General features: G+C 40.3%; 1 long non-coding RNA gene across 1 annotated transcript; it reads right to left on the bottom strand.

Annotated features, from left to right (window-relative positions):
• Positions 1-10,001: 10,001 nt before the first annotated feature.
• On the bottom strand, positions 10,002-38,624 carry LOC140475942 (uncharacterized). The gene is made up of 3 exons (XR_011960370.1): positions 38,566-38,624; positions 37,975-38,079; positions 10,002-10,418 (listed from the first exon to the last, which is right to left on the bottom strand). It is a non-coding gene; the product is annotated as an uncharacterized lncRNA (long non-coding RNA).
• Positions 38,625-63,005: the final 24,381 nt, after the last annotated feature.

Genomic DNA, 63,005 nt, shown 5'->3' on the forward strand with positions numbered 1-63,005 from the left:
ATGACTGCAGATGCTGAAAACCAAATACTGGATTAGTGGTGCTGGAAGAGCACAGCAGTTCAGGCAGCATCCAACGAGCAGCAAAATCAACGTTTTGGGCAAAAGCCCTTCATCAGGAATAACATGACAATGTCCAGCTTTGCTTCAGTGTCATTCGCAGGCTCCATTTGAGATATAATAAATCCATCCACTAGCACCACTGCTATTCTTCATATTCCCTATTGAGTTGCTATCCCTATGATCTTTCAGTTAGCTCATGATGATTAGATTCCCTACAGTGTGGAAACAGGCCCTTCAGCCCAACAAGTCCACACTGACCCTCCGAAGAGCAACCCACCCAGACCCAACTCCCTCTGATGCACCTAACACTATGGAAAATTTAGTATGGCCAATCCACCTGACCTGCACATCTTTGGATTGTGGGAAGAAACTGGAGCACCTGGATGAAACCCACGCAGACAGAGGGAGAATGAGCAAACTCCACACAGACGGTCGCCCGAGATGGAAATCAAACCCAGTACCCTGGTGCTGTGAGGCTGCACTGCTAACCACTAAGCCACCATGCCATGCTATGTCAGTTGGCTAGATAGCTGGCTTTCAATGCAGTATGACCCAATAGTGGGTTCATTTCCTGTACCAGCTGAGGTCACCATGAAGGTCCAGTCCTGTCAAACGTGATATTTTCAGTGCATCTTGTAGTTGGCACACTACTGCTATTGAGTATCAATACTGGAAGGAGTGAAAATGTACAAATGTGATGCCAATGAAATGGGTTGCTTGTTTCAGATGACATCAAGCTTCTTATGTGTTGTTGGAGCTGCAGGTGAGAAGTATTCAGGCAGGTGGGAAGTATTCCATCACATATTTGACTTGTGCATTGAGCATGGTGGACAGGCTTTGAGGTGTTAGGAGCTGAGTTGCTCTCTGCAGGATTCCTAGCCTCTGATCAGCTGTTTAGATTAGATTAGATTCCCTACAGTGTGGAAACAGGCCCTTCGGCCCAAACAGTCCACGCCGACCCTCCGAAGAGTAACCCACCCAGACCCATTTCCCTCTGACTAATGCACCTAACACTATGGGCAATTTACCATGGCCAATTCACCTGACCCGCACATCTGTGCGCTGTGGGAGGAAACGGGAGCACTCGGAGGAAACCCATGCAGACACTGGGAGAATGTGCAAACTCCACACAAACAGTCCCCTGAAGCTGGAATCAAACCTGGGACCCTGATGCTGTGAGGCAGTAGTGCTAACCACTGAGCCACCGTGCCACCCACAGGATTTATATATGACTTGTTTGGTTCAGTTTCTGATCAATGGTAAGCTCCACGATGTTGATAGTGGGAAATTCAGTGATGTTAAGGCCTTGATCATAAAAAATGTTGGATTCTTCCCCAGTTGGAGATGGTCATTGCTTGGCACTTATGTGGTATGAATATTACTTGTCACTTATATGCCCAAGCCGGGAAATTATCCAGGTCTTGCTACATTTGGACATGCACTGCTTCAATATCAGAGGCATAATGAATTATGATGAACAATGTGCAACCAGTTGCAGAAATCCTCAGCACTGACTTTCTGATGGAAGGATGGTCATTCATGAAGCAGTTGATGATGGTTACACCTAGGACACTACCCTGAGGAACTCCTGTTGAAATGTTCTGGAGCTGAGATGACTGACCTCCAACATAGGCAAAATCTTCCTATGTGCCTGATATGACTCCAACCCTGCAGAGAGTTTTCCCTCTGATTCCCATCGATTTTTGTCTTGCAAGGGATCCTTGATGCCAAACTTGGTTAAATGTTAAGCTCTGTCAAGCTCACTTCCTCTCTGGAATTCCACGCTTGGATCAAGGCTGCAATGATGTCAGGAGCTGATCGTCCCTGGCAGAACTCAACTGATCATCACTAAACAGGTCATAGCTATGCTTAGTGCTGTTTGGTAGAACTGAAGATGACCCCTTCCCTCACTTTATGATGAAGAGGAGAGTTTGTTTTTATATACATATATTTTCAAATCAACATGTCCAAAGATGTTATGGCACACCTCTGGAGCAAGTGAGACTTGACCCAGGCCTTCTGACTCAGAGATAGAGATATTACCGCTGCAACATAGACTGACGGTAATTGGCTGAGTTGGATTTACCCTGCTTTTTGTGCACAGGGCATACCTGGTCAATTGTCCACATTGTCCGGTAGGTACCAATGTTGCAATTGCCATATTTCAAATAAACATAAACTAAGTGAGGCATCAGGCAAGCAACTTACGAGTCATAACTTGCATCCTATCTGATGTAATGCATGTGTGTCCCCACATGCAAAGAGATCTGGCAGATGCACACAAGCTATAGGTGTACCTGAGTTCTGAAGTAGAGTCTTAAAGAGCTGAGGTGGTGTGTAGGTTGGTCACAGAGCTGGTATGATCGTGTGGTGAGGCTGGTGGTTTGCCAATTCTGACTTGTGTGGACACATGGCTTGAGGGTGATAGCGTCCATGGAGCATCATAGTGTCATTGTTGTGAAGAAGCATTGTTGGCCTAGACAAGCATATAGTAAGCTGCAGCTGCCAGGTATCTGACCTGACTTCCATGTTAAGAGTTTGTGTCATCAAGGTCCTTGGGAATGGAATGGAAAATTGGAAGTAGCATATAAATGAGGTATTAATATAATGCAAATGAATGAAAATAAGGTATTCAATAAGCATTGGCAAAATTCTGAGGGGGAAATATCATAAAACATTTTCTGGGTGTGGAGATTCTGATGTTTTTCATTCCATCTGTTTTTTCCAGCTTTCTTGCTGTTGCACATAAGGAAGAGAAAATTCCCACTCCTTGTTTGAATCCACCTAATCAGGTTTCAGTCCTTGCTACAGTGTGGGAACAGCTCTTATCACACACCAAATGCCATTCTATATAGTCAAGGTAAACTATACCTTTTCATTCTGCTTGACCTGAATGCAGTCCTTTCAAGTGATTGACAGTATCTTGCTCTTGATACTTCTTCATCATCCATCTCAGTCAGACTGCACTCACCTTTATCTACCCCTAGTTGAGAGCGTGTGATGCTGGAAAAGCACAGCAGGTCATGCAGCATTCGAGGAGCAAGAGAATCGACATTTCAGGCAGGAGCCTTTCAATCATTTCTGATGAAGGGCTCCTGCCTGAAATGTCGATTCTCCAGCTCCTCGGATGATGTATAATCTGCTGTGCTTTTCCAGCAGCACACACTCTCGACTCTGGTCTCCAGCATCTGCAGTCCTCACTTTCTCTCCCTTTATCTACCCCTAGTTATACAGTCATAGCTAAAGAATAATCTGCAATGGACTCTTTTCCCGTGGCCTCCCCTATTTCTGATCTAAGTGCTGCCCCTTAGCAACATGATAAAAAATGCATCAGTGCCCACATGTCCACTGATGACACCCAAATCTAACTTACCACTACATCTCTCAATGCCTCCACCATCTCTATACTTTCAGAGTGCCTTTTAGATGTCTGATACTGGTATCAGCAGTATTTTCTTCCAATTAAATACTGGGAAAATGCAAACCATTGTCTTTAGTCCCCATCCATATCTACATCTAACCACCAACTCCATCCCCCTCTCTGGTAACAGTGTGGAGACAAACCCAACCGTACCCAACATTCATTTCACTGTTGACTAAAAAATTGGTTTTCAATCACATGTCTGCACTGTCAATGATAACACTGCCTCCATCTTTGTACCATCACCTAACTCTGTCCTTATCTCAGCTCATCTCTGGTCGAAACCCTCATGCACATTTGATGTTACGTCTGGATTTGATTAATCCATTGTTCTAATGGTAGACCTCTCACTTCCCAACCTCCGTAAAATTGATGTCATCCAAAGCTCCATCTGTGTTAACTCGCACCAAGCCCTGCTCACCTATGTCCTTCTGCTGGCTGATCTACATTACCATAGAGTCGTACAGCACAGAAACAGACTCTTCAGTCCAACTAATCCATGCCAAACATAATCCCAAACTAAACTAGTCCTACCTGCCAGCTCATGGCCCATATCCTCCAAATCTTTTGTATTCATGTATTTATCTAAGTCTCTTTTAAACGTTGTCTCCAATGGTTAATCAGCATGTCCAGATTCTGGGTAAAAGGGATGGTGCGTGGCGGGAAGATACCTGCACAACAATTAACTTTCCAGCCTGGGGGAAATTACATGATTTCCTGAGTCTGTATCCTCTCATAGTATGAGGTACAGTATGTTAGTTTCTAAGTGTAATTGCCAGAATCACAGCCCATACATTTTAAATACCATTCTTATTTCATTTCTTTCAACAGAATAAGATTTTAGAGGACAATTTCCTATGTTTAAACCCTCAAAGTGATAATGCAAAATTAAAATTGTGACTTGTTTTTTGCAGAGTGATATAGAATAATACTGTGATCTTTAAATCTGACCCAGAAAACAGCACAAATGTGGTGTATAACTCAAATTCCCCCTAATTGGTTACCTTTTGTATTTATAAGTTTCTCATTCAATTTTCAGTACCAGTCAAATAAAATTGAATTCTTAATGAAGTAAACGTGTTAAAGTACTTCATATTTTCCCATTTCCTTATTCCTTAGTGAAGGGAGATGATCTAGATCATAAATGTCTGTTAAGATCCCATAAGAGCTAAACCTTCATCACCTTCCAAATCGACATTTCAGTGCTTTGTAAGGAGATTTATCCTGCTTTTTAAATTTCTTCCTGGAAGCAGGGTAAGTAGTTGCCTTCCATTCGTAATACAAGTTCATGTTTCAGCCTTTGGGTCTTTTTTAGATTTGCAGTTACAAAGCTGCACTTCATGATACAATTTTTTTTAGGTATGTTGAAGTGGCGAAGTAGAGAATCTCAGAATACAAATGTTGTAATTCACTTCTTCAAAGGCTGGCAGCAGAAAGTGTGATTGAATCACAAGTGACACATCTGTTGTGCAGAGCAGTGTTACTGTGCAATTGTAGGAAGTACTCTAATGGAAAATCAGTAAACTACAATCATCCTGAGGGGAGGTTGAGCTGTGTTTAACAGGCTAATCTGACTTTCCAGTCCTTACAAGCTATGCATGCTTGGATGAATCTTTTGTGTCATTTCAGATGAAATGACATGCCTGCATTAAACTGATTGACAATATGCAGACTGGTGTAAATGGTACCGTTTTGCTAGCTTTCAGACTAGGTCAATGACCCTCTTCCATGGTACATGGTTAAAGGAGTTGGGTTTATTCAGTACAATGAGAGAAACATGAAGATAAATGTTTAAAATCCAGTGAGGGTAGATAAATCCATAAAAAAGTGCCAGTCGAGTGTTGGTATTCTAAAAGTGGACGAGAATAAAAATGTAATAATGAATTTATGCCAAACATTGGTTATCCCACAGTCAGTTTGTGGTTTTGGGTGTTCCACTATAGATAGGATTTTAAAGGGATCACTTGGGTGATGTCAGAATTAGGAATTACAGCAAAGAGGACAGTTATATTGCAATATTGAGACTCAATATTTCCACAATGAAGGCTGAAAGGAATTTTAATTTATTTGTTTAAAATTACTATAGTAAATAGAAAAAGATTACTTCCACTGCTTCAAGAATCAATGACAAAGTGGAGGTGAGGCAATGGTATGGGGACACTCATTTTCTATTTTACTGGGGGATTCATGGGATAGAGACTATGTTACTTGGAAACAAAACAAAGGTGGATGGGACGGTCAACTGTGAGAAGGATGCAGAGATACTTCAGTGTGATTTGGACAATTTGAGTAAGTTGGAAAATGCATTACCGATGAAGTACAATGTGGATAAATGTCTGTTTATATACTTTGATAGCAAGAAAGTGATTATTACCTCAATGTCAACAGATTGGGAAAGGGGCAGTTGCAACAAGGCTTGGGTGTTCTGATACACTAGTCACTGAAAATAAGTATGTAGGTGCCGCGAGCCGTGGACAAGGCAAATGGTATATTGACCTTCCTAGCATGAAGATTCAAGTCCAGAAGCAGAGATGTCTTGCTGCAAATGTACAGCTCCCTCGTGTACTGTGTGCAGTTTTGGTCTCCTTACCTGAGGAAGGATGTTCTGGCTATGAAAGGAATGCATCATAGGTTTACCAGGTTGATCCCTGGGATTATAAACCAATGTTTGGCACAACTAACATGTTAAGGGATGCTGGATCAGTTAGGACTACATACACTATATAAAATTCTAGTTGGACTAGACAGCGTAAAGTCAGAAAGAGTGTTCTTGTTGAACAAAGAGTCTAGAATCATGGATCTTATTTTAAGATTATAAGGATAGGCAATTTAGGATTGAGATGAAGATAAATTTCTTCACCCAGATAGTAGTGAGTCTGTGGAATTCCCTGTCACAGAAAGCAACTGGGGCCAAAGCATTGAATGTTTTTAAGAAGGGGTTAGTCCTTAGGCCTAAAGGGATCAAAGGGTATAGGGATAAAGTTGGTGCAGGGTACTGAGTTGGATGACCAGCTTTGATGCATTGCATGGCCTCAAAAGACTGAAAGGCTTACTCCTGTTCCTATTTTATATGCATCTACGGTTGCTTTGGGGTTTAGAGCTAATCTCAATAAACTCAATGGCCATTAAACGCTTATCAATTACTGTAACAATGCATCTGGTTCACTAATATCCTTTAGGGAAGAAATCTGTTATCCTTACCTGATCTGACTTACATGTGATTCCACATTCAATAAATGGCAGGACACCAGGAAGCTCAGAACAGAGAGATCTTATGGTGTCGGTGCACAGATCTCTGAAGATGGCAGATAGGTTAATAGGGTAGTTAAGAAGGTATACAGGATGCTTGCTTTTCTCAGCTGAGGCATAGATTATAAGAGCAGGGTGGTTACGTCGGAGTAGAGTAAAACTTTGGTTAGATCAGAGTTGGAGTACTGTATACAGTTCTGGTCACCACACTATAGGAAGGATGTGATTGCACTGGAGAGGGTGCAGAGAGATTCACCTGGATATTGCCTGAGATTTCAACATTTCAGCTATGAAAAGATGCTGGATCAGCCTGGGTTCCTTTCTTTAAACCAAAGAAGGACCAAAGGAGAACCTGATAGAAGTGCAGAGATTGTAAGGGGCACAGATTGAGTAGATAGAAAGCAGCTGTTCCCCTTAGTCAAAGAAAGAAAACTAGGGATACACTTTCAAAGTGAAAGAGAGGAAGTATAGAGGGCATTTGAGGACTCATATTTTCACCCAGATGGTAATAGGCGTCTGGAATGCACTGCTTGGGAGATTAATCGAGGTGGGTAACTTCGCAACTTTCGAAAACTATTTTGGATGAACACTCAGGTTGTCATAACAGTCAAAGCTATTGGCCTAGTCCAGGAAAATGGTAGAGTGGATAGTAGCATTTTTGTGGCAGCACAGAGTCGATGGGCCAAACAGCCTCTTCTCTACTGTATGATCCTATGATTCTGTCCTGTAATTCAATGATTCATAATGAGATTGACTCTGAACTGCTCTCTGAATTGCCATAGCAAGCTGTTCACTCCAAGGGCAAATTAGGGAAGGGCAACAAATTCTGACCCTGCCAGTGATACCTACATTCCAAGAAAGAACCACTTTTTAAAAACATATCACTAAGAGATCAGGGAGATCCATTGGAAGACAACGCATTGGAGCTTTGGAAAATATGGATAGTTGTGCAAAGCAAAAAAAGATTAATTTAAAAGGGATAGCAGAGTAGAATTCATTTTGATTTGATATGATGAAATTAATAGCTTCCTTCTATTTTACAAGCATCTTTGATTGTAACTGGGACAGGTTAGATTCCATTATACATTACCTGTATGTCATCAGTTCATTTTAAGTACTAACTATAAGAAATAATTCAAGAACTGGAACAATTTCTTACAGCACTCTCATGGTGAAGTATTTTTTAACATGCTTGTTGTGAATGAAATGTTCTTCTTTACTCTTCTGTAATGTAGCAGAAATGTGTTTTTTCATATTCTTTGTGTCTCATCTTAGGTTTGTGATGAACCCATTAAGGGAGCTATTCTTTCAAGATTGGAGACTTGATGCAAATTTTGAATATAAAAACAAGCTTTGAAATTTGAATACAGGCAAGGTTTTCTTTTGTTTATAATTTCAAACCAGGTAACAATGAAAACTAAAACAAATGGGAATTTACAATTTTTATTTATAGAGAAAAAAGAATCAATGAATGGAGAAAATTAACAATGTAGGTGTTTGAACAAGTTGAGGTGATATTTAACCCCAAAGAACAGGTTTGTTGCAATGAAGTTTTTATGGAGCTGAATTTGGTTACATACAAGTAATGTACTTATGAGAGTGTGTTAATTATTAGGATGGGCATTAGCTAATAAGATGGTGAGGCAAGTGTATCTTTAATATACTCAAAGCTTTCCTGATCTGGTCAGATCTTTTAACCTCTTCCTGCACTTTATCTAAGAACGTGGACCATGTTCCTTCTGCTCATATCCTCAGCCCTTTTAGTGACAATTTCAGGTTTCCAATTCCCATTGATTGGAATCATCTAGATCTCCTGATATGCCCAGCCATAATTCCAGCAATATATCATTAAACCTGAGATCCACAGTGAGTTGGTAAGTTGGATATAAAATTGGCTTGGTCATAGTAGATGAAGGGTAGATGTGGAAGGGTGTTTTTTCAGATAGGAAGGCAGTGACCAGTGGTGTTCCACAAGGATCAGTGCTGGGATCTCTGTTGTTTATAACATGTTTAAATGATTTGGATGAAAATGTAGGTAGTCCAATTAGTAAGTTTGCAGATGACATGAAAATTGGTGGAGTTGTAGCTAGTGAGGAAGTTTGTCAAAGGATGTAGTAGGATATAGGAAGGTTGTGTAGAGAAATGACAGATGGAGTCTAATCTGGATAAGTGTGAGATGATGCATTTTGGGAGGTTAAATGCAAGAGAAAAGTATATTGTAATTGCTATGACCCTTAGGTGCATTGTTAAACAGAGGAATCATGGGGTCCAAGTCTATAGCTCCCTGGAAATGGCAATAAAAGTGGGTAAGGTAATAAAGAAGGCATATGGCATGCTTGCCTCCATTGATTAAGGCATTGAGTATAAAAGTTGGCAAGTTATGTTGCAATTGTATAAGACTTTTGTTCAGCCATATTTGGAGTTTTATGTGCTGTTCTGGTCTTCACACTGTAGGAAGGATGTGGAGGCCTTGGGGATGGTGCAAAAAGTGTTTACCAGGATTTTGCCTGGATTAGAATATATTAGGTATAAGGAGAGGTTTGACAAACTTGGATTGTTTTCACTAGAGGTTTGGAGGTTGAGAAGCAACCTGATTGTAGCATTTTAAATAATGAGAAGCATGGATACGGTGGATAGTCAGAGTCTTTTTCCAAGGTTGGAAATATCAATACCAGGGGGTGTAGATTTAAGGTGAGGGTGGCAAGTTTAAAGGAGATGTCAAATAAAAGTTTTTTTACACAGAAGGTGGTAGATAACACTGCCTGGGGAGATGGTAGAAGCAGATATAATAGCATTGTTTATGAGGAATTTAGTCAGGCACATGAACAGGCAGGGATACAGATCATGCGCAGGCAGATGAGATTTGTTTAGAATAACAGCATGGTCAGCACAGACATGGTTGACCAAAGGTCCTGTTTCATGTGCTGTACTATTCTATGTTTTATGTTCCATTTGGTCAATATGCATCACTGCTAAGTACATACTGGCTCCTCGAAATTCCATTTCTGCATTAACCCTTTCGGTAATAAGCTTCCAATGACACCCTGCAGGATTGCATGTGTCTGCTGCAGAACTTGGAGTTGCAAAACTTGTGAGACATATTTAATAGCTCAATCAAATCAAAATCAGAGCATCTGATCCATTAATTCCCTCCCTCAGCTCCTTCCCTTCAACTTTTCATTAATGTTGTGCCCTTTAAATGATTTCAAAAAGAGCATAGACAAGTTTCTGAAAGCACTTGGTATTTTAATTGTCATAAATTGTGCACAGACCTTACAAGAAAAGAATTGGATCACTACATTATGTCAGCCAGTGATGTCCTTCTGCCTGACATAGCACTGCCTGATGTGAATGCATTTATTAACTAAAATGTGTATTACTTCCATTTTACAAGAGATTCACCAGGCAAGAAGCCCTTGGGATGATAACACAGTACCAGTTCACAGAGATCAGAATTGCTGCCCATTAGATGCTGCCTCTCTGCCAGATGAACTGACCTCACACTATGTAAATAATTTTTGCGTGCTCTCAACGCATAGGATACGGTTCGCTGGATAGGCCTCAAGGATCACGAAGTAGAACGTTAAGCATGCAGCAGCAATGGTTGCCTGGTATTTCCACCATTTGGTTTCCTGCCTGCATCCAATGTGAACTTGAGTCCCTTTGAAGGATTCTTTCCAGTGAATGGCTTAAAAAACAAATATAGGGCATTAAACAAAGTTAATCCTGTATCTCCAAGTAGTTCATCCTGAATCAAATCTTTTCATCTGTTCCATTGCATCAGTACCCTTCTGCAATTAGCAACCTGAGTTTTATTCTACTGTAGGCTATCCACCACCGATTTAAATTCTTGTGGTATAGTTCTGTATTAATTCTATCAATCCTTCTTTGGAACCAAGCAAAATTTCAAAACCTATAACTATCCCTTGCTTAATAGTTCATTATCTTAATATTACTTTTTCCAATTGTCTATTTTACATCAGGTAGGTGTCATTATTAAAATACAAGTATGTGCAATGCAGTGTTAATTTTAAAACACTCTATTTGAATTAAAAATATACATTGAATAATATCAAATTTTGGAGTTCACTGCAGTAAGTCAGCTAGTGATTGATTACAATATTCAGTGGTTTTTAAATATTACACCCAGTTCATTACAAAGGTATCTTTTGGTAGTTATATATTTTAATAAAAGGTTTCAAAAATGTGTTTGTTTAAAAAAAAACCTTATCATCATTTATTAAATTTGTGAAAGCAATCTTGTTTTAAGAGCTTCTGCTTCTACTCTGGTATACAGTGCAAGAGTTGTTTAAATAATGGTGAACTTCCAAATTTGGCCACATATTGGAGCTAGAGATTCACTTCAGAAAAGGTTCCTTTCCTGCACACTTTCCTTGGAATGTGGCTGTAAAGTGGCTGGAAGGTTGTAATGTAAAGAGCCAGCTATTAATAGCTCTACATTAGGTACATTAGGCCATTAATACACTATCACATTCGTTCCCAGCGCGAACCCCCACCTAAACTCCTCAGCCAGAATGTTACTGGCCTTTCCAAGAGTTATAGATTAATCTGCTGGACACTATTACAAGGAGAAATCATAGAAGCATTACAAAACAGTCCTTTCATGTTCTTTGAGCACTTTCATTTATTAGTTATGAAAATATTGCTGATGGCAGAAGAACTAATTTGATTGATAGTCAAGAATCATGCATTCTGGGAAAAAGTCTGTCCAACTGGCAAGGGAAAGTGATGATGAACCCTCTGTCCAATCAGAGATGCTAATCCAGTTTTTGCACTGTATATGCCAGCAATCCATAAAGTATCCAAAACCAAAACTTGAAATCATTTCTATTGCTTACTTCCACACTTCTTAGGATTTACACTTAATGTAGAATAATTTCAAGAGTTCTGAAATACCCATATTGGACTCAAAACATTAATTCTGTTTCTCTCTCCAGAGATGTTGCCAAAACTGCTGAGTTTGATTAGATTAGATTTGATTCCTTACAGTGTGGAAACAGACCCTTTGGCCCAACAAGTCCACACCGACCCTCCAAAGAGCAACCCACCCACACCCCCACATTTACCCCCTGACTAATGCACCTAACACTACAGGCAATTTAGCATGGCCAATTCACCTAAACTGCACATCGTTGGACTGTGGGAGGAAACCGGAGCACCTGGAGGAAACCTACGTAGACATGGGAGAATGTGCAAACTCCACACAGCCAGTTGCCCGAGAGGGGAATTGAACCCGGGTCCCTGGCGCTGTGAGGCTAACAACTGAGACACCGCGCCACCCTGTTTCTCCATTACTTTTTGCTTATATATTTTTCCAGCCATATTAATAAATTATTAATGGTCTGCTGAACCTCCTGGGAATTTTCCAAACTTGATTTTTTACATGTTTAATGTTCTGAGCAAGGCAATGCTCCCACCCACACTTTGTTTAACCATTAAAAATGACCTACCCAGGGAACAGAACTCTGAATATGTTTATGCATGTGTGCACAGGGCTCCTTTTGTTCTTGCCTGAACTCCTCTGATTGGTCATTGTCATACATAGAAATACTAGCAGAGAGCAGGATTGCACAAAATTACATACAATTACAAAGAATTTATAGTGCAGAACAGGTCCTGTGGATCAATAGGCCCGTGTCTGTGTTTGTGATCAACAGAGACATCCTCCTATTTTACTTTATTGAACCATATCGTTATTTCCTTCTATTCCTTTCTCTTCCATATGTTTATCTAGTTTCCTCTGAATTGCATCAATGGAATTCATCTGAATCATTCCATGTGGTGACAAGTTCCACATACTCACCACACTCTCAGTAAAGCTCTGTCATACAGCAGTGGTTCTTGTCTGAATGCAGCAATTATTTACCGCATGAGTTCGGTCAGCTGCAATTTTTTGGGTACTTTAATTTTATAGAAGTTATCTTTGTACTGCTGCTTTTTAATCTGCCAGATGTATTCTTATTCTGGCATTTCAATTTGCTGGAAGATGGGATCATTCAAATAAGTACAATTATTTTTGCTATACTACTCAGGATTGAAGGGTTGTCTTATGGGCAAAGGTTGAGCAAGTTGTGCATTCACTGATTGGTGTTTAGGTGAATGAGAGGTGACTGTATTGATGTGACTTATTCTGAGGGAGGCTTGATGGAGTGGATACTTTTGGATGTTTCTGCTCATGGATTATCAAATGGTTTATAAAGAGTGATAAAATATGTCTATCTAGTAGGTGCCTGTACATCTGAAATGGCAAACAAATATGATATAGAGTACATAATTGAAACATAAAACATCTAGAACTAGGAGGCACCATTTTAAATGCCTCCCATATGTAAGATGGAAACAAGGAAGAACATAGAGTCATAGAGGTGTACAGCACGGAAACAGACCCTTCAGTCCAACTCATCCATGCCAACCAGATATCCCAACCCAATCTAGTCCCACCTGCCAGCACATGGCCCATATCCCTCCAAACCTTTTCTATTGATATACACATCCAGATACCTTTTAAATGTTGCAATTGTACTAGCCTCCACCAGTTCCCCAGGCAGCTTATTCCATACATGTACCACCCTCTGCGTGAAAAGGTTACCCCTTAGGTCTCTTTTATATCTTTCCCCTCTCACCCTAAATCTATACCCTCTAGTACTGCACTCCTCCACCCCAGGGAAGAGATTTTGTCTATTTATCCGATCAATACCCCTCATGATTTTATAAATCTCTATGAGGTTACCCCTCAGCCTCTGACACTCCTGGGATCTTCTCTCTTAGTTATTAATCTTTGGAATTTTCTACCTTGGAAAGCGGTTGAGGTTGGGTCATGAAATATTTTCACAGCAGAGTTAGGCACACTTTTAATTTACATGTGAGTTATGGGTTATGATGGACAGACAGGAAAGTAGAGTTAAGCTCAGAATCAGATCAGCTAAAATCTTACTGAGGAAAAGAAGCCCAACTTCCACAATGTATCCACATAACTATAGTCCTTCATATCTGGAACCATTCTAGTAAGTCTCTTCAGTACCCACTCTGAAGTATTTACTCTTCCTAAACTGCGATGTGGTGAATTGGACAATACTCCCATTGGAGAAGCAAGGAAATGGCTTGGCCCTGCTCCTACTTCTTATATTCTTATGCTACTCATTATTTTAGAGTAAAGGGTTAATACTTGAATGTGTAAATAAGCTCTGTTAGGAAGGATGTGAGATATCTTTTAATGGAGAGACTCAAAAGGAAAAAAATGTTCCTACTAAATCTAAGAATGTAAATAGTTCATACAATGTTGAATAAACAGTGATATTAAAACGATGGTCAGACTTCAAAAGCCCCTTTTAGGTAATGAAGAGCAGCCCAACTCTTCCAGAATTTCCAACACAATAACAGGACTAAGTTTCTTATAAATTGTTGTAACAGTTGAATATCAAATATCTGAATATCATCTCCCCTCGTGGTGCAGCACATCTGTCAATCTGCTCTGAGCCAAATATTAAGTGGTACCTGATATATAAAACTGCACATGGAATCAACTCCCTTTTAATGCCGTTTTTCCTCATTTCCCTCTCATTACTAAACAAAGGTCCATTGCTTATGGCTATCAAAAAATGACTGACTGCTGACATTGAAAAATAGTTGGCACAGGGGACTGAACCAACCTTTTCCAGTGTTGTATTGAAGTGTTTTATGGCTCATTTATGTACTGTGTATAAGTTTTGTTTGCCTGTTCAACTACACATATAGCTATTAGATTGATGTATTTTGTGATTCTTTGTAACTTATTTTAATAATTCAGTTACAGACTTTCAGAATAGGATAGCCAGCTGAACAAATGCTGTCAATGATTTTACCTTAATCATACTTCCTAAGGAATGGCTATGCTGTGTTTAAGTAAAAATGGTCTTGGGATAAGTTTGATAAATGTCTGTGCTTAGATAATCTCAACTACAACTGGATCCTTCTCTGTTCACCTAACCATTAGTGCAAAGAAGAGGGAAAATGTTATCATGTGGGGAAATCATTTTAAGCAAGGGACCTGGGAGGCCAAGTTTGAAGATTGTATCTTTCAAGTTGATTTCCTTATTATGACTTGGGCTCCCTTCAACATTTACCTCCTTTCATAAAGCAGCGGAAATCCTCAGTAACACATTGGTGTAGAAACTAGCGTGAGCCATGCAGCTATGGGAACCATCCCTGCACCAGAATGGATCTGCCCACAGTTGGCCTTGGTCTTCATTGATAGTATGACCACCAGGGCTACAGACACTTGATAGACATTCCCAGGCAGCGACTCTCACCAACTTCTATAGATGCACCATAGAAAGCATTCTATCTGGATGCATCACAGCTTGGTATGACAACTGGTCCATCCAATACCGTAAGAACCCACACAGAGTTGTGAACACAGCCCAGTCAATCATGTAACCATCCATCCACTGATGTCGTCTATACTTTTTGTTTCCTCAGAAAGGCAGCTAACATCATCAAAGACCTTTCCCACCCCGGTTATAAACTCTTCCAACTTCTTCCATCAGACAGAACATACAAAAGCTTAAAACACACGTACCAACAGGTTCAAGAACAGCTTCTTCCCCACTGTTATTAGACTTCTGAATGGATCGCTCAAATTTCAAATCTAACATTGATCTTGCATCTTCTTTGCAGCCATAACTTTGTATTCCTCGCTCTGTTCTATCACCCTATAATCTTTGTATGGTATGTTCTGCCTGTACTGCATGCAAGACAAAACTTTTCATTGTATTTAGGTACACATGACAATAATAAATCAAATCAGATCAAATCAACTCAACTGGAATGATGCCAGCAAATCCTTGGAGCAAAGACGTGGAATGATCATGAGGAAAAGAGGCAACCTGAGAGGGGTAGCAACTACAATAGAGGAATTTGGCAGTGTGGAGACAAAGCCAAGCAAAGGCATGGAATGATTTCCTGTGCTGTCGCAAAGCAAGGGAGGAGGACTCTTGCAGTTCCCAACTCTATATTCATGTCAGTAAATTTTTTTAAGGACTGATGGTTAGGCAGCCTGTACAGCTGAAATTTTGAACAATTTATTTTGTCTACCGGAGACTACTCAACCAAGCCAATGAGTTTGCATTGACTTGTGGTTAAGCATGGATGTATGGTAAGTATTTAAAGACTCAAAGGGCTCCATTACAATTTACTCTTCAGACTTGTGAATTAAAGTGTCTGTCAAGTCAACATTAACTAGACGCAGTTTTAATATATTGTACACCGTCCACTCCCAATGTCTGTCATGTAATGTGTATCATTAAGTAACTTTTTTTGGGGTGAGCTAAATTCACTTTTCTCGGTTTGCTGCCGTGTTTATGTTATATCATTTGGCAACCATGTACTAGATCTTCATCAGAATATGCATGTTGATTTTAAACTCTGTTAGAAAACAAATACTGTATGTGCAGTGCATGCATGATGATGGAGAGAAAGTAAGGTTAAGAGCAAACAAGCTGGCATTACATGAAGCACAATCAATGTTTCTCGGCCAGACACTAATGCACATTTCTATTTATTATCTCCTCTTAACTACTATACATGGAAAGTAAATAATTTGTGCAAACAGTTCGATAGTGATGATCTTCCTTGCACGGTGTCAGTGAGCTTCAATTGCTATTGCCACTGCACATTGTTTTCAGAGCGTGTTTGCTCATTTCTTTCATGGAGGCCAGCAGCATTGTTAATGGAAATGGAAATGTCATCCTGGTACTCCAGCAGGTGTTATGCTGAAGTAGTAAAGAAGATACATTGTAAAGGCAGCAGCATAGAGAGTTCAAAAAAAAGGGAGATAGATGAAGGCTATTGTGCCATGCTGTGATTAATACTGACAGTCTTTTTAAAAAATGTCAAGTGGAAGGATTTCATGAATGATGATATAGCAAAAGAGTTTAAGAAAGAAAGTCTTGCATTTATATAATACCTTTATAAGATGTCAGAACTTCCCAAAGGCTATACTACAATTATGCATGTAATGTAACATGCATGCAAAACAGGTCTCACAAAGAACAACAATGACCAAAAATAATCTGTTTTTATTTTAAGAGTTTTAAAATTGGAAAATGTGCCATCAAAGATATTTCACACAAATCATACTAAATCTAGGAAAGCATAAATGTTTTGGCCCTCCAGCTTTGATAGCCTACCCACTGGCCTTACTTGGATAGTCAGCTTGCCCTGTGGAGACAAATTGAGGGAAAGTCACTCCCGTGTGATTGTTCCCTACTGAGTGCAGCATCAAGACTCCCATTTGTCCCTGACTTCAGGCTTCCACTTCCTACCACAGTAAATGTGCCACTTGCATGCAAGGTGAAAGGGAGCAAAGAATGTGTATGGCAACATCATTGCAACACAACTCCAAACAATTCCATTTTACAATAATTGCTTAAACGTTAACCCCAGGACCCTTTAAACAGAGGATGTGTGCTCAAAGCCACAGTTTCCTCTCCCTGGAACGTTCACACAGAACCTAGCCCTCACACATAATAAGCTTTGGAGGAACAAGGCTCTGAAAAATGCATGACATAATGTCTCTTTAACTTGTAAGAACTACAGATATGAGTCAGGAATCACTTTAAATATAAAAGAGGAAGCTTTGCTTTCTTTTGGAGGTTTAGACAAATAGGCAGAAAGCAATGTTAACAAATCGCTGTGATCCCTGGCCCAACTTTTTCAGACAGACATATAAATTCTGTTTCATCACTGATAATGCTGGGCTTCTTTAGGGATTAATTTACAAACAAAACTAACCAGCTTGCAAGTTTCACCCAGTTCAGTTCCATTTATGTTCCAATAAAAAAAACATGTACAATAAAGAAAATCTTCATCACCATGACAACAAGAACCAATGGGTGATTTTATCCCTACCTGCCTGATAGAATCCAGACAGATAGGCAGTTAAAATTCACCAAGTAACTTACTTACTGAAAACTTGCACTAATCCTGCCATCTTAGATATCTTCTAAGCAACTGGCTAAGACACTGATCTGGGGCAGGCTAGAGTGGGTCGTTCATTAAGCTGATTCAAAGTTATAGACAGGCCTGACTAACAAAGAGAAAGAACAGTACAGCACAGGAACAGGCCCTTCAGCCCATCAAGACGGCACCGACTCATGATGCCTTTTTAAAACTGAAAACCTTTTGCCTCTGTGCGGTCTGTATCCCTCTATTCCCTGTCTATTCATATATCTGTCAAGATGCCTCTTAAATGTTGCCATTGTATCTGCCTCCACCACCTCCTCTGACTGCACATTGTAGGCCTCTGTGTAAAAGTCTCACCTTTCACATCTCCTTTAAACTTAAACTTTATTAGCTCAAACCTATGTGCCCAAGTATTTGATATTTCTGCCTTAGGAAAAGGATTCCAACTATCCATTCTATCCATCCCTCTCATAATTTCATAAACTCTTTCAAGTCACCGCTTAACCTTCGATATTCAAGTAAAAACAAACCAACTTTGATTAATCTCTCCTCACAGTTAATACCTTCCAAATCAGACAATATCCTGATAAAACCTTTCTAGACCCTCCCCAAAGCATCCGCATTCTTCCTGCAGTGTGGCAACCAGAACTGTATGAATTAAAAATCACACAACACCAGGTTATAGTCCAACAGGTTTAATTGGAAGCACACTAGCTTTCGGAGCACCGCTCCTTCATCAATATTCCAACTGTGGTCTAACTAAAGTTCTATGCAGCTGCCACATGACTTGCTAACATTTATACTCTCTGCCCTGAATGATGAATGCTAGCATGCTAAATGCCTTCTTGACCACTTTATCCACTTGAATTGCCACTTTCATGGAATTGTGGACCTGTCCACCTAGATCCCTATGTACGTTGATGTTACTCAGGGTTCTGCCATTTATTGTATAGTTCCCTCTTCCATTAGATCTTCCAAAATGCATCACCTTGCATTTGCCTGGATTAACTCCATCTTCACCCAAGTCTCTAGCCTATCAATCTCCTGACTTATCCTCTAGGAGCTATTCATAGCTCCTCTACAAACTTACTAATCAGGCCTACACTACATTCTCCCCCAAGTTATTCCTGAGCCTTACGCACGCCCCCTTTTCCTTTTTGAATAATTGTGACCGTGACCTGAATGAAGAAGTGATCTCAGCTTTCCTATTAGTTAGAAAATGCGGAAAGAGGATCTTAGGGCAGAAGTGACCTAAACAAGTTTTGTTTTTAATTTTAAAAACGGCTTCTACATAAGGTCCAGAGTCCTGAGCATTCCTCTTCTTTTCTGAAAGCAAGACCTTACAATAACATTGCTTCTGAACGTACCCAGGGACCAGATTCTTTGGTTCCAGCCTATTACCTGACAATCTGCCTGTCATTTTTAAGGCAGGCATGTACAGATAGTCTGTGACAGAATTGACTCAGATCTAAATCTCTGCGTTTTGACCTACGACTCACTGCATCCCCGCCCAATTCCTGTCTTGTTAATAGTATGGTTTAAGTTTAACTATTTCTACTTTTTCCACACTGCAGTCCTGCCGCATCCAGTCATAAATGGTGGTGGGCACTTAAACAACTCACTGGAGCAAGGGTCTCCATAAATATCCCATTCTCAGTAAAGGGGCAAGACCAGCACATCAGCTCAAAAGATAAGGCTGAAGCAGAAGTGCCAAGTGGATGATCCATCTCGGCCTCCTCCAGTGGTTGTCAGCATCACAGATACCACCCTTTAGCCAATTCAATTCACTCCATGTGATATCAAGAAATGGTTAGAGGCACTGAATATCGTGGGCCTTGTCAATATCATGGCAATAATACAGAAGCCTTGTGCTGCATGATTTGCTGCTCCTCTAGAGAAGCTCTTCTAGTACATTACAAGACAACCATTTACCCAACAATGTGGAAAATGTGTATATCCTGTACACCAAAAGCAGGACAAATCTAACCTAGCCCAATTACCGTCCCATCAGTCTAATCTTGATCATCAGTAAAGTGATGGACAGTGTCACCCACAGTGCTATCAAGCAGCCCCTGCTCAGCAATAACCTGCTCAGTGTCACCCTGTTTGGGTTCTGCCAGGGTTACAGCTACTGACCTTATTACAGCCTTGGTTCTAACATTGATAAAGGAGCTGAGTGCCAAAGGTGAGGTGAGAGTGGCCTTTGACATCAAGGCCAAATCCGACCACGTGTGACATCCATGAGCCCGAGCAAAACTGCAACCCCACCGCCCTGTGGCCCAACATTTCAATTCCCCCTCCCACTCTGCTGAGAACATGCAGGTCCTGGGCTTCCTCCACCACCGCTCCATCACCACCCAACACCTGGAGGAAGAACGCCTCATCTTCCGCCTCAGAACATTTCAAACCCAGGGCATCAATGTGGATTTCACCAGTTTCCTCATTTCCCCTCCCCCCACCTTACTCCAGTTCCAAGCTTCCAGCTCAGCACTGTCCTCATGACCTATCCTACCTGCCAATCTCCCTTCCCACCTATTCGCTTCACCCTCCCCTTTGACCTATCACCTCCATCCCCACCCCCATTCACCTATTGTACTCTTTGCTACCTTCTCCTCAGCCCCAACCCCCCCTCCTCCCCCCCACTCCCATTTTATCTCTCCACGCTGGAGGCTCTCTGCCTCTATTCCTGATGAAGAGCTTTTGCCCAAAAGTCGATTTTCCTGCTCCTTGGATGCTGCCTGACCTGCTGTGCTTTTCCAGCACCACTCTGATCTAAACTCTGGTTTCCAACATCTGCAGTCCTCACTTTTGCCTGGAAACAATGGGTATCAGGGGCAAATTCTCCACTGGTTGGAGTCATACCTGGCACATAGGAAGATAGGTGTGGTTGTTGAAGGTGAGTCATTTCAGATCCAGGATATCTCTGCAGGCGTTCTTCAGGATACTGTTTGAAGGTTGGAATGTTTGAAACCCTACAGTGTGGAAAGAGGCCATTCGGCCCATCTGCACCAACCTCCAAAATGCATCCCATCCAGATGCAGTGTCCTGTGCCTAACTACCTTCAGCTGCTTCATAAATGAGCTTCCCTCCATCATGAAGTCAGACATGGGGACGTTCACTGATGATTACACAATGTTCAACACCATTCACGACTCCTCAGATGCTGAAACAGTCCATATTCAAATGCAGTAAGATCTGGACAATATCCAGACCTGGGCTGACAAGTGTTAAGTAAGATTCATGCCACATAAATGTCAGGAAATGAACATCTCCAATAAAAGACAATCTAACTGCCACTGCTTGATGTTCAGTGGCGTTGCCATCACTGAATGCTCCACTATCAACATCCTGGGAGTTACCAATGGCCAGAAACTAAGCTGGACTTGCCACATAAACTCAGTGGCTACAATAGCAGGTCAGAGGCTAGGAATACTGCAGTGAGTAACTCACCTTCTGACTACCCAACACCTGTCCACCATCTATAAGGCACAAGTCAGGAGTGTGATGGAATACTCCCTACTTGCCTGGATGGGTGCAGCTCCAACAGCACTCAAGAAAATTTACACCATCTACTTGACTGGCACCACATCCACAAACATCCATCCCACCATTACTAATGCTCAGTAGCAGCAGTGTGTATGGTCTAATAGATACATTACAGAAATTCACCAAAGATCGTTAGTCAGCACATTCTAAACCAATTACTACTTTTATCTGGAAGGACAAGGGCAGCAGATACATGGTTGTAATGAGGTCAGCTCGGTGGATGTCATAGAATACGAATTCCTGATTAGACCTGTTGCCCTGGTTCAATCAGGGAAACCTGGCTGACAAATATAAACAGGAGTGTCAGAGGTTCTGTTCACTCAGGAGCCAGAGCAGGTGTCAAGTGCTATGCATGTGTGAATAAAGGGTGACTTGGTGATTGGATACTGGCCTCTGTGGAGTTATTACAACCATCACTTGCAAGTTCCCCTCCAAGCCACTCCCCATCCTGACTTAGAAATATATCACCATTCCTTCACTGTTGCTGGATCAAAGTCCTGGAAAAGTCCTCCTGAAGGGTATTGTGAGTCAACCTACAGCACGTGGACTGCAGGGGTTCAGGAAGGCAGCTAACTGGCACCCTGTCATAGGGCAACTAAGAACGGGCAATAAATGCTGGCCCTGCCATGCGATGTTCACGTGCAATGAGTGAATAAAACAAAATTGGTTTTGTCTTAATAGAAATAGCTAATAATTTTCTCAGTTTTCACTCATAACACCAAAAGTAACCTTCACAATATTACAAACTTAGTTACTTTTTTTTCAATATGTAAAAGATCTTGGACATCACTTCTGTCTTTATATACCGACCAGGAAATATATGTATATATCCTGTGCAATCTGAATAGTAATTTCTTTATTTGATTGCTGGTAACTGGATTGCCATATCATTGATTTGAATAATCAACATCTGTAAGATATTTGTCTTAATTCATTCTCTTTGCTGAATGACCTGGTGTAACTACATTGCACCATAACTCCAGCAACTTTTTACATAGTGACTTTAGGTAATGAAAAGTTCCAAAGCATGTCACAGGAACATTAAAACAGGGAAAGACAGAATGGTTACAGAACAGGCAATGGCTGTTCAACCTATCATTTCTGTGCTGACCCTCTAAAGGAGCAAGTTACCTAGTGCCACTCCCTGTAGCCCTGCACTTTGTTCTTTTTGTCCAATTTCCAAATGCCTCAGTTGAATTTACCTCCAACACCCTCAAAGAAAAGTAAAGGTAGTTACAGACACAAGGAGCAATTCAAATTCAAAAAAAAGGAGATTTCAGAGGAAGTCTTAAAGCTTCAGCACCAAGGAATCAGGGAGTCAGATGGAACTCAGACCTAGGCTGATGAACAAGATAGACTTAGTAGCAAAGCATGTATATAGCCATGTTTTGGACAATTTTTAGTTGAAATGCAAAAAGGCTGTGCAAGCAAAATAGAGCTCCATCTAGAGAAATGTCTATGATTAATGGCAACTTCGGTAAAAATGTTCCCCTCTGAAACTGAAGCATTTTCCAGACAATTACTGGTTACCATTTTTCAAAAACTTTTAAATACAGAAAGGGAAAGAAAGACTTGTATTTCTATAGTGATTTTCACAACCACCTCAAAGTACTTTATGGCAAATGAAGTACCTTTGAAATGTCGTCATTGTTGTGAAGAAGGAAATGCAGCAGCCAAGTTACACACACAGCAAACTTCCAGATAAACAGGATGCGAGGACAAAATACCAGGAATGGCTTCCTGCTCTTTTTTGAAATAGCGTCATGGGATCTTTTTACATCCACCTGGATCTTCAGTTTAGTGTCTCATCTTAAAGTCAGCTCCTTCACAGTGTAGCACTCCGTCAGCAGTCTGCTGGTTATTTTTGTTCCCAAGCTCTGGAGTGAGACTCCAGAATCCAGAACCTTGTGACTCACAGATGAGAGTGCTGAACCATGGCTGACTCACGAAGCCAGCAAAGCAATCCAAATCAACACCCTTTATATAAAGGAAGAGGCAATAGGATGTTTAAAAATGTCAAAGCCCCTTGGTTGAAAAGTATTGACACTGAAATTCCTTTGTGTTGAAAGGTGTTAAACCAGGATTTGTAACTTTGCAAGACATGCAATATCTCATGTGACTGACTCACTCAAAGACTCTGCTACAGCCAGGTTCTGAAATAAATTCTGTTGATCATCAAAGTTTACTGGAGAAGTGCTGTGGTCGCAGTGGTAGATATACGTGGATGGTAGAGTTGGAATGAGATGTGATATCATCTGTCCTAGAGCCTGGGACTATTGCTATCCAGCTGTACTTGGGAATGTGAACCATTATTTAAATGGCATAGTTTGTGGAAATCCATTTATCAAGCCAGAAGTTGAAGGCAAATTGATCACTTATGGATACCGTTGGCAGTCTTGGGACTCCCTGCAGGTTTGACAAAAATCAATGAAGTTCTTCTTATGATGAGAAACCAAGCTAGGGTCTGAGACCCTAACAATGGGCTTCCAGGTGGGAACATTCCCTGAATGCTGGAAATCTGAAAAAAAAGCTATTAAACTGCTGCAAAAATGTAAGTCTCACACTTATGCACACATATCTAAAGGTTCTCCTGCAGGGCTATCTGAGAAAAAAGGGGTTTGCTGTTTCCATGAAATGGCAACAAATGGCAGTTCTGAGACACGAAGGTAGCCTGGAAGTATCTGTGGAGGTTAGTAACTGTGGAAGCATCATGAGAGACTAGAATCAATGCTGCAGGAAAATGGTCTCTTGCACACTGCCATGGTAAATGCAATGTCAGCTTAATGCTTCCTTCTCCACTAAGTTGACATTGTGCACTTGCCACTGCACAACTCTGTCATACACTAAATTGGGTCACATTGAATCAATATCTGTCACTTAATTGCACCTATCTATGTTCGTACCTCTTGTAGTTTATTGTGATTGCCTTTCTCCCATCTACTGGTTTCACATTTAAGCTTAAAAAGGAGCTGGAACACTCAGTAACGCATGCCACACCAGCTCACTCGGCTTTCTTTACAACTAGGAGAATATATGCATGACATTACATTTTGCCAAAGGCTTGCATGAGACAAGGACATCTTAAAATATGGCTTCAGAATGAACAACTCACATTCTAACTTTCTGAATACACTGAACCACTTTTCATTTTGAATCTTAATTCTTAACATCCCCTAGACCATAATTGTCTTGCAAATAAAATGTAAGGACAATCTGGGAATTCACATTTCTGTCTATATTCATCAATTCCAGCATACTGGTAGTGTACCATGCTAATGTCCCTTAATGCTTTCATTCTTCTGCAGGAAATGAATGTACATAACCAGCATGAATGTGTTCAGACAGGGCAGGAGATGCCTGACAGACAGCTCCTCCTTGGAGGAATGAGCTGCTGAGCTTGGAAGACAAGCAAAGGGGAACATGCATATACTGAAGGGGAGATTAGAAATGTTTATCAGTCTTATGAGAAAGTTTCCAAGCAGTTACTGCCAGCTATACATCAACTATCAACACTTTAATGAATAAGGATAAGGATGGTATATTGTAACAATAACAAATTTACGTATTGATGAAAAGTGACACATTTTGTTGAACCATTTTGTCTTGCACTCATTAGACAAATTTGCAAGAGTGCTGCAGTAAGGGGAAATCAACATTTATACTGAATGAGAGGAGAGTGCTGATTGGTTCACCAGTGGAGTCTGATTGATAAAGGTATTGCTTGGAACAATTGCACAATCATTGCACAATTAACAACCATCACTCAGAGTTCTCCTTTCATACACTATAAATGTTGTTTTTGTTAAGTTAGCGCCCGGGTGTCTCTGGAAAAGGAGCACGCGGAGTCCACCAACACCCTGGAGTTGTTCAGGGAGAGGTGGGCGCCGCAGGGAGTGGAGTGTATTATTTCCCCGTCCAATTCTATTTTGATTTAACTCCTGACCTTCCCTCACTGTTTGATCACGCAGCATTGCCCTTTGATGTGAAGGGCACTGCTTGTCACAGGCCACTCAGGTGTTTCCTTTCTCCCTGGTGGTGGAAACTGAATAAAGGTTTGTGCACCTTGTGTCTTTCACTGTATCTCACACCTGCACACACACAATATGGGTGCTGGGGGAAAAAAACTAATAATAAGCACTACCGCAGTTAGGCGAGAGTGTGGGGGGAAAAAAGAAAAAAAAAGAAAAATAAAAAAATAAAAAATAATAAATGTTGTTTTCCCTTTACTTCGGCGTTTCTTGTGAACTGTTGAATGTGAAATGAAAAAATGACTTTTTTCAGCAGTAGTCAGTTTCTGTCTGACCAAATAATTTTTATGTTTATCTCTCTAGCTTTTAAAGCACAGACCTAAACAAGAATAAAGCCAGCCATAAAGTCCATGTCTCCCAGTCCCATAGAAAGTATTTCTGAGGAGGAACAGCCTGGATCTTCAGAGGATGCAGTAGTCTGATGTTCATCCCACCTTCCACCACCAAGAGACTTCAGTGAGTCATGTATCTGGAATAGGCTTCTGTGAGCGCAGCACTAACACAGATCTACAACAAGAGTTGGAAGAAATGACTAAAGTGGCACTCTGAAGACTGGTGGAGAAAAGCCCCTTGCCAAGTCTAGTACAGACGATGCCCCTACGGGCTTGATCATGGTTGAAATGACAAGATGTAGAGTCAGACAGTGAAATATCTGGCAGAGATACCAGGCACTTTGCATTGAATAAAGTAAATGGTAGCGGAGTCTGCACATGTTCTGCATGATGTAATGGCTTTGGCACACAAGCACATGGTTGCCTCTGTAGATTAGATGCTGGCAACTGTGGAGAGTGCTGTTCAACAAAACAGTCATGATCCACTAGGTATGCATTCAGACCTTCATGCCATCACTTGACCCATTGATGCTTTTAGTCATTGGTTCAGCAGGAGGGAATCAAAGGTCCTTGACCTAATTCTAGATACCTATTCCCTCAAGGGGTTAGCAAGGTGTCATTGGAAGAATGACAGATAGGCATCCAGGGATTATCCTCTCAGGACACTCCAAAAACTAGATATATGCAACTATTGGACTTTAATCATCTTTAATGTTCATGGATTCTTTAGTTGCCCTGGAGAAGATGGTGGTGAGTGGCTTGCTAGGCCAATTCAGAGGGAGGTTGAGAGTTAACCATATTGCTCTGGAGTCACACATCGGCCACATGAGGATGCCAGATTTCCTTCCCAGAAGGATATTAGTGATTGAGATGGGTTTTTTTCTGACAATGATTTCATCAGTAGATTCTTAATTTGAGATACTTTTAAATTGAATTCAAATTCCACCATCCGCTGTGGCAGAATTCAAACCTGGGTCCTCAGGACATTACCAATACTTTGGAATTACTAGTCTAGTGATAGTAGACTAGACTACTAGGCCAAAGGCTTCCCTTCATCTCTGTCTCTCTCTTTTTGTCTAACAAAATTGTGCCCATGAATTTAATTGCAGTGATCTAGAGCATTATTGAGAATTTATAACATGCTAATAAATGCAAACTCTCGCCTATAATGGTTATGGTTGGGAAACCCAACCTATCTGAAAAACTCAGAGAACTTAATAGCAAAAGTTTAACCTGCCATTAAGAAACAGAAATTTTGCTTCCTTCCCAATTAATTCTCATGCCCTCGGGCAAGTCCAGAAAGGTCACCCAATGTTCCTGTTTTCCCACCATTTTTTGTTCTTCTTCCTAATGGCAATTCTTCCCATTGGAAATCCCCACTTTGTACACATCAAACATGACAAAAAATCATCTGTCAATTGTGAGCTATGTCAAGTTAATCAGGCAGCTTTAAAGCTATGCCAGAGGCTCCCATTGCTATTGAATGAGCAGGTAATATGGACTCAATCTCCACATTCTAAGACTTTTACTTCTTCTTATGAGACTGAAACACCATCATGGAACTGAATTCTTGTTCACTGCTGCAGACATGTGACAAGCTTTTCCATTTTGAAGTAAAATTAAGGCTCCTAATCTGCATCAAACTGTCATTGATATATGGTCCAAGAAAGGGGAAGCTCTTCAGAACCATAAGAATGATTTCAGAATGAGTGTCCTCATTTTACAATCAAAATTCTTCAGCCAAATGTTTGCATATCTTGGCTCTCTGTACAGTAGCATCTTACTTCCCATGTTTCAAACACGAGTGCTTATAATTTGTACATTGCACTTCACTTTGACTCACCCTATACTTCTCCGCAGAATGGATCAGCCTGTCTGTGAGTTCGTGCTTGGAAAGGATAAAGTGATCGATGACTAATGCTCTGAAGTGTGAGGAGGGATGGATATGTGGGCTTGGATTATTCTTCAGAAATATGTGGAGGATGGAAGAGACAGGTGTTAGAATGGGTTGCCAAGGCATAAATTTCATGTAATTTTCAGTAGAGCAATGACGTTAATGTTTCACAGTGGAATTTGATGACACTACCAAGTGTATGGTAGGGTGAGAAGAAATAAAAGCAGAATGTTATCTGTAGTTAAGTTTTGGCCAATGGCTTACAGTCCTGTAAAGAGGTCAAGGGTGCTGCTTTTCATAAACTGGGAAGCCAAAAATATGGGGTAGAATTTCATGTGACTGCTTCCATCAGGACAGAAACAGGCATTTACCAATTGGAGGAGGCTCCAGTCTGTTTACACAGTATTATATCATTGATTTTCCAATGTTAAGTTGTTTTGGAACAGCTTGTTAATCGGAGGGGATGGATATTTGAGCTACTTTGAGGCAGGTTCAAGAGGTAGATATGATGGTGGCGATGGAAGGTTGGGAAACCAATGGTGATTCTTTTTGTCCAAGAAGATCATTAACTCCTTGCCGAGCCCCACAGAAAAAAAACAAACAGTTGTTTCATCTACAATTTTGTGAGCTGCTTTAAAACATTTCTGCTTTGATCATTATCACTGACGGAGGAGTTTGAATGGCATGTACGTTGTCCATATGTGCATCAATAAATTATTCATGTCATCGGAACCTGATTTTCATGGGTTAATGAAAATCCCAAATGAACTGTGCGCTTGAAAACTCCGACCAATTAACCAATGATAAGGATCCAGAAGATGAGGGGAACTGTACGCTTTTATCTATTCATTCATTGGTTTGAGTGTTGTTGGTTAGGTCAACATTTATTGCCAATCCTCAATTGCCCTTAAGAAGGTAAGCTGCCTTTTTGAACCATAGATGCTTACGTAGTATGGATACACGAACAGTGCTGCTAGGAGAGGAATTCCAGGAATTTTTTTTAACCCAGGAACTGTGAAACAATAGTAATAGATTTCTTAGCCAGAATGGTGCATGACTTAAAGAGGGATGTAACAGGTGGTGATATTCCAAAGCACTTGCTGATCTCAGTCTTCTTAGTTGATAGAGGTTATGGGTTTGGAACATGCTGTCAAAAGAGCTTTGATATTTTGCTACAATACACATAACAGATGGTACATACTGCTGCCACAGCGTACTGGTGATGTTTAAAATGGTGGATACAGGGTCATTTAAGCAAGTGGTTTTGTCCTGAATGGTTTGAGTTTCTTAAGTGTTTTTGGATCTGCACTATCTAGACAAGTGGAGAACATATCAGCACACTCCTGACCTGTGTCTGGAGATGATGGAAAAGTGTAGTGAGTTAGGAGGTTAGTTACTCATCAGAGAATACACAACCTCTGACTTGCTCTTGTAGCCACAGAATGTTGGTGGTGGGCTATTTTACAGTGCTAAGGCAATCTCATTCACCTCTAAAATTAGCTCTTTGTCCACAGTCGAAAGGGCTGTAACAAGGCATGGAGCCAAATGGTCCTTTACAGAAGCCAAACTGAATGTTAGTAAGAAGATAGAAATATGGGGAACTAGGAAAATTATAGGCTATTCAGCCTGTTGAACCTGTTCAGCCATCTAATATGACCATGGTTGATCAAACATTTCAATGCCTTTTCCCTACATATCCACATAGCCCATCAGTAATCAGAAATGTACTAACCTTTGCTTAAAATAGCCTAAAGATTGAGCTTCCACAATACTCTGGGGTAGAGAATTCTAATATTTTATCACTCTCAATAAAAAGAATTCTCCTTAGTTTGATCCTAAAAAGCATCCCCTTATTTTTGAATTGTGTCCCCTGGTTCTGGATGCCTTAGCCAGGGGAAGCATCTTATCTGCACATATCCTGACAATTCTTTTAAGTATTTGATAGATTTCAATGAGATCACTTCTCATTCTTTGACAGCCCAGTGTGCCCAATCTTTCTTCATAGGACAGTCCCACCATCTCAGGAATAAGTCTGGTGAACTGTAGTTGCACCCCTTCGATGGCAATGATACCTTTAATGAGATAAGAAGATGAAAACTACACACCATACCTCAGATGCAATCTAACCAAGCTCCTGTCCACACTGAAGCAAAATATCACTATCTTGTACACAAATCCTTTTGCAATATTTTACTAGACTTCCTAATTTCTGTGCACCTATGTGTTAGCCTTCAATGAATTATTCACAAGCACAACTAAGTCCCCTTGCACATGATTTGATTTATTGTAGATTAGATTACTTACAGTGTGGAAACAGGCCCTTCGGCCCAACAAGTCCACACCGACCCGCTGAAGCGCAACCCACCCATTCCTCTATATTTACCCCTTTACCTAACACTACGGGCAATTTAGCATGGCCAATTCACCTAACCTGCACATCTTTGGACTGTGGGAGGAAACTGGAGCACCCGGAGGAAACCCACGCAGACACGGGGAGAATGTGCAAACCCCACACAGTCAGTCGCCTGAGTCAGGAATTGAACCCCGGTCTCTGGCGCTGTGAGGTAGCAGTGCTAGCCACTGTGCCACTGTGCCACCCCATTGTAGTCACATGTACTTAAATACAGTGTTAAAAATCACACAACACCAGTTTAGTTGGAAGCACACTGTTGGACTATAACCTGGTGTTGTGTGATTTTTAACTTTGTACACCCCAGTTGAACACCGGCATCTCCAAATCTTAAGTACAGTGAAAAGCTTTGTTTTGCGAGCTGTACAAGCAGATCACAGGGAGCAAAGACAGAGCAAGGCATACAAGGTTACAGCTGCACAGGAGATGCACAAAGCACGATCAACATTATTTGAAGTTAGAGAGGTCCATTCAGCAGTCTAATAACAGTGGGGAGGAATCTGTTCTTGAACCTCTTGGTGCATGTGTTCAAGCTTCTGTATCTTCTGCATAACGGAAGGAGTGGCAGGCGACAATTACTGGCGTGGTTCTTTAATGATGTTGTCAGCCTTTCCGCAGTAATGAGAAGTGTCAATGGAGTCCATGTATGAGGCATTGGCTTTTATGATGGTCTGGGCTGTGTACACAACCTTCTGTAGTTTCTTACAGTCCTGGGTAGAGCAGTTGCCATACAAGGCTGTTATGTACCTGGATAGTTTGCTTTCTATTAACTTCTAGCCTTGCATAAGAAAACCTCTGCATATCTGTTCTTCTTGGAGAAACTCTCATTTTTCCACTTTATATTCTTATCTGCACGTTTTTGCCAAATCACTAAACCAACCCAAATCCTCCCGAAACCGTTTTGCATGTTCTCACAACACACATTCCCACATACCCATACAAACTGGGTAATATTACATTTGGTCTTCACACCATATCATTGATATATATTGTGAACAGCTAAGGCCCCAAGCACTGATCCTTGCAGTTCCCCAATGGTAACAGTCTGCCACACAGAATAATATATACTCTGTTTTCTGCCTATTAGCAAATCCTTAATCTATCCCAGTACAATACCTGCAATTCCATGAGCTTTAATTTTGCTAATAACCTCATCGGATGCCATTATCTAAAGTCTTCTGAAAGTATACTATATCCATCAACTTCACTTTGTCAACTTTGTTAATAACATCCTCAAAAAACCCAAACAAGTTTGTCAAACATAACTTTCCATTCACAAATCCATACTGACTCTGCCCAGCCTAAACATTTCTGACCAAGATGACACTTGGTTACACTGTCAATATCACTTTGCTGAGAGTAAAGTGATGGGGCTGCAATTGGCCTGATTGGAGTTTTCTCCTTTCTGTGAACAGAACAAATTATGACCAGAGATCATGCTGGGTCTGGCAAACAGGTTTTCAACATTGCAACCAGGATGTTGTCAGGACCCATAATGTTTACTGTATTCAGTGCCTTCAGCTGTTTCTTGATATCACGAGAAGTGAATTAAATTTGTATCTGTAATGCTGGGGACTCGGGAGGATGCTGACATGAATAATCCATTTGGAACTTTTGGCTGAAGATAATTGGGATTTTCATGAAGCTTTGATTATCCACTACCATTCATGATTGGATATGACCGGACTGTAAAGCTTAGATCTGTTCCATTGTTTGTGGTATCACTTAGTTCTGTCTATGACATGTTCCTCCTTCTAGTGTTATAGCTACACCAGGTTGAGCCCTCATATTAGATAACCAGATCCTGCTCCTGGCATGCATTTCTATAATGCACATTGAACCCTAAACCTAACTCTTACCTTGATGATAATGGTGGAGTGAAGGATGTGCCAGGCCATGTGATTAAAAATGGTTCTGCTGCTGCACATTGCCCACAGCACCTTGTAGATGCTCAGCTTCAAGCTGTTGGATGTGTTCTGAATCTAGCTCATTTAGCACAGTGTTGTGCCACACAACATGTAGAAGTTATTTTCTCCAAAAGGACTGTGTTGTGGATACGCCTCTCCATTTCATAAATAAACGCATTTGGGACAGTTTGGTGAGAATAAGATCAAATAGTTCTTCCCCTAGTATTGATTCTCTCAGACTCCATCTAGCAGCTACTTACTTCAAGAATCAGCCTGTCTACTCACTAATGACACCATACTGCTACTCTTACTGATGGACATTGAAATCCGTACCCAGTGCAATTTCTGTGCCCTTGCTACCATTGGTATTTCTTCCACATTGTGTTTAACATGGTGGAGTACTGATTCATCAATTCAGGGCTGTCATCAGGTGGGAGAACCGATATGGAAATGCAGCCCTCTCTTCCCACCCCCAACAATAGCAGTGTAGATCATGAAATGAGACTATTGCTATATCTTTGAGTTACATAATGATACATTTACTTATTAGGCCAGTTGTGCATCAATCTGAAAATAAGACACATGGATTGCTACTTGAAGGGACAAGTCCTATTGTAGTTATGCTCTGCTTTTATTCTAATATGATATAAGATGTGATTTATATATAGTTTAATATAATTTATTTTTGAGTTTGGATTTTTGCAATTATTTGGATTTCTGGATTATTTGACACTTTGAACCAGTGCCATATTAGCTTTGTGAGAGACTGGTTTTAAAGATTAACTTGTAAGTATTTGTGTACCCATGGTAATTTATTTTGTAAAAGAGTTTCAGTTTGGTCGATTTTGCATGTTCTTAGCTGAACCTGTAAAGAAATTTCCCATGAGAAAGGGAGCAGATAGTTTAGAATTATTAACAATGGGTTACCTTGGTGTAAGGAGTTTAACAAATTTTCCAGAACAGAAGTATTTGATTAAAACCCTGAAGGGATTACTTGAAACTGAGAATGCTTAAGATCAATTATATGACAAATCAAGCAAGAGGCTATAAAATTCTCATGACCAGGAAATCTAAATAAACCCAATATGGGATATAAAAGAACATTCTTTCTATTTTGAATAATGTAAAGGATATTTGATGATATTTTTACTGCACATTTAAAAATCTTTACATGAGTTTTATTCTATTTCATTTTTTTTGCATAATATCTTCTGTTTCATTATCAAAAACAAATCTACAACATTGTGAGCTTGTGCTTCAGTGAGCAACCACCTATTAAATCCCCCTAAAAAAAGCAAAATATGATTTCTCAAGATAGATTTAAGGCTGGGAGCTGATTGTCCAGTAATATTGCAGGAGTTAAACATATCCATAGTGATTGAACAGCAAGACCTGCTCGGCCACCCTTATTTTATTATGTTAAATTGCAGGGGGGTGTTCTGTACTTAATTAAATCATGATGATTATATCTGTTACTCTGTAAACTCATTTACTGTGTTTAAAAAGAGCTTAATAATTCATATTTGACTTTATCTCACCAAAGCTCATATACAACAGATGCAGTGAATTTTTGTTAAAGATGTTGCATGTTTCTTTGATGTAGAAAGAAAAGCCACAAGGTCCTGATGTTTCAGCATGCCATTCAAAGAGTTGGCTTTTTTTTGGTTTTTTTGTCTGTTTTCTTTGGATCTAGTCCAAGTTTTGAGCAGAGGTTCTCAGCTTCAAGCATTCATTGACGCAAGTGAGCTGTGATAGGCCAGCACCTTGTGAGCTGGGAGTTGCTTAACCTGAGGCTGGCAGTGACTAATCATTGAGAAATAATGGTCACTCCCACCACACAAGGCAGCCCAAAGGACCAGTCTTATCATTTGTCATCTACCAAGCTGTGTTAATATGGTGCAATGAAATTGGAACATCCTCACCAGTGTGGAAGCCTGAGCAAACTTTATGGCAACCTTGAGCTACCCAAACATCAAAGTCCCTCCTTTTGAACTCACTAGTTTGATCCAAAGTAATGCAAAGAACTAGATTTTACACGGACTTGATTGCAAAAGTTGTTGGAATAAATTACGTCCACCTTTGGGATCCCCTCCAGCCTTTTTTTGCCTAGGGTTACTTCCTTAGCCTTCACCTCTTGAAGTATTGAAGTATGCAGTGCAGTTATTGCTCCTATAGCTGGAAATTTGACTCATGAACACTAGGTCATGTCTACATGCCAATGGACCTGCACACTATACAGCTGGTGGTCAAATTCCCGAGTTCCTCTAAAACTTTAGCCTGGGGCCATAGGGGGCACAGCTAAGGATCTGCTGGTGGAAAGGGTGTGTACTGACAAGCAGAGACCTACACATTAGGGAATCTCCTTTGCAGTGCTGCTAGCCAGCACCATAGACTGAAAATGACATGCAAACTAATGTACATAATACTGTAAATTTACCAATTCCTTTTACCTACAAACTAGACACATCATATTGACCTGGTGGACATTTTTCAGCAATAAAGAGGAAAGAATGCACTATTTTTTCTGTCTTTCCTTCTATCTGAACCCTTTGGTCCTTCTCTTCATTATCCCCAAGGATTGGACAGATTAGTTCTGGTTTCAGGTGTGAACCTTTCACAAATCTGTTTAAAGAACAATCTGAGCCTACAATACGAATAGATTTGGTGTCTCTGCACGTGCGGAAACTTCCCAATGTGTACCGTTTTTGTATCAGATTTACAGCATCTGCAATTTTTTTTACTTTTTCAATCGACTGAATGTTTTCCTTTAATGTTTTATGACTGAAACTGAACACAGTGCCCAAAGTGCAGGTTGGCAAGAGACGTTTAAATATGACATCACCTGATTTGTACTGAAATGATCTGGTTTAAATTTCCATTTATTCTGTTTTTTGCTGCTCCACACTGAATTAACATATTGTTTGCTGCAACTACTATCATTCTACATCTCAGCTTCAACTTTAGTCATTACACAAATGTGTGAAACAATGCACTGTACATTAAACTTTTCTACCCTGAATTTTGTTACTGTTGGTTTGATCAGTTACTAATTTTATGTGAACCTTGACTGTTTCCTTTAACTGACTTTACTCCCTTCCTTCCCTGCTCTCATTTAGAATCACCAGAGATTTTGCTGGCATGAGTTTCAGAAGCCAAGGATTAGGTATCTTAGGGCTCCCTGTATCAATCCCAATGACATTCCACTCAATACAGGCCCTCCAACTGGCTTTACACCCAAAATAGCTACCTATAGGTCATTCTGCTATAACACACATTTCATATAACGCGATTGACGAATTGGGGACACTGTTTCTACAGCGCAAACTTTTAAAACATGCATTGTTTGTAATGCAATAACATTGCCAATACTTTATGTGCAGTTTATAAAGTGCAATTTTTCTATAATGCAGGGTTGTACAAAAATGCAACCATTGTGTTACAGAAGAACTACCTGATTAACACATTTTAGCTTATTGCGATCCTATATTCAAATTTTGCATTGAATTCCTACTACTTTCAGTTTCACCAGAAGGCTGAGTCAGATTTACTCATCACAGAGTTCCTAGTTTGTGACCTTTTCTTGTAGCCACAGCATTAATATGGCTTGTCCAGTTCAGTTTTTTCAGTGGTAACCCCCAGGGATGTTGACAGTGGGGGTTTCAGCAATGGCTATGCTATTAAATGTCAAGAGGTGATTTTTTTTCTTGTTTAAGATGGTCATTGCCAGGCACCTGTGTGGCACAAATGTTATTGTTACTTATCAGCCCAAGCCTGGATGTTTTCCAAATCTTGCTGCATAGGAACATGAGTTGCTTCATTATCTGAAGAGTTGCAAATGGTGCTGAATATTATGGAATCATCAGTGAATATCTCCACTTCTAGTCTTCTGACTGAGGGAAGATCTTGAATAAGCAGTTAAAGATGGTTGGGCCTAGAACACTATCCTGAGGAATTCCTGCAGAGATGTCCTGGGGCTGTGGTAACTGACCTCCAACAACCATAACTATCTTCCTTTGTGTCACATATAACTTCAATCAATGGAGAGTTCACCCCTAAATTCCATTGGCGTCAGCTTTGCTAGGTCTCCTTGATGTCACATTCAATCAAATGCTGCTTTGATGTCAACAGCAGTCTCTCTCACCTTAGCTCTGGAATTCAGCTCTTTTATCTCTGTTTGGACTAAGGCTGTCATGAGGTCAAGAACTAAGTAGTTCTGTAGGAACTCAAACTGAGCATTGATAAATAGGTTATTGTTGAGTAACTGCCTCTTCATATCACTGTTTATAACCTTTTCCATCACTTTGCTGATGATTGAGAGGGTGGTAATTGGCTGTTTGAATTTGTTAAGCTTTTTGTGTACAGGACATACCTGGGCAATTTTCCACATAGTCAGGTAAATGCCAGTGTTGAAGCTGTATTGGAATAGCTTAACTAGGGGAATAGCAAGTTCAATAACACAAGTCTTCAGGACTTTTGTTGTAGCTGTTGCAGTATCCGGTATCTTTGGTCATTTCTTGTTATTACTTGGATTTAATCAAATTGACTAAAAACTGGCAACTGTGATGCTTGGGACCGAGGGAGGAGACGGCAATGGATTAAGCAGTTAGCACTTCTCACAGATGATAGATGCAACTACTCCAGCCTTGTCTTTTGTCCTGATGTGTTGGGTTCACCCATCATTGAGGATAGGAATATTTGTGAGGCTCCTTCTCTAGTAATTTGTTTAATTCACTACCAGCATTCATGACTAGATGTGACAGGACTTCAGCACTTATGATCTGTTGCTTGTGCGATTGTTTAGTCCTGTTAATTGCATGCTGCTTCCAGGCATACAAGTAGTCCTGTTTTGGAATCTTACAAGGTTGACATCTGATTTTTTGGTGTACTCAGTGATGCATCTGACATGTCCTCCTATAATTCATTAACCCAGGGTTATTCCTGGCTTGATAGTAATTATAGAGAGGGAGATATGCTCGGCCATGAGGTTACAAATTGTGGTTGAATACAGTTATGTTGCTGCTAATGGCCCACAAGGCATCCTGGATGTGCAATTTTCAGTTGTTAGATCTGTTGAAAATCTATCCTATTTAGCACAGTGCTGACACTAAGCAACATAATGAAGGTTATCCTGATTGTGAAGACAGCCGTCTGTATAAGAAGTTAGCAGTGATAGCTTCTACTAGTACTGTCATGGACTTATATATCTGTGACATGTAATTTAATGAGGACAAGGTAAAGTATGTTATCCCCCTTGTTGGTTTCCTCACCACTTGTTGCAGACCTAATTGAGCAGCTATATCCTTTAAGACTTGGCCAGTTCTATTAGTAGTGGTTCTACCAAGCCTCTTTATGTGGTGGGCATTGAAATTCCCCACACAGAGTACATTCTGTGGCCTTGCCACCGTCCGTGCTTCTTCCAATTGGTTTTCAACATGAAAGTATGCTGCTTCCTCTGCCAAGCAGTATTGATAAGCAGAAGGACATTTCCTTGTCCATGTTTGACCTGATAGCATGAGACTTCATGGGGTCTAGAGTCAATATTGACTGTATACTGCAAACCACTGTATTGCCACATCCAGGGCTGGGGGAGTGGGGTTCTGCTTTTTTGCTGAGATAGGACATGCACTGGATTGAAGATGGTTGTATGATTTCGAAGCTCCTTGGATGCTGCCTGAACTGCTGTGCTCTTCCAGCACCACTAATCTAGAATCTGGTTTCCAGCATCTGCAGTCATTGTTTTTACCTGTATGTGTAACATGGCCTGTAAAGTGGGATTTCATGAATATGACTGTGTCAGACTATTTCTGGACTAGCTTATGGAACAGCTTTCTCAATTTTGGCAGAAGCCAGCAGATGTTAGTAAGGAGGTCTTTGCAAGGGTGACAATGGCTGGGATTACCATTGTTGTTTTTGGTACCTTGATGGATATCAGGTTGCCATCTGACTTCTTTAGCCTTTCAAGCAGTTTTGATCTAACTTAGTGCTCTTTTAGGCTATTTCAGAGAGCAGTTATGAGTCTCCTGCATCACTCTATGTTGGAGTTAAATTTAGACTCAACCAGATAAGGACAGCTGACTCCTTTTCATAAAGGACATTAATGAAACAGATGGGCTTTTATGACACACAAAGCTTAAATTGCCACCATTGGACAAGCTTTATAATTACCAGATTTTTTTGTTGAATTCAAATTTTATCCTCTGTTTCAGTTGGATTCACATCCATGTCTTCAGAGCATTGGTTCAGTGACACCACCACTGTGCCACTTCATCCCTGAATATAAAACAGAGAAATGCAAGAAAAACGTTAGAGCAAAATGATGTCTCAATCTTACTACTGCATAAAGTAACTTCAACTTTTTATCTGCTGATTAATGCAGACAGTTTTATGGTTGTACATAATAAAATCATTTTGTGATTGCCAATATTGTTCCATGTGCCTCCCTAAAACATGGTGCAAAGAAGCAGCCTTCAAACTAAAGATTCATTTTGATTCTGTTCTCATATGCCCACTGTTGTATCTGTGGGGCCTGCAAAATGTAACTACTGCAGAGCGAGGAACAAAGACACTATTCAGAATGGAGAACAGCTTCCCTTCCGCACCACTGTGACCACAGAGTAGTCTGGTGCTACATGCTATCTGATCCACATAGATTCCCTGTCACAAAGAATTCAATTTCATCATTATATCCAACGTATTCTGTTTAAAAAAGTATTGCTAGAATGAAAAGCTCAAAAGGTTGACTTTTATACAATATACCTAAGAGTCAAAAGTATATAAATGTCCCTGGTAGCTGAAAGACTACATTTGTTATTCCGCTCTTAAGCACCCTCCCCCAATCTTTGTATTAATGGTTCGTGCCAGAGTTACAGAAGTTGTATGAAGACATTGTCTCTCATCTGGCTGCTTTGAAAATCCCATAGCAAGGGTCATTTCCGGACTTCTATGGGACTTTTCTGCAGTGCCCACAAGATTCCTGTCACCTTGAGTGACTTGCACAGGACAGAGCAGCACTTTTTCATCTTGCAAAGTTAAAACATTCAATATTGAAATTATTCTGTAAATCAGAACACACCATACATGATTGGCACTTCTTTTATATTTCATAAGTATATTCAACTTGTTTTGAAGTAACTTTATACTTGTTAGTTTATGATTATAGCTCTACATATGCTGTTTGAAATGTAAGGCATGCATTCAGTATGACTTATAAATATTTTAAATACTTCCACGGACCTTTGAATATGTGCCTATGCATTTGAAATATTACAAATCTACATACATCTGAGAAAATACTTTAAAAGCAATTCCTTCTTTAGGAAGGCAGGCCATTCATGAATTACATGGTTTTTAATAAAGTGTTCCAATTGAGTACACACGAAAGGCAAATAAATCCAAAAACAGACAGACGGCACAGATAAATTACATGTGTAACTCTAGCTTTTGATCCCCTGTTTAAGGAAGTGGAATTGAAGAAAGACCAGGAACACACAGACAGTTTGATACATGATAGAATAAAGGTAATCATGCTGAAGAGACATGCAAACTGTTAGTTTTGCAGCTTGTCAATGTGCAATCTTTCACTTCTGACTGGACTATGTGCTACTTTTTAAAAATTCATCCATAGGATATGAGTGAACCAGCATTTATTACCTATCTCTAGTTGCCCAGAAGGCAGTTAAGAGTCAACCACAATGCTGTGGGTCTGGAGTCACATGTAGTCCAGACGAGTTTAGGATGGCAGTTTCCTTCCCTAAAGGGCATTAGTGAACCAGATCAGTTTATCCAAATAATCAGCAATGGATTCATGGTCATCATCAGACTCTCAATTCCAGTATTTAAAAATTATTGGATTCAAATTCTACCATCTGCTATGGTGGACTTCAAACATGAGTCCCCAGAACATTACTTGGTTGTCTGGGTTAACAGTCCAGTGACAAGACCATTAGCCATTGCCTCCCTATTTAAAACTATTTGAATACTTATTTGCAAATTACACCATATTCCATAATCTTCTAAAACTAAACAGTTCTTTCAACTGTCCTGTCTGGTTAAACAGAAACTTTTTAAAATTCATTTATGGGACATAGGCAATGCAGATTGGGCCAGCATTTATTGCTCATCCCCAATTGCCCTCGAGAAACTCGTAGAGAGCTACCTTCTTGAACCACTGCAGTTCATTTCATGTCGGTAGCCCCACAACGCTGCTCAGCAGGGAGTTCCAGGATTTTGTACCAGTGACACTGAAGGAATCCACAATCTCTCCATGCCAGGGATCATCCTAGTGAACCTTCTCAGAATTGTCTCCAATGAATGATGTCTTTCCTTAAATAACAGAAGCAAAACTGCTCGCAGTACTCCAGTTGTGGTTTCACCAGCACCTTGTACATTTGCACTTAGGCTTGCTTACTCTTATACACAAACCCCCGTTGAAATAACAGCCAATATTCCATTAGTTTTCCTGATTACCTTCTGCACCTATGTGCTAGCTTTCTGTGTTTCATGCACAAGTCCCTTTAGCATCTTTCTGTAGCTTTTGTCCATTTAAATAATACTCTGTTCTTTTGTTCTTCCATCCAAACTGAACAAGGTGATCTGTCAATTGAGATTATTTGACTGTGTCAATCCTTTATTGAGACCTTTTAGTCGTTTTACATAGGTATCCATGGTGACAGTCTGAGAAGTAACAACCACCATTACTGACCTGTACTGCCCCTTTCATCCAATTAGGATCCATTCTAATTTAACATCTACTAATTCCTTTAGTTCAAACTGAGAAACAACTATGTCCAGATGCTGCAGTCAGCACTTGGCCTATAATTCTGACGATTACACAGTATAACACTGACATTAAAATGCAAACAATGTACAACTGAGTCAAATTGTGCTGAAGCATTTTTTTGAATGGAATCTTGTCCTTGCGCGATGTGGGATGCATGGGATAATAGGGTCAGGCACTCAGCAAGGCCCATCTTGATGCTGAGATCAAATCATTGCATCTTGTTCACTTTTCTCAATGGCATGGTGAGATTCTCACCAGGCAGTGGTGAGCTCCTAATTGATGCACATGATTGTTTATTAAATCCTTTGTTAATAGCCCAACTAACCACAGGTTGCAATCTTATCAAACTTGCCTTACAAACTAGCCATTGTGAAAACTTGACCTGGAAACTAGAGTGAATTCTTGGTGAGTTCAATTCACCACCTCCACTGAATGACTTCCATCTTGCCCATGGACAAACTGCAGAACAGGGTACGATTAACCAGCACCAGCCAAAAGTACCTTCCACCACAGACATCGGTACTCCAGTTTCAGGATGTCATTGCCACCATCTTAGCATATTCCAAAGCTCTGGCACTGACTCTTGCAAGGGAAGACTAATCTAAAAAGATACACTGGCAATCAACAGTGGACAGCTGCATTGGATACAGAGAAACTAGACTCACTTCCTAGCTCATTCAGACAGTATTCACCTGGTGCTTACAAGCACCCCACAGCGTACCTTGTCTTGGGAATTGGTTCAATCACACAACCAGGCAAGTAAGCATGCTGGGCAGTACTCTGCAATTCATCTCATTGTATATCAATGTGGCATGTCCTAACACCTGCACCACGTGGTCTCACTGTTTGTGCCAAATGCAGCATTTGCTGCAAGCAGTACAACATATCTGAAAGCCTTAGACGAGTAGTACGCACTGAAGTCAATGGGGGCCTCTATCAATCGGGCGGGGCCCAATACAGTTAGTCAAGGGCAGCCTCCTGTACCAGTCCTGGATTTTGGCCATGGTCAGGATCTTATTAGGATAGCATTGCACAGGGGGATCATGCCTGGGAGCTCCTGAGCAGGCCACAGTTCTTTGTTTCCATAAGGGCCACCAGTCCATAGGGAGGACAGTTGCAGTCATAGACTTGTGTTTCCAAGGGTCTGCACAGATGATGGCTTGAGGGGGTGAGCCATGTATTTTCCGCCACCTCTGTTCGTAGATATTAAGGAGGAAGGGGGTTGGGGGAGCGGGAACAGATAGACAATTGTATACAGATATACACAGCTTGGGTGATGATCTGGGGAAGTGTTAAAGCTATAGGATTGATGGGATGGATTAACAGAAAAGAGAGGGTAATGCTGGGGGTCCCAGTTGTGTGTTCTTTCTTTTAACTATAATATAACTGACGAAAAGTTGAACTTTCACTTGGACTTTTTCTTACCCATAGAAGATCTCTTCTATGTTTTCAGAAATATCCCATTTAATTGTCTGCCATTGCATACCTAATGTGTTATCCTTTAATCTAATTTGCCAGTTCACTTCAGCTAGATCTGCTTTTGAGCCGTCACAATCACCCTTATTCAGAGTTAAAATACTTGGACTTGGACCCACTCCCATCCCCTCAAATAAAAGAAATATTTGATCACATGGTCACTCTGGTTGGCTCCAGAATCTGCTGTTCTATGGAATGAGATAGTTTTTACTCTATGGAATCCTCAGCTAGGCTACTTTCATCCCTCTGATTTTTCCAATCTCTATGTAGATTAAAATGGCCTGTAACTATTGTTGCTCCTTTCTGATAAACTCCCATTAATTCTTGCTTTACAATTTATCCTACAATAAGGTTTTTTTTAGGGTCTGTACATCACTCCTACAAATGAGTTCTTCCCCTTATCATTGGTCATTTCTACTCAAAATGCCTAAATCTCTTGGTTTCCTGAACTCAGGGCATTCCAAGCCTTAAGCCATTCGTGCTAACAGAATCATTAATTAATTACCTTATCCTAGCTTTCTGCTCATTCTGAGTGTTGTGTATCCTTCAATATTCAAGTTTTAAACTAGGTAATCCTGCAGCCTTATTTCTCAGGGCAGGAACAATTAGGTTGGCAGCAGTAGAGTTTCTTCCGGCTATCCAGTTCAACAGGCATATGGGACAGTGATACACAACATTTCTTATGGCAACTTGCAAAGCAAAGCAAAGCAATTCTAACTGCTTAGTGGCCCCTTGAAGTCACTGGTTGGGGCGGGTGTGTTGCGGGGGGTAGGGGGGGGATGTGGGGACGGTCCTTTATGACAGTCGATGTTGTGGTCAGCTGTGTGATATTAAGACAGATGTCTGAATTGCACTTTTTGACAATGAAAATGCTGGTGTCAAATGCTTACATATTACAGGCACAACATGAAGTCAAACCGAGGCCAAAGATAGGATCTATATTTTGAGATGAATTTGAGGCTCGTGAATGGTTTGCATCTGGTGGAAATTTGAGAGTATCAATGATGAACAGATATATTTTATATTTTAATGGTTTGTTTGAGAATTGCCTTCCTTCCATGTTTAGTTTGCAAATTTTTGAATTTAGAAGGATATGTTCCTGGAAGTGTTGAAGTAATTGCATTAATTCATCTTTGGCATTTATTGCCTGTTCATTTGGAGTTGGCTCTTATTATTTATCCTTAGTATTTTGAAGCAACTGGCACTCTATTTGCAAACTACTGCAGCATTCAGTTGGTACATTGCATATAATTTGTCCCAGTTGTGTCTGTGCAAACTTTGTAAAAAAAGTCATCACATTCCAGTCTTATATGATGCAACGCATCATCAAATATGATGCAAGGCCAACATATAATGTTCATAATTTCCCTCAATATTGCCAGTTGGATAATATAATCAGTCCCTTACATGTCACTGCTCTTTACTGTTTATAGGTCACTATTTCACTCACTCAATGCTCTTCTATTTTTCTTTTGTCTTTTTCCCTTCTGATTCTTCATTTGTTTTTCTGCTCTGTTCAATAAAGAAGCCACTAAAAACAGTAAGCTGCATTTGATATCAGCAGTACAAGAAAAATGTAGCCCTCAGCAGACACTTTTGCATTAGTTCCCTCAATTATTTATACCTTCCTCTTATCTTTCTCCACTTCCTTCATGCTATTAGCCTCATCACTAACACAAGCACTTCCCTTTTAAGATCTTCACTCAACCCCTATGTCTTCTTGCTCTGCTGTCATTTGCCACTCCATTTACTGCCATTCGATTGTACCCATTCCCACTTGCTCCAAGAATAAATGGCAAATGGCAAGAAACTTTTCATGTCCTTGAACTCTAAGCAAATAGAGCAGCATGTAATCTAATTGATGAGCATTACATCTGTTTAGATGTATAACTTTGCCTCTATTTATAGTTAGTGCCAATTTATAGACTCTCAGAATGGTCGTGAGGAAATTTCATGGCACAGTGGCCAGTTGTCCTGCCTCTAATCTAGAAATTTGCAGCTCAAATCCCACCCGATGGTCAAGGAAGATGCATTCATAACTTAACCAAACAGCATTGAATCAACCTTAAAATCTTTACAACACATGTCAATGACAGACTGGTACGAGTGGGAGAGTTTTCTGGTCAGCTATGCGGTGAAAGAAATTGGAGCCAATACCATCAATGTCCAGAGCTCCAGTGACAATATAGATGTAAAAGTGTATTTCCTTCCAATGTCCCCCTCTCTTCCTATCCATTCCCATTAGATTCAAATATTAAAATATTAAATTAGTATTGAGAGGAACACTTTCGTACTTCTCTCATCTTTCTCTGACTTAGGGCTTTATTGATCACCACTAGTGACCTCACGGTGTCTGTCTGAATGTTCTCTTTCATTCCCTCATTCTTTGACTCCAGTGTGAATCTGCCTCTTACACAGACATATAGAAAACTCTTTGACCTTTCTATATGTTAAGCAAACACAGGTTGATTTGCAATTCATCTCGTGCGCTCATTTAAAAATGGAAGTAATATTAACCAACTATTCCTCTTTTCTCCCAAGTGTATCCACTTTCTGATGTGTGTAGAACAGGGAACAAAAGCCAGAACAGGTGTGTAACCGGAGCCCTGATTTTTATCTGCCTTTCTCTGTTTCTCACATGCACACACATCTCTGCAGTAGCTCCCTGTAACTTTTCAAAGCAACATTGGTACAAATGTCACTGCACAGTCTTTGAAATTTGTCCTGTAGTTTATGAAAAAATATTTGAAACAATGCTACCGAGTATAAAGTGTGAAACATAAAGGTAAGCATGTTCTCAATGAAATTGACTGTACTGAATCATCCTAGGAAATTAAGCACACTATGTATATTCAAACTGCACAATCTAAATCCAGCTCTCAGAGCCACAACTGAAGCAGTGCCACTTGGCACAAGGGTGTAATTACAATCTGAAAAGTTTACAGTCAGTTTTATCTTATTAATATTGTCATTGTAACTCTTAATGGATAGTAAACCATGAGGGGTTTGAACAAGGTAGAATGGGAGAAACTGTTCCCATGTGGCAGAAAGATCAAGGATCACTAGACAAAGTGGTTGGCAAAAGAGCCAACTGTGGCATGAGGAGGAACTTTTTAATATAGTGACCAGTTAAAATCTTTAAGACACAACCTAGGAATGAGGTGGTGGTAAAAGTAATCATGGCTTTTAAAGGGGAATTGTGTAATTGTCTGAAGAGGAAACAGTTGCAGCGATATGGGAAAAAAGGTGGGAGAATTAGATTTGTTGCATTGCTCTTCCCGGCATTATTACAAATTGCCTCCTACTGTGCTATGACCATTCTTCTTGAGTTTTGTTTGCCCTGCAGGTATATCCAAATCACACCACCACACTCTCCATCAAGGAGGGAGGTCCCTAATTCCACCCTGCCTTCTGCACTGCCTTCTAAATTTGTTTGTGCCAAAATACACTTTTACATCTACATTATCACTACAGCAATGGATATTGATGGTAATGGCTCCTATTTCTTTCATGGCATGACTGACCAGAAAAATCTCTCACTCTAAGAGACTGCCTTTGACATGTGTTGTAAAGTTTATAATTTTGATACAACACTGTTTGGCCAAGTTTTGAGTGCACCTTCCTTGACCATCAGGTCCTGGAGTGGGACATGAATTACAAACTCCTGGATCAGAGGCAGAGCAACTGGCCGCTGTGCTTCAAACTTCCTCATAGCCGTTCTGAGAATAAATTGATAATAGCTATAAAAAGAGGCAAGATCATGAATCTAAACAGATTTAATCTTAATCTATTAGATGGAATGTTATTTACTTATAGCTAATTAAACATTATAACCTGGCTTAAAAGTTGAACAACCAGAACCACAAGCTAAAACATTCAATTTGTTATCTCAACAAGTCATAAATGCAATCAACTTCATAACTTGGAACCATGGAAGCAAATAGCACAGTAGGAGCTCATTTGGCCCTTCATGTCACTGCCAGTAAGAACAATGCAGCAAATCCAATTCTCCCATTTTTTCTCTGTACCACTGCAATTGTTTTCTCTGCAGATAATTATGCAGTTTCCCTTTAAAAGCCACAACTAATTCTGCCAATGCCACATTGTTGAACTTAAAACATTTTGATTAATAAAAAATCTTGAAATTCAGCTCTTGATCTTTCAGAAACAAGCAATTCATGATTATTTTATGGGAAGCATCACATCAAACACAACACAAAGAAAGGTGGGATCAGTCTTTTACAAATGCTTCTCTTTTTCTAAGTTCCATTTTGTACAAATGTAATGGTTTGACTAGTACTGACTGTCTTCTCACTGTAAGATTACTGTCATGTTGATTTATGTTTTCAATATCAGTTTTGGGCAGGGCTACATTTTTCGTGTTAATTGATATGTATTGCTACCACTTTGGTTACATTATGAGAACTAAACAATGCAATATAATTAAAGCAGAAACTGATGGAACTGCAAAGGTGTGTAAAGAGTAAAGAAAAGTTAATATAAGGTGCAACTCCCCAGTGGAATTGCCAATGGAAGTAATGGGTGGAATCTTTTCTGACTCTCAAACCCACTGACTATTGTGGGGTTCTATTCAGGCAGATCCCTTATGGCATTATCTCCCACACTTGGGAGCTTAGAGAATGAGAAAAAGCAAATCTAGTTCCTGCTGCAGAATTCATATCACTGCTAGGTTAAATATACCAAGCAACTTCGAGGAAAAAAGTAATGTTGTTGTGTCTCATACAAATCCAGTATGTAAACTTAAATAAAACTGCACCTTAACATGTTTAGTCACATGCAATCTGATTTACCAACGTAATATTTTTTCTCACTTTCCATCACACTGAGGAACATTGGGTGCCTGTGGTCAACTGGCATTCCTGACATGTGCGATTGCCAAGGTGGTAATCATGGAAAATGTGAGGGATTACCTCTTTCCATAGTTACCATCGAATTAGGGACGATGCCAGGCCACATTAGGGCACCTATCACTTTCTCAGCTACCTTCTCCCCAAGCCCCTCCCCCGTCCCATGTATCTCTCAGACCTAACAAGCCTCATTCTTGATGAAGGGCTTATACTCCTGCTCCTGCTCCAGGGGTGCTGCCTGGCCTGCTGTGCTTTTCCAGCACCACACTCTCAACACATATTAGGGCAAGCATTAATGGTGCTGCCGAACCTTTCAAAAGAGGAAATACAATAAGTGTAACACTAGGCAGTTATCTAGTGCAGTGAATCACTGCCAAACATCAACTCCCACTATCCCAATATCAGCACTAGAGTCATAGAGTCATTGGGATGTACAGCACGGAAACAGATCCTTTAGTCTGACTCATCCATGCCGACCAGACATCCTAACCTAATCTAGTCCCATTTGCCAGAACTTGGCCCATTTCACTCTAAATCCTTCCTATTCATATACCCATCCAGAAGAATTTGAAATGTTGTAGTTGTACTAGCCTCCACCACTTCCTCTGGCAACTCATTCAATACATGCACTACCATTTGCATGAAAATATTGCCCTTAGGTTCCTTTTAAATCTTTCCTCTCTCACCCTAAACGTATCCCCTCTACTTCTGGACTCGCCCAACCCAGGGAAAAGACCTTGTTTATTTACCCTATCCATGCCCCTCACGATGAATGGCATGGTGGCTCAGTAGTGAACACTGCTGCCTCACAGCGGCAGGGTCCCGGGTTCAATTCCACCCTTGGGCAACTGTCTGTGTGGAGTTTGCACATTCTCCCCATGTCTGCGTGGGTTTCTTCCAGTTGCTCCGGTTTCCTCCCACAGTCCAAAGATGTGCAGGTTAGGTAAATTGGCCATGCTAAATTGCACATAGTGTTAGGTGCATTAGTCAGAGGGAAATGGGTCCGGGTGGATTACTCTTCGGAGGGTCGGTGTGGACTTGTTGGGCCGTAGGGCCTGTTTCCACACTGTAGGAAATCTAATCTAATCATGATTTTATAAACCTCGATAAAGTCATCCCTCAGCCTCTGATGCTACAGGGAAAGCAGCCTTAGCCTATTCAGCCTCTCCCATAGCTCAAACCCTTCAACCCTGGCAACATCCTTGTAAATCTTTTCTGAACCCTTTCAAGTTTCACAACATCTTTCCTAGAGGAGGGAGACCAGAATTGCACACAATATTCCAAAAGTGGCCTAACCAATGTCCTGTACTGCCACAACATGGCCTCCCAACTCCTGTACTCGATACTCTGACCAATAAAGGAAAGCATACCAAATGCCGCCTTCAATATCCTATCTACCTTAGACTCTACTTTCAAAGAATTATGAACCTGCACTCCAAGGTCCCTTTGTTCAGTGATACACCCAGGACCTTACCATAAAGTATATAAGTGCTGCCCTGATTTGCCTTTCCAAAATGGAGCACCTAACATCTATCTAAATTAAAGTCCATCTTCTACTCCTCAACCCATTGGTCCATCTGATCAAGATCCCCTTATCCTTTGAGGTAACCTTCTTAACTATCCACTGTACCTCCAATGTTGGTGTCATCCGCAAACTTATTAACCAAATCTCCTATGTTCACATCCAAATCATTTAGACAAATGACGAAAAGCAGTAGATCCAGCGCCAATCCTTGTGGCACACCATTGGTCACAGGCCTCCAGTCTGAAAAGCAACCCACCACCACCCTGGGTCCTTTACTTCCTGTGGAAAGAAATCCGAGTTAACATTTTGCCTTCAGTGACCTTTCCTCAGAACCATTCCCTGTTCTGAAAAAGGATCACTGAACCTGAACCATTAACTCTAATTTCTCTCCACAGACCTGAGGTTTTCCAGTATTTTCTGTTTTCATTTTTGTTTTTGTTTCTGATTTCCAGCATTGAGTTTTTAACGGGTTTTTTTTTGTCCAGGGAATTTGATGTTTTTGAGATCATCCAAGAATAAATAAATGTCATTACCATTTTAATTTAAATCAAACATTGATAATTTATTAGAAATATTAAAAAAAAAGAACATTTTAGCCTCTGAACTTAATATCAAGTTCAATAAATTTAGGGCCTGAACTCTCCCATGTCCTGGCCCCCTACCCCACACACCAGGCTTTGTTGTCACATGTGATTACACATTACCTATTGTTAGTCATTAACAATTTCCATACACAGCTATTCACCCTCCTAGCCAGATTGTTATACACTCCTTTGTCAGTATAACTATACTTCTCTCTCTTTGGGTCCATTCCCAACTATCGTTTACTCCTTAACCCTTTTCCCCATCCTATCTTCTGCTTATAAACCAACATTTTCCTCCCTTTATCAGTTCTGGGGAAGGGTCACCCAGAACCAAAACATTAGCTCTGATTTCTCATCCCAGATGCTGCCAGACTTGCTGAGCTTTTCCAGCAACTTCTGGTTTTGTTTCTGATTTACAGCATCTGCAGCTCTTTCAATTTTTATTTTAACCTCATCCTGTCTTGGTTATGTTCCCAGTTTTGAACTTTCCCCCTCTAAGCTATACCTTCCATTTTCACCTTCATCCAATCTTTAGTTTTGTTTCATGTTCGTCCCCTTACTTGTATAAAATGTTTGAATTCATTTCTCACCCCTGCTGCTATTTTTCTTACATTCTTCGATTTGGATCTGGTTCCATTTCACCTAAGTTTAGAACAGTTCTGGTTGACTGCAAAGAAAAAACTCAAAAGGTTAGTCTACAGCCAAGTTAAATTCATTGGCCAGACACCTACTTATATAACTAAGACTTGTTAATAAAATTGAATTCTCCTCTGTTTTAATTCCAGTGGCCAAAGTCAGGTTCCTGTCATGATTATCACTAATTATGCCCTTGAAATAAATCTTTTAAAATGGTCATTCCAGATTACTGTTCTTCCCATTTTGTTACATTATAATTCATGTTGGACAGTCGGAGTGCTTCAACTGAAGACTTGCTGCAAATGTTATTTTAGGGCGATATTATTTTCAACATCTAATAGTTGCAAAATTAAAATAGTCTGAGGGATTTCCTTTGCCAATTTAATGTGCTCCACAAAGAAGACTCTGCATTCTAGTGAGCTAACAGTTTCTTTCAATGCAGTATGAATTGCTCTGAAATTTCCAGAGTAAGAAACAGAGGTCGCTTTAAGGGTCCAACAGAAGATATTGTCTAATCAGGGACATTGTTACCTAGGGCAGGTGGGACTGAACCTGGGCCTCCTGGCTCAGAGATAGAGACCCTACAACTGTGCTACAAGATCCCTCAAGGGTCAAACTGAATAACTCTAGAATTGATTAAGTACAAATGACGCTCATTGGAGCTCATAAGAAAAATGATACTGGGTTCACCGAGGAAAGTGGGCAAGTCGGAGGACCTGCTCTTGAATCTGCTCTGGGGCTGATCAAAGAGGCGAGGCAGCAGGCCATGGAACAGAGGTCATAACTCACAACTGCCTGTCCCCTTCAATGCTGCATCTGTGCCTGAGTGTTCTTGAAGATGGAGCACGTGGTGACCTTCAACTGTCTTGATGCCTTTAGAGAGTGATGGGGTGCCACAGAGGTTGCAATGCCTTTTTCTTCCCTAACTCTATCTTGATTTTGGCTCCCTCCTTTTCCTACACTTTTGATGTTGCTTGTGCTGCCTCTGACAGGCTTTGCCCATAAATTGGTCTTGATTCAGAAACACGGGTGAATTAGTGGTGGAGATTAAAGGACAAAAGTAACACAGATGATTTAATGGTGAAAAAATACATTCAGAGGTGTATAAAAGCACTTCTGTAAATAAAACAAAAGTTGTTTAATTGTGGAGTTGATTTGAGGGTTATCCTGGAAGTGCCCGCACCTCTGGATGAGAGGAGCATGGAAACAGACCCTTTGGTCCAACCTGTCCATGCCGACCAGATATCCCAATCCAATCTAGTCCTACCTGCCAGCACCCGGCCCATATCCCTCCAAACACTTCCTATCTGAACAGATTGATTATAAAATACTTAAAGCTGGGTTCTTCCCCAGTTTGGTGTGAGCTTCTGGGCAGAGAAAGGTGAAAATTTGTGCTTCCAATAGATAATAAATTTTATTATAAAATCTTTTGATGCCTAATTGAACATTTGCAGATTGGTCGATGTAACAAAGGTGTTCATGAAAACATAACATTCTGATCAGCTTTATCTGAAATATGAAGTCCCTTCAGTTTCATCACTGTCAACTCCCTTTGATCTTTGTTTGATCTTTTTATCCAGTTGGCCAATAGTTAATCTGTCAGAATTATAATAAATTGAGAGAAAATGTCAATAGAATATTTATGATCATAATGGGAGTTACATTCTAACTGTATTAAAAAATTACAGAGTGACAATAAAAATTGATTCACTGATGGGTATTTCTAGTCACAGCAACTAATACAAATAATCAGAACTGTACCTTCGGTTTGTTCTTACTTAGGTAGCAATATTTTTGGAACCTTTTTCAGTTTTCACAGATTGAAACATGCTTTTCACCCCTTTTCTCCCATACACTCTTTCAACTTTTTCTTCCTTCCTCTCCTAAAGATGTATAGCTGTTCAATAGATGTATAGCCATTCAACAGTATTGGATGTTAATTTTTGCTCAAACTTTGCTCCCCTCATCCTGCCTGTCCAGCACCTCCCCACACCTTTTCTGAGAGAGGAGTGTTTTATTTTCTGAGACATTGAGCTCAGAAATGGTATAGTCATTGGATTAAATGGTCAGAAAGTCACCTTGAACCGATGGTATAGAAGTTCAATTAAGTCAATTTGTTAAAAAAAAGCACTTTGATAACAACAATATTAGCAACTTTCAGTACTTTATTACCTCAAAATTATTTTTGAATGCCCTTCCAACTTACTGAAAATTTGCAGACGTATATGTTACATAGTCTACCAACACATTGCATTGCTTCCATATATTTGTCACTGTTTAATATATTCATTGTATATGGTATTAGTTTTAAACAAAAGTGGCTTTCGAACAGTGCAACTTGCATGTATGTATGTCATGTCTGCATTGTCTGTAAAAAAAAACACGTTAAAATGTAATTAACCAAAGAGATTGGGAACAACTATACTACAATGATTTACTAGTGAACTATGCGATTGTTCTGTCAAGTGTTGTACAATAAAATGGAGTAGTTACCAAAATGTGCCTTGTATATGGATTTATGCTTGACTTGTATGAAAGTTCTTTACAGCAATGTGTGGACTTAAATTTGACATTTTGACGAAGTGTCTCAAGTACATAAAAGCAGGAAAAGAAAATGAGTGAAACGTTTCAATTATTCAACTTTAATTAGATCCACTACCAGCACCATCTCTACTCCCATTCGCAATCCCTGAAAATGTGTGGACAGTACATTTTGACTGCCTTAAAGAAAAGGCCCCTTTCATTGCTTACCATTGGTAAGTGCCGATGCCACGGGAGTTTACTATAAAATAAAATTTAGTGGCAAGTTTTTGGGAGTACCAGGTTTAGTCCCCTGGGGATTTCCACACCTGACTTTTAACAGAGTTCTGTAGAAACCATTAGTCCACAACAAAAGCTATATGTAATCAAGAACCAGTGATCAGGGATGTCTGAAGGAAGCTAAATAAGGATGAAATCTTCCTTTGCAAAAGGTCATACCTCATAACTGTTCACACAAATCTGTTTTATATTTAAAAGTTATTATCACATTTGCATGAAGGGATTAAAAATTCACAAATATCATTCAGAGTTGCCCTTCATAAAGCTTTTTATAAACAATGTTGTAATAATAAGCATTCATACATGACTGGCCCAGGTTAGAAGAGGTGAACCAAGCAGTCACGTGTCACATGTCTGACCAGGTATGTTAAATCTATTGTTTCAAATCAGTCGAGAATACTAACTGTTCTCACAGGGCATTTCGCACATCACACTCAGATATAGTCTGAATTAACAGCAAATCTGGCCTCTTACTTTAATGCCCATGGTCAGGTATCTCCCATTAGAACATATTCAACAAAGGGAAAGTGGTCCAAATGAACAATCCATATAGATGCTGCAGCTTAGGTAATTGAAAGGGCATTATAATTGCTGAAATTTCAGCTCTCAGGTTAGAAACATACACGTTTTTCTTTTAAGATTGTATTGCATTATTAATGCATGATTGATGCACATCAAGTTGAATACCTTTATATCTGCATGACCAGATTCCCAGTGAGGCTTGCTGCCTGTGGAATCAGCATTTATCCATTTGCAAGGTGTTACTACTAGAGTCAGAAATACAAGTGCTCAAGTTGAAAGGGGTGGTTTATGATACTGTAATTCTTTACAAACGCACTGTGTGATAACTATTTCTTAGTACTTAAGCAAAACACTAATAATTTATTTTCCATCTACTGTGTTGTGATTGTAACGAGATCCACCAAGGTGGACATCATAGGATATGAGTTCAGGGCTGACAGATAATAACATGAGTGTCAGAGATTCTGCTCACTCTGAGAGCTGGCTCTGACAGAACTGGATCAGTGTCAAGGACTCTCATCTGTAAATAAAGAGTGAATTGGTGATGGGTACTGACCTCTGTGGAGTTACTTCAGACTGCATATAGATCATTTAAAAATGGCAACCACCAAGTTGTTCCAAAATTATGAATGAATAAGGTGTTGTCAGTACCAATCAGAAAACATAAATACATACTATACTGTAGTCCAGGCCTTAACTCGGAGCAGGAATTGGGTGAATGGATAGGACCAGGTCAGACCATACTGACCTTAGTTGTGCTTAAAGAACCTGGTGATTTTAAATGCCAATGCTGAGCTGGATGCCCTCAGCTGCCAGCCTGAAACCAGCAGGACAGATGCCAGCACTAGGGAATAGAAAGCTACTGACCTGTCAAGGGGGAGAGTATTGTTGGAATGCAACAATTTAAGACAGGTTCCATGAAGCATTCCTGGTCCTCTTGTCACCATGGAATGCTCCTCAATGTCCCACAAGGAAAGATTTTCCTAATGTTTTAAAAGCAACTTTTTTCCTTTTGGTTTACCTGGTGAAAGACTCACAATGGTCTCCTCACTTAGGCCCTGATCAAAATGAAGTACTGTCATTACAGCAAAGACTAATCTGCATAATCTCCCTCCTTCCCCCTCCCTTTCACTCCTCCCTGCTTCCAATTGGATTCATTCTCCCATTGACCAACCAGGTCGTATCCTCTATCTGTCTTCTTCTATCCCCACTTCACCACCTGCCCCCGCCACCCCCTTTAGCTGCAGCTCCCCCTACACCCACTCCCAGTCCTGAAGAAGGGTTATACCCGAATGTTGACTTCTCCATCTCTTGGCTTGCTGTGTTCTTCCAGCCTCTTGCCTGTCTATTTAGGTAAGGTAGATGTGGGCGTCTGTCCAGCAGAGCAAGTTAAGTTGAGAGGGACTGGGCATTGACTGATGTTGTTCGTGCTCTGGACACTTTGACCAGTTCATGTACTAAAAACACTTAACCCAAGCACTCTTGTCGGTGATGTGGACAAAAGGACACAGAATTTGGTTTGCAGTTCTACTTGATTTTAAAAACAAAATATTCCTTATTAAAAGCAACATGTGATCAGCTCACAAATTTCCATATTTACTATCTAGCTAGCTTTATCTGGCTGAGAAAGGAAATTACCCACAACAATCCACAGGTTTGATCTGGGCCTTTGCAATCTTCCTCTCTGATGTAGAGCTGGCACACTTCCACAAAATTGGGTCTCATAGAGCAGGGCTGATCTTCCCCTGGGCCTTCTTAGGTTAAGGTTAGAAGTGAAGAAAAGCAACATGGCAATAACTCTGATTTTTCTCTTCAGATGCTGCCAGATCTGTTGGGTTTTTCCAGCAATTTCTGATTCTGATTTCTAGCATCAGCAGTCCTTTGTTTTTTTTTCTAAATGAAAATATAGATTTGTAGTAGCAATATTTTCAACCATCAACTTATTAAATGGCAGGTTCCTGGATCTGAATGGCCTATTCCTGCTCCTCAGTCATATGTTTATATGAGAAGTGTTGCCACTTGCAAGCTATATTGTTGGCCAATCAGACAATGGTAAACTCATCACTGTCTTTCCAAAACCTAGTATTCCAATCCCAGAGAATATCACTGTCCATCCTCTATGTTAGAGGTTTGAGGCAATCTCACATGTACGACATCGGTGTTATCTCTTCACCTCACCTCCACCGCCCCCCCCCAACCACCCACACAGTCTATCATGAGAATATCCCTTTCTGTCATCTTCAATAATTTTTCAATCCTGTTAACTGCTCTAAATAATGTCAGTAACTCCCCCACCGGATACACCTGCCCTCATTGTGACTGAAGACTGAGGGCTCCTAAAAGCCTACATCAAAATGTCAAAATATTTTCCGCAACTCAGACTTTTAATAAGCCCTTAAATGGTTTGATTTGTTAGTAGGCACTTTGCAGGAGATACCACAATCTTCCCTGTAAAGCAAAAAAGGGAAATACCAGCTCAGGTCTAGACCTGCATTTCCAGATGTCTCCTTATTGAATCCGTAGAGTGTGGAAACAGGCCAATCAGCCCACTGAGTCCATACTGACACTCTGAAAAGCACCCCCCTCCTACCCTCTATTTCCCATGGCTAATCCACCTAGCACATCCCTGGACACTATGGGCAATGCACCATGGCCAATCCACCTAACCTGCACATCTTTGGGATGTGGGAGGAAACTGAAATACCCAGTGGAAACCCACGCAGACATGGGGAGAATATCCACACAGACAGTTGCCCAAGGGTGGAATCAAACCCAGATCACTGGCTCTGTGAGGCAGCAGTGCTAACCACTGAACCACTTGTTCACTCTTTTTCCAGAGCTTTCTACTAGAGTGGCAGTATGGCATACTTAATAAACAAATACCACCATATATTTGAGATTGTGGATTAAGTTATTACAGCCAGGTTATGGAATTAGACATTCTATACAACCCCTTAGGCTTTAGATATAATATGCTTTCACCTCTTAAAAATAAAAATTACTTTGGCATTTGTGTAGTGGAAATAATTTTATCTTTAATGCTGCAGTCAAAAATATGCATCAATAGAGTATTTTATCTACTTGACTTATCTGAGGTTACTGAACTTCAAAGCAAATCACAGAAAGCTTACTTCAGAGTAAGCTTAATCCATTAACATTTTTCCATGAATTCCTTCACGATTTCCATGAACAGCAGAGTTGAACATATTAATATGGCCGAGCCTGTTCTAACAGTATTGTAATGTACCATAAATGAGAACCCGTTACATCTCAAAAAGTTAACCTGAGTACTTCATTTGTTAAAGGAAATACTTGTTATATTTAGTGAGTCCTGATGATAGGGTACAGAAACAAGCAGATTTTCAGCAGCTGGTGGATCTTCAAATCAGCAGAAAGATAAGTGAAGGATTAAAGCGGTGTTGAAAAATATCAAAATTATATCAGTGCTAATCCAATGCTTCTCAATATATATGAAAGTTTGGAGCATGGCGAAACAGAATTGTCGTTTTTATTTTAGTGATGTGTGACATTGAACCATGAACAGGAAGATCTAGGACAATCAGACATAAGAAAACATAGTGGGTCGGAAAACACAATAAAAAAAATTCTGGAAAATACTTCATTGTTTAACAGTCACTCAAGTTAAAAAGAGGTAGAATTAATGTGAGTGAAACATGAACACTCAGAAAGGGAAGTGAAATAAGATAGAGCTAAATATGTCAAAACAGAAGAACTAAAGTTATAAAATGTTCAGAAGATTTAATGAAGGAAAATAAAATGACATTAAGATCTCATGACATTTTTTTAAGAATGAACCTTGTATCCAGCCATGAAATTTTTAGTTCCTTTTCATTTTTGAGATTACTTTACTCAAAAGCTTTATAAAAAAAAGTTAGAGGAACTAGGGTATGGTTTGTAAACTATTGAAATTTGTACACATCACAACCATATTTGTAAATTGTTTCTCATTAAGAAAGCATTAGGACTTGAAATGTACTGGATTTGCATTTACAATATACAACGAGCTTATAAAATATTGAATGAAGCAGTGCTGGTTCAATCTACCTGTAAAGTCTAATAATGGGATATAAGCATTTATTTGTTCGCCTTCCTCCAAAACACACTAGAGGGTCTGTGACTGGAAAGCTAAAGTTGCAATCACAACTTCTCAGCAACTGATTGAATACAGATATTTTAGTGTCCCTATTACGGTGTTTGTTCAAATGACAAAGTCCTTGATGCATCACAGAAAGCTAGGAGCTGTAAGGCCTATCAAAGTTGTGCCAGTGGATAAATCTATAGATACAAAACTGTTCTGGGGTCCAAAATAATTCCAAGATAACAAAATGTTGATTCATTTGCCTATAAAATGAAGCGGCAATGGATTTATTTGCACTGTTAAAAGGGTTTGACAGCACATCACACTTTCTTACAATATATGTCACATGAGCGAGTTTCATGTGTTAGTGAGATCCATAAGTGACAGAAGATGATCAGAGGCAAAATCAAGACAAATAGTTCCAATGTATTAATATCTGATAGAAAAGAGATCCAACAATCGATTTACATCCTATGCTTTCTTCATCAGTAATGCATGGAGCAAAATGAACAAGGAAATAGATTCCGAACAAGGAGAAAATCAGAAAAAAAAACATAACTTAAGAACTGTGCACCAAACCATAAAGTACTTTCTGTATCGTGATCTAGATATAACAGATTGAAAACGGAGTCACATACTTCAAAACATGTGGGGGGAGTCATGTGGTGGACAGCACGGTGGCACAGTGGTTAGCACTGCTGCCTCAAAGTGCCAGAGACCCGGGTTCAATTCCTGCCTCTGGCGACTCTCTGTGTGGAGTTTGCACATTCTCCCTGTGTCTGCGTGGGTTTCCTCGGGTGCTCTGGTTTCCTCCCACAATCCAAAAATGTGCAGGTTAGGTGAATTGGCCATGCTAAATTGCCCGTAGTGTTAGGTGAAGAGGTAAATGTAGGGGAATGGGTCCGGGTGGGTTGCACTTCAGCGGGTCGGTGTGGACTTGTTGGGCCGAAGGGCCTGTTTCCACATTGTAAGTAATCTAATCTAATCAAAAAAAAACCTCTAACTCCCTAATGTACCTTAATCTATTCCCAAAAACCACAAACCCAGTCTCATCCTCATCCTGTTTACAATACCAGTGTGTATAGCGTCTGAAAATAGGAACCTATACGCAAAACTTGGCAGCAACAGAAATTATTTATCTTGGCAAAGCTCAAGTTTAGATAGGATATGATTGAGTTTTTATTTTAATGAAGGGCTCAGATTCAGTCTAATTAGGTAGGTTAGTTTATTATTTGGAAATAATGAATGTATAGGTCAAGCAGATTAGATCTGTACTGAATGAGTTAGCCTTGTTGCCGGGAAATCTTTTTATTTCTTGCAAAGTATTATTGGTCTCTGGAAGGAATTCTTGAGACATCTGGACCCTGAGATGTACCTGGGGCCATTTAGAGAGCAGTGAACGAGTGGATTTCCGGACAGGAAACCCGGAAGTAAGGGCTTCCTGGATGTCGTGAAGGATTTAACTGCAGGATGTCTTATAGATCCTTTCCATCGGTTTCCAGGCAGACAGCAGCCCAATTGACAGGTTAGACAATTGTTGGGCACAAAAAAATCAATGGGATGCCAGAAAAGTGAAGGGGGGGGGAGTCATGTGAGTCTGAGTTCTGTGTCCATGCCTTATAATTTCAGAACATTGGATCATAATATCTGAGTGGGTGCGAGATTGTTGTTGATCACAGTAAGATAGCAGAGGTATGTTTATTGGACCTGCCGGAAACACAGTTGCTGTTCCCAGCCTACAAGCAGTGCTATAAATACACTTACATTACACATCCAACCATTTCAGTTTCCGTTTAACAGCTGGGATTCCTAAGAACCAGGAAAATGGCAACCACTAGTCAAAGGTTAAAAGCCCATTAATTGAGGGTACACTGCCTCCTTAAAAGATTTCAATGACATCACTGTTTCCTGAGACAAGATCCTGACTCGTTTCCACTAAAACAGTAATTGGGCAGATTGGTTTGGAGTGTTTGTATATTTTGCTTCCCATCACATCCAAACCCACTCTTTCTTGGGTCTTAAAACTACTGCTGTGGTTAGAAAGGGGTTCCTGCTGTCTTGTAAAAGTAGGCACAAGCTTCTGACAGAAGAGAGCATTATTACTTTTAAAATAAGATGCTGACACATGGCATAGGCATGACATTGATGCAGCGTCAACGCAAAAACATATCCAACCGCTTGACTATTCATTGCTGGCAAACATGACAGGCTGCCTGACTTTGTGTCTGTGCAGAAAGATGAAGCACAAAGTACTGTGAGCCCCTGAATGAGGCAGCAATGCATAGAAATGTAAGGAAGGAATGCTGTCAACATCCAAGTGGATGCAGAGTGAGTGAGCACTACAAGAACAAGCGAAAAGCCTTGTACTGAGGCATGGAAGCATATCTGTCCTTGTGTGCTAAGTGGCCTGGCAGTAGTATTGCTATATACAGCATTGATATGTTCCAAAGTGCAGTATTGAAGTGGTGAACCATATTATTAAATGAGCCTGAGTTGTGTCAAAATGATGCGGTAAGGCTGGCGCTTGTACAATGCTGACTTCCATGTATGAACTATGCAGGTGGTCACTGGCCATGAAGTTTGTCCTGAGGTGTTGAAGTCTGCTGGCTAAGATAACAACGCAGAGAAGATGCCACAAGCTGCAGCTGCCAAGTGCCTGCTTAGCCTTTTGTGTCAATAACTGTTGTCAACTGGTTTCTCTCAACTGCCTGGGACAATAGTAACTTGCGTATAAAGCAGGCAAGTATAGGTAACAATGTGATGTTAACACATGCAAAAAGGCCCCCTACCACTCACTCGCAAGGTTTTCAGCTAGTCATTGAAACCTTGGATGGAAAATTGGCCTTTTATTTATTGACAATATAGAACCCCTAGAGTGCATTAGCAGGCCACTTGGCCCATCGGGTCTGCACAGACGCACCCCAGTATCCCCACATCCACCAAAGCCAACCGACCCAACCTAAGCATTCCTAGATACTATGGGCAATTTAGCATGGCCAATCCACCAAAACCGCACATCTTTGGACCACAGAAGGAAACTGGAGCACCCAGAGGAACTGAACCCAGGTCTCTGGCGCTGTGAGGCAGCAGTGCTAATCAGAGAGCTACTGTACCACCCCCCAACAACTTCATTTTCCCATTTCCCATATCGTTCAGGGGTAGGGAACATTCCACTTAAGAGATTTTCCTACCTACCTTTTTCAAAAGAGAGCATTTACTCGTGCTGGGAGGACCTGTGTGTGGTTCTATAATTTATTGGAGAAAGCAGTATGTTGGTGGGTTCAGCACTCATAGCTCATCCTTCTTTACCTGTATATTTATCAGCCCATAGTTTGAGAACAGACTGGAAAGCTAAATGACAAAATTCACCAGCAGCAGCAGAATGCAAAAACACATCCAACAAAATGTTGGCATGAACCACATATAACAGTCAACAAAGCTATAATAGCAGAATATGAATATAAAGCGCATGTGATAGCCACTGTTTTATATAACACTACAGTTTTCTGGGAGCACGTCCTCCTGTTTTAGAGTTTTGATGACTTTATAAATTCCTCAGACTCATTTCATTGGTTTATAGCAGCTCAAGGCCCACTTAATTATATAACTGCTTCAATTTCAGAACATCAGATCATAATGCCTGAGTGGGTGGAATATTTGCTGTAAAATTGTGACCTGTACCTTGCATCTACAGCAGAAAAACACCAGAATGAACACACAAGATTTTGAATATTGAACCTTCCTCCTCATAATCTGTGACTCTCATTAAAACAAACAACTCCTCTCTAACACACTTCAAGGTTTTTTTAATCTGTTGTAAGGTCTAGCGACCAGATGAAGAAAAGCCAATAAAAGAACGATATGTTTTTGGGGCACCTTGCCCAAAATTGTAAACATTCTGACCAGGACCAGAAGCCCAAAATTGACACTTGAATTACCTTTTCTTTTTTGTATGTCTGCCATAGCATTCCTCAGTATGTGCATTGCCATTTTTCTGTTGGTGTCCCTTCATAGGCAGAAAGTTAATTTTGCATGTGTTTTAGAGTACAAAAGGTAGGTGCAATTTTTCCAAACTACATTGCTAATTATTTTGAGTTCCATCGAAGAGTGATGCATGCCAGCAAAGTAATGGAAATAGTGGATTGAATTCATTACTTCCATACTGGTCAAGGAGTCAATGAATGTTTCTTCCCTGTTAGGAAAACAGGGTTATGGATTTTGTATGTGCATGTATATTACATAATGTATATAAAATCATGTGGAGGATCCAGTTTATCATGATAAACCAACAACCTAATCTGTATGTAACTCTGAATCTTGACTAACATAGTAACAAACAAACAAAAATACCTGAAGGATATTCCAAAGATAATCTGCAAGATTCAAGTTTGCTTACTAGGCCACTGCTTACCAAAGATCTTGTTGCATTGGATTAAATTTTAGGATAGTCAACTGTTGGTCAGCACCAGCTGTTCATTCAATCTGGGATGGCAGAGATTGGAGTCATTTTGAGACATGGATTTCATCTATATAACACTGCAAGCTGTGGGAACCACCGTGTTTTCTCATTACAGCTGTCAGGTTTGACATCTTTGGAGTTATGACTGGTTCCAATGTTGATCTAGTCTTTGAAGTGGGAACATGAGTGAATTGGTGAGTGAGGGAAGTGTCCAAGCCTGCAGTCGATGTCACTAGGGAAGTGTTTCAGAGCAACCAGCTATTGTAACCTGTTTAATACCAGGCCAATGCTGAAGTGTTCGCAAAATGGAAAAAAAAGGCTTGGGATAAAGAGATTTCATTTCATGCCATCTAGTGCCATTGGGATAGGGAAGGACTGTCAGAAAAGATTCCATCTAAACTGCGTTGAGGCCACAGTCCTAATGAGAATAGAGCAGTCACAGAGACATGATACAGAATATAAAGAATAAATTGAATGAATTGTTAATTCAACTCAAGTTGGTTAAGAGTGAGAACTAATTATAACAGATTACAAGGTCCATAGGAAATACAGAGAAAAGGGTGGAAAAGGATGAAGCGCTTTAGTCACTGAGGTTGATAAGAGGGAAATATAATGAAAGGCATATCCCTATGGGTGTATTTTCAGCAGGTGGACACATAATAAAGGTTGGGTGGCTAACTACGCAATAAATACAGAGAGTGGGAACAGCCTGAAATCAGCAATCCACCACCCAATTAAATAATTAAGGGTTGATTGAGTTTGTTAAAAGTTTAATTGGCTCTGTTAATACTCTGACCATACCAAAATACAGTTGGTTTGAGCAGACAAGTGGGATTGTTTTACTTTAAGAATTGTCTCAAACAGTGGGAATAAAAAGTAGCATTATCTTCAGGAGTATTGTTTGCTCATTGAGTGCACCTCCTATGAGTGTAATACTCCACCCTTCATTCCCCCTTAATATTCTGAAAAAACAATCCTCACTAAACTTTCCAAATCCTCTTAGAGTCATAGAGATGTACAGCATGGAAACAGACCCTTTGGTCCAAACCATCCATGCTGACCAGATATCCCAACCCAATCTAGTCCCACCTGCCAGCACCCAGCCCACATCCTTCCAAACCCTTCCTATTCATATACCCATCCAACTGCCTCTTAAATGTTGCAATTGTACCAGCCTCCACCACTTCCTCTGGCAGCTCGTTCCATACACGTACCACCCTCTGCGTGAAAACATTGCCCCTTAGGTCTCTTTTATATCTTTCCCCTCTCACCCTAAACCTATGCCCTCTAGTTCTGGACTCCCCGACCCCAGGGAAAAGACTTTGCCTATCCATGCCCCTCATAATTTTATAAACCTCGATAATGTCACCCCTCAGCCTCTGATGCTCCAGGGAAAACAGCCCCAGTCTGTTCAGCCTCTCCCTATAG

This window comes from Chiloscyllium punctatum, chromosome 4 (genome assembly GCF_047496795.1).
Source record: "Chiloscyllium punctatum isolate Juve2018m chromosome 4, sChiPun1.3, whole genome shotgun sequence".
NCBI classification, from domain to species: domain Eukaryota; kingdom Metazoa; phylum Chordata; class Chondrichthyes; order Orectolobiformes; family Hemiscylliidae; genus Chiloscyllium; species Chiloscyllium punctatum.